The 60,685-nt window shown below is 49.7% G+C and overlaps 1 protein-coding gene, 2 non-coding genes and 1 pseudogene across 4 annotated transcripts; 3 read left to right on the top strand and 1 right to left on the bottom strand.

The window, feature by feature from the left end:
- Nucleotides 1-998: 998 nt before the first annotated feature.
- EMILIN2 (elastin microfibril interfacer 2) lies at nt 999-57,081 on the bottom strand. Of its 2 annotated transcripts, XM_065932516.1 has the most exons (8): nt 56,712-57,080; nt 56,051-56,173; nt 29,736-29,911; nt 19,449-21,362; nt 4,455-4,832; nt 3,186-3,218; nt 2,810-2,938; nt 1,000-2,020 (listed from the first exon to the last, which is right to left on the bottom strand). In XM_065932516.1, the coding sequence occupies exons 1-8, from the start codon at nt 56,843-56,845 to the stop codon at nt 1,683-1,685; spliced, it is 3,225 nt and encodes a 1,074-aa protein (XP_065788588.1). In that variant the 5' UTR covers nt 56,846-57,080; the 3' UTR covers nt 1,000-1,682. The 2 variants fall into 2 exon arrangements, with proteins under 2 accessions (XP_065788589.1, XP_065788588.1); XM_065932517.1 differs by lacking the exon at nt 3,186-3,218 and having other exon boundaries at nt 999-2,020; nt 2,810-2,956; nt 4,440-4,832; nt 56,712-57,081.
- On the top strand, nt 12,192-12,264 carry TRNAE-CUC (transfer RNA glutamic acid (anticodon CUC)). Its single transcript has one exon. It is a non-coding gene; the product is annotated as a tRNA-Glu (tRNA).
- On the top strand, nt 25,693-25,795 carry LOC136168040 (U6 spliceosomal RNA). The gene has a single exon (XR_010663204.1). It is a non-coding gene; the product is annotated as a U6 spliceosomal RNA (small nuclear RNA).
- LOC136167648 (ubiquitin-ribosomal protein eL40 fusion protein-like) lies at nt 27,421-27,805 on the top strand (annotated as a pseudogene).
- Nucleotides 57,082-60,685: the final 3,604 nt, after the last annotated feature.

Raw genomic sequence — 60,685 nt, 5'->3', positions numbered from 1 at the left:
AGGAGGACACCACACTCACCACTCTAGAACCATCCGTGGAGCAAGGCAGGTCAGTCTCCGCCTTCCATCTGGTTCCCAATGAGCGTTTGTCCTGCTTGGCCCTGGGTAAGGCCTGTGAAGGGGGTGTGAGGGGAGAGGGCAGACCCATGTGCCAACTGGGGTTTCCTGAAAACACTCCACAGCCGTGGGGTTTTTCCCATGAGTCATATCTAGGAAGCCACAGCTGCTGACAGCCAGCTCCCAGCTGTAGAAACAGGGTGAGCATGCACCCCACCCCTGAGCCCCGGATGGAGGGTCCTGAACTTTAAAACGTGAAAACAGCAGGCCTTCTGTCCTGGGCCCCTCTGCCCTAGCTGGGAGGAAGGGGTGAGGAGGGAGGCTCCCCCATCTCAAGGGCCCAGTGGCCACCCTGTGATCTCACTTGTGAGCAGTCCTGGAAAGGGCATTTTTATAGCATGAGAGCAACCTGGTGGCTTGATTTAGGCCGGGAGACTTGTTTCTATGGTCACGTCTCTCCCTGGGACCTGCCTCCTGCAGTGGCACTCAGTTGGCCGGCAGGTTTTACCCGCCTGATCAGTGAAAACCATGTGGAGCCAAGGGGGCTGGTGTGGCTGCTGGCAGAGGAGTGGGGGCCCTGGCTCCCTGGGAAGGTTCCTGCCCTTCCCAGACGGCCTCGGTGTGGTCAGCTTCTGGTTCCCTGGGAGCACGAGGTCTCTTAGAGCTGGGCGGCAAGCAGTCACATTAGCTTGGACAGCTGCTGCTTAAGTGTGACATTCAACCTTCCCTGGAAGAGCCCCCCGCTTTCCGCCGTGGGGGGCTCTGACCTCCAGGCACATCCGGTCTGTCTTTATAAGCCGCCCACAACCCCGTGGTGCACAGCCTGGATGCTGAGGGATGCCGGTTGCACAGTTGAGATCCATGCATTCAAGCTTCCTTCTTACAGCCGTTAAACTCGCCTTACTCCAGTTGTGCTTTTTAGCAGCAACCCTCAATCCACGAGGCACCAGCCTTACACTGGAAGTGTTTTATGCTTTTATTGCCACTCCCTGTCTTTGCACTTGAGTTGTACATGTCATTCAAGGAGCCCCAACAAGCCACACGCCAGTCTCTCCTGCATTATCCTCTCAGCCAGGCAAATGCTGCGTGGGGGCGGGGGTGGGGAGGGGATGGCGCGCCAAGCCTGGGACAGCCCACTGTCCACCCTGGGTCTGTGGTGGCCTGTGCCACTTCAGTGTTTCAACTCTCCTCCCGCCGGCAGGGTAAACAAAGACAGACGGCCGGCGATGGCTCTGCTCCAGTGAAGACAGACGCGGCGGGTACCAGCTTCTGCTGCCTGCCTCCTCTCAGCAGCTCCTCCTCCTCATTGTCCATCAGGAGGATGTGGTCCATCAGGCAGCAGTCGGCGCCTCCGCGGTCAGCACCTAGTAGGCCCAGCCGGAGGCTGGGGGCACGCGGGAGGAGCCGGGGGCAGGCGGGGCGCCTCCGACTCTGGTCCAGCTGTCCAGTCGGAGTGACGGGAGCGGTGGCCACATTCACCCGTGCTTCCCCCCGCCGCCGGCCACCTCCGTCTTGGGGGAGGGGCGGGGTGCCTGCAGAGAGCTTGCCCCGTGCCCCGGCTACACACACACTGAATATATTACAGCTTCCGAGCTCTCTCAGCCCCTTCCCGCTCCCCGGCTGCCTCAGAGGTGGGAAAGAAAAGGGTACAGGAAGACCCCGCTGAAGGTGGAGTACATCTCGTCAAAGTCCGTGTGTGCCAGCCGGCCCCCCGTGACCACGATGTTGACGCCGTCCCCCGCCTTGAGGTGCACGATGAGGTGGAAGGCGCCCGGGCCCCCACAGGTGTGCGGGGCCCCCTGCGGCCGGTGGTACTCCAGGAACTCTCTCCGGTAGCCGGCCGTGTGCAGCTGGGCCACGCTGGCGTTGGCCACCGACAGGACGGCCTCCACGTACGCGTCCCTCTCGGGCGTGAGGGTGGCCGTGATCAGGTAGCGCCCATCGTACGGAGCCGTGAAGACCCCTGCGGGGAGGAAGGGGGACCTGAGTGCGGGGTACCCATCACGGCCTGTGCGCCGAGCGGGCACTCAGCCCGGGTGACGGCAGACAGCTCGCCCCCTCCCCACCAGAGGCAGGCCCACTGCGGGGGGATGAGCTGCGGAGATACGGCTGGAGCCCAGACCCCACGCTGGCGGGAGTGGCCACCTCCGAGGGCTCTGGGGAGGGGCCCGAGTCTTCGACCTGCCCTGAGACGGCCAGGTCACTGAGCTCTTAATCGTACCCGAGGGCCTCAGGGACAGACCAGGCCCTGCGCTCTGGGCACACGGCCTGCGTCCCTGCTCAGCGTCACCGGAACCCATTTACTATGACCCACGGCCCAGACTCTGGTTCTGGGCGTCTGGGCCAGGGGGAGCAAGGGTGCCCAGAAAGCTGGCCATGAGCACACAGCAAAGCAGCTCTGATGCTAGAACCCGGGGCGTGGGAGGCAGCTCCCACCCCTGCCAAGAACCACTGCTTCCCCCCAGGGGCCGCACAGAGCCCCGGTTACCTCACGCGTGTGACCTGTGACCGCCCCGTCCGCTGGTGCCCGTGGGCGGGAGGATAGCGGGGACCAAGGGGCCCTGTCTCTCCTCTCGCAGGTGAGACACCCACAGCCCCGGGGGCAGCAGCCCCGGCTCAAGGCTGGCCTCCCATTTGGGGGCTGGGGCTCATGTATCCCGTCCCGGCAGGGTAAGCGGGTTCTGGCTCAGAAAGGGGCAGCGGGAGGGCCTTCTTCTCCACCTCCGGAGCAGCTGAGCGCGGGCAGACTCACCGGTGCTGGGGTCGTACACGTCCCCATCGTTCACCAGCACCTTGTTGAACAGGACCACGCCGGCGTCGCTGGGGAAGGGCTTCCGGGTGAGCCCCGCGGAGAAGGACACGAGAGACGGCGCCGGAGCCCCTGGGGGGACAGGGTGCGCTCTCGTCAGGCCCAGCCCAGGCCTGTGTGCAGTCCCAAGGGGCGGCCTCGGCCTCTCACTTCCCCTCAGGGTGGACACACCTGGGGCCCAACCTCGTCCTCGGAGGAGCAGGCGGCTGTGGGAGGGCCTGGGGCGCTGTGTGTCAGGTGGGGGCTTGGCGCGTGCATGATGTCTGGGGGTGGGGCGCCCAGGCCTCCCCTCCCACCCCTGCTGTCCTGGCTGACGTACCTGGGGAGGCTGCAGGCGGTGACTTGGGGTACCCTGAAAAACAGACGCTCTGTCAGAACCCTTACAGCCCCTCATTTCTGAGCCCCTCCTTTGCCCCTTGTTCCTCACACACAGTAGGAGGATGGACAGAGGTGCAAAGGAGCACATCACCTGACAGAATATAAGCACCCATGATACGTGCAACTAACAGAAGGGACGCTGTCATCCTGGAGAAGGCAGCACCCTGCCTAAGAGCCAGGGGCGGCTAAGAGGAACCGCCCTGACTGCCCCACATGGCAGCCGCATTGCTTCCTGCAGGGGGGCACTTCTAGCTATTGATGGGTGTAACTCTGAGGGTGGTACTATCCGCTGACAGCTGATGTGACTTCCCTCACCCAACACCACGGGTTTACACGTCACAGCTCACAGCCTGTTTCCTCATGTGTCAGAATGTCAGCCATGGTGCTGGTCAAGGAGCTGCGTGTCTAGCACCTACTTCAGGACAGAAACACAGTGAGTGTCCCCTGACCTCTCCTCTTCCTCTAACCTCCACCTCCGTCCTCCTCCAGCATCCAACCTCCTCCAAAATCCAAACTCCTCTAGTCTCCTCCAGCCTCTTCCAACCTCCATTTTCCAACCTCAGCCATCCTCCAATTTCCTCCCTTGTCCAGCCTCCTTCATCCTTCTCCAAAATTCAACCTCCAGCCTCCAAACTCCAGCCTCCAATGTCTTTCAACTTCCTTCATCCTCGTCCAACTTCCTCCAACAACTTCCAAATTCCTCCTCCTCCACCCTCCTTCCTCCATCCTTCCCCAGTCTCTCCCATCCTCCAACGTCCTCCAGCCTCCTCCAACTTCCTCCATCTAACCTTCTCCAGCTTCATCCTCCCAACCCTCCTGCAACCATCTCCAGCATCCAACTTCTATTCTCCAACCTCTCACCATCCTCCAGTCTCCTGCATCCTCCTCCCTCTTCCAACTTCTGCCATCCTCCAGCCTCCAACAACACATCTAATGTTGGAGCCAGACCTTCCACCCTACCCACTTAGTGGTGTGCTCTCTTTTCTGCTGCCCAGGCTCCTGGGACATGTTTGGTTTGCCGAGTCCACTTCCTGCTGCGAGGATCAGCGAGCTGCCTGGATGGCACAAGTCATATAGCCCCGGGTGCAATTCTAAGTGTGATGTTCTGTGCCCAGGGCACTGCAGCAGCTTTGGACAGCTCAGTTCTGGACGCTGGACCCATGACCCACAGAGCCCCACAGCAGCCTCCCAGCACCTGGGGTGCTCTTACCTGGAGCTCCTGCGTAGCCCTCGGCGCTGGGGATTGGCCGCTGCCCAGTCTGGCCATCCACGCCCCGGGGCAGGCCCCGCCCCGACACCCGCATCCTGCCTGGGGGGCCGGCCTCTCCAGTCTCCATGATGACCCCTGTGGAGCCAGGCAAGAAGGGCAGCCCTGTCCAGCCAGGCCGAAGGGGTGGGGGGCGTCTCTTGGGCAGGATGGGCTTCTGTCCTGGGTCCCTTGGAGGCACAGGAGTGCTGGGTGGCGGCAGTGGGGTCAGCACTGGAGTGGACAGCTCTGTGGGGGCCTCTGCCGGGCTCGAGGGCTTTCCTGCCTCCTCCTGGGCCTTCCCCCGGGGTAGAGGCTGAGGCGTTTCTGAGGGCTCCTCCGCTGAGCATTGGGGAAAGTAGAAAGAGATACAGAGTTAAAAACCACAGACTTGACTGCTCAACCACAGGCCCCTCTGTGAGACCCCGTGGGCATGGCTTCCTGGAAGGCGTGTGCTTGGGGGTCCCTGGGCCAGGTCCACTGGTAAACATGAGAGCAGCCACCACAGCGTGGGGACCCCTTGCCCCAGAGAGGAGTGTCTTCAGCCTCTCTCTCTACATGATTGTTGCTCTCCCCAAAATAACATGGCCCTTGGTTCCAGCAGCAAAAACCTCATAATGACCCTGCAACTGTACCTGCCTGCCACCACCAGCCCCATGAGTCGAGGGGCCTGCTTCTGTGGACCTCACATGACCCAGAGTGTCAGAGAGTGCGAGCTGCCTCTGCAGCAGGCACAGGGGTCACCACAGCCTTAAGATCACCAGCTGGAGTACTTCCACTGCAGGAGCCTCCTGTTCACACTCCCTGCCCTCTCGGACAGTGCTGAGACACAGCCTGGAAACTGCCATTTCCTACTCTGAATACATTCCTGGAACTGCTCTTCCAGGAAGCCCTTCCTGCAGGCCTGCAAGACATATAAGAATAACCAGGATTGGCCTCGATACCTTCCTCAACAGCCAACCCCCACCCACCTCCTCCCCCTCCATCTGTAGGGTGCCTGCCATGGCCCAGGTTCCAAAGCTCCAAAGTTATGATCAAGTAAAATCAGTAACTGCATTGTACCCCCACCCCCACCCCAGTCTGGTTCTGTTTTTAAACTCACAAAGGTGATGGTGGCAGATGGAACACATGTCCCTCTACCCTCAGAGCTGGGTTGCTAGCCCACCTCCAGCCCCAAGGGAGGCTTTTCCTCAAGCAGCCTTTACATGAGAGGATGAAGCCCTCCAGAAAATGAGCTGAATGAACTGATCATCACTTTCTCAAGTGCCCCCAAGATGGTACAGAGCTAATACCACTCTAGATGCATTGAAGATAAGTTAATTCACACCATAATTCTCAAACTGTGGCATGAAGGATTTCAGACATGGAGACACCACTAGCCACAGTGAAGGACAGGATGAGAAGGAAATAACCATCCAATAAAAAGGAACTCTGAAAAAACAGATAATACAAGAAAATAAACATGTAGTTAAGACATACTCTTTACTGGCAAGGATGCCCACCCTCGAGCTTCTTCTGTCCGAAATAAACTGCTTCTTTGCATGCTCTCCCACATGTACTATGTTTCTTATAAACTCTGCCTACTCTACAAAATAGGCAAATAAACTCAGAGAGACAGAAGGCACTGCATCCAAAGTACAAGAATAGATTGGTATTTAAGAGGCCTAACCAAAGAATAAGAATGTCCTTACTGATTAGAAATATGCTTGCCAAAAAGAAAATTCAAAGAGTTGGTAGACAAAATCGAGGAGATCTTTTAGAAGGTAGACCAGGTAGATAAAATAATGGATAATAGGAGAGAAACTGTAGCAAAGTTAGATTCTTTCCAACTCAGAACTTTCTTGAAAAAAATAGAAAAACTGGGGCATAGAGAGGTGCTAAGGAGAGAATCAAATACACAATTCACCAGAATTGTAAAGGATCCCAGCTGGGTTACTGAATGAAAGACGCCAACCAAGGCATATTCAGAACACTGAGGATAGAGAGAAGATCCTACAGACTTGGGGGAGAGAAGTGACTTCAAACCAGAAGGACATCATTAGACTCCTTGAGAGTACAGAAAGCAAAAGAACACCACCTTCAAATGTTAAAGGAATATCGTTAATCTTGAGTTCTATACTCAGCTAAAACATCTGCCAGTTGTGAAACTAGATAGAATAAACCTGTTTTCAGCCATGAAATTTAAAGACCAGCAAAACTCTCAAGCACCCTTTCTTAAAAAGCTATTGGAAAATGTACTCCACTGAAAGTAAACCATTAAAAAAAAAAAGTGGAGTAAAGAAAAGGGTGTAAGACAGGAGAGAAGTTCAAGAAACTTCTAGGATGGTAGTGAAAGAAGTTTCAGATGGAAAGCCTTAGAGCTTTCTCAAGTCTAGAGAGGAAGCAGTCCAGGCTGTGTGGGGAAGAGAGAACTCCCAGAGGGAGGTCATTAGATTAAAAAATGGAAGGGAATAAATGTATACTTACATTGATTCACATTGTTGTACAACAGAAACCAACAACATTGTAAAGCAATTATTCTCCAATTTGAAATTTTTAAAAAAATCTGCATAATTTGCCAAAAAAATTTAAAAATGAAACCAACAAATGATGATACTTTGTATGGTGTTGAGAGAGTTTCAGTGAGTGAGAATCCCAAGACAGATACATAAAATCTAGTGAATAACACTCCCACTAACTCAGAGGAAAGCAACACAATCCTATTTGGCTATTATTGAGCTGTTTAGCTAATAGTATCAATACTGGCTTGATTTCTGTGGTATAACTACTGGGAGCTGGGAGGAGGGGGAGACGAGAGAGCCTTATAGGTTAATTCTGCAGCTGATAAATAATGTCAAATACTGTATATAATATTCATATAGAGATATCTAAAGCTAATAAGTTGATTTAGAAATATGGAAGTGAACTTCGGGGGAGAAAACAGCTCAAGGAGTTGCACATGGCCACTTCTGGGATGAGAATGGTAACAGGGAGAAGGGGCAGGGGAGGTGGTTTCCATTGTAAATTTCTCAGAAATGTTTTATTTTTCTAAAACATAGAAGACACCAAGGGCCCATCTCGTCTGCTTTCCCTCCAGTCCAAGCATGCTCAGGTCCCTCCTTGTCCATCTCTCCTCCTCCTAACGCTGTTCCTCGGCTCACAAGTTGGCCTCCCTCCCCAGCGCAGGCTCCCACCTGAACCCCAGGCCCACCTCCCTTCTCTGCTGGAGAAGCTCCTCCAACATCACTCCTCTCCTCTGCATCTATTTCCTTCCGCCCCACTGGCTCCTTCCCTTCAGCCCAAGTTTGTGCATCTCCACCCATAATTGAAACACAAAACTGTCCCAGTCCTATAACCCTCAAAGAATTACAGTTCACAAAGCATCTAAAAAATAGCCAAGTACGAGCCCCTCGCACCTTTTTTGGTACCTATGCCCCCACAAACCCTTCAAATCATCCCTCTTTCTCTGAAGCACCATCTGTCTCCCCGTCACTTTGTCTAGATGCTCGAGTCTTATTTCACTCTGCCCTCTTTTTCACACGCACCCTGATCTGGGCTAAGTCCAGCCTCTTCTCGTTTTGAATCATCCTTTGGGTCCTTCCTCCCCACCTTTCTCAGAGCCGAGTCCGTCCTAGTCATCTTCCCTGCTCAGGAACCTCCAGCTGTCCTCCACTGCTCGTAAAATCCAGTCGAATCTCCTCTGACAGCCGTGTCCGCACCACCTGCTCCATCGTCTCCTGCTGCCTTCAGTCCAGCCCCTGGGGCTGGGCTCTTCGGGAACCCTGGACGACACACGCCCCTCCCCACAGTCCCGCTCCTCCTTGTGAAGCCCAGCAGCGCCTAACAATCCTGCCTCCCAATCACATAGCTCTGAGGGCCTGTCTGGTTTTTACACCTCTCCTCACTTGCTGGACGATGAACACTTGCTGCTGCTGCTAAGTCGCTTCAGTCATGTCCGACTCTGTGTGACCCCATAGACAGCAGCCCACCAGGCTCCTCCGTCCCTGGGATTCTCCGGGCAAGAACACTGGAGTGGGTTGCCATTTCCTTCTCCAATGCATGAAAGTGAAAAGTGAAAGTGAAGTCGCTCAGTCATGTCTGACTCCTGGCGACCCCATGGACTGCAGCCTCCCAGGCTCCTCCATCCATGGGATCCTCCAGGCAAGAGTACTGGAGTGGGGTGCCCTTGCCTTCTCCTGATGAACACTTGAGGACACGTTTTAATGACGTTTTGTCACCAGGGACTGGCATGTGACATTGAGACGTCTTGAGTATTTGGTGAAGGAAGAAAGCCTGGTACCCTGGGCCGCACCCTCACTCCCGCCAGCCAGTAGAGGAGGGGCCCAAACTTTGCCAATGATAATCGTCTTTCTAGGGTCTGTAAGGGCAATGCCAGTACCTAGAATCAGTGATAGTTCTCCCTCTTAGAGTCACCACTCCCTCAACACCCAGGCTTGTGATAGCAAGTGGAAGGCAGAGGGGAAAGAATGAACAAATAAACCACTTGGGCCAAATATCCTGCACTGATCACCATGGGGAGTCTGTCCAGGACTCTGCAGAACAGGCGGCTCTGACACCCCTCACATCACAGCAGAGACGGCACGAGAGAGCAGCCCTGGATCCTGACTGCTCCCCAACCTTGGCCCCCAGCACATCACGTAGTGTCTCTAATGCACACATTTATTACACGCTTGAAACAAACTGGACAGCATCTTGCTCTGTCTGGGAAGATAACTCTGGCAGCCAGTGTCTTTTCGAGCTGCACATATGTTTCTAATCCAGTGACCATTTGAAAAGTTGAGTTCATAAGAACCAAGTGGGGCTGCCCGTGTTCCACGTGAGGCATGGTGATGCTTTTCTTCCACAGCCTGCCTCCAGGTCTCTGTCCCGACGCCCCCGCAATGGCCTCGTGTAGCTGTCCACAGGCCGGGCCACAGCCTCCCCAAGGATGGAGCCTGCGGCAGTAGGAAAGGCCGCTCCCACTCCGCTGGAGTTCTTACTAAAAGCCACTGTCACCTTTGCTAAGATGAAGACCTGCCTGAGGAAACTAACAGTAACCCCACGAAGTCGTGTCACAGTGCAGAGCTGCGGGGATGTCAGAGTCTGTGTTGGCGACGTGGCTGAGTCATCAACCCACTCGGGCTAAACCCTCAAAGTCTCCTGACAAGCAGGCAGAGTTTGGCTGATCAGATGAAGTGATGGGTGCGGGGCCACATCCCTGACAGTGACAAGTTACTGTGCAAACGTCCAGGCCAATTCACTAGAAGCCCAGCGCGGGGAGGGGGTGGGAAGCTGCCTGGCATTGCGAGGGTTATGTCTGCTGACCAAATGCAACTACAGGTCGGGGTGGTGGGACTGTTTCAAAGGTGGCAATCAAGACTTCTGACTTTATATCTTCTTTTTTTTTGGTTGCATGTCTTGCAGGATGTTAAATTCCCCGACAAAGGATTGAACCTGGACCCTTGGCAGTGAAAGCATGGGATTCTAACCACAGGATTGCCAGGGAATTCCCAGGACTTCTGGCTTTAAAAGAAACCCACCCACATTCTGACATACAGCAGGCTAAGTGGAAGGATGGTCACACTGCTTGGCAAAGCTCTGTGCCTGGGAAGGGCCCACGCCACCCTGACGAGAAATGCCAGGCTCAGTGCTGAGGGAGCAGGTCCCTGCGCTGACCAGGCCAGGGGCACGAGGCGGGGGCTTCGAGGAGACACTCGCTGGTCTCCCTGCTGGAAGGTCAAGGGTGGAGAGGATGGGAAGGCATGTGAAAGAGCCTCAGGGCTGGGGAGAGGATGCACAGAAACCCCCCCGCAGCTCCCTTGACAGCAGGGCGGGGGAGACCACGGGTTCGCAGGAACTGTCCTACTCTGAGCAAACAGCAGTGGAAATGCTGCTTTGCGCTTTGGCTGGAACGAAGAGAGAAAACACGCAAGCTGGTCCCGGGGGCGCTGTGTGATTCCATCACAGCAGTGATGGATAAAGAAGATGCGGTAAATATATATATACAATGAAATATTACTCAGCCGTTAAAAAGAAATAAATATGGGACTTCTCTGGTAGTCCAGTGGCTAAGACTCCACACTCCCAATGCATGGGGCCTGGGTTTGATCCCTGGTCAGGGATCCAAATCCCACATGCCTCTACTAGCACCCAGGACAGCCAAATAAATAAAATTTTAGAAAAAGAATGAAGCAAAAAAAAAAAAAAAAGAATGAAGCAAAGCATTTGCAGCAACACGGATGGATCTAGAGACCATGACCTAGACTGTGACCTATCTAGGGCCCGTACTGACCGTCCCTCCAGAGCACGGAGCCGCGCCAAGAAAGGAGTCCCGCCCAGTGTGACCACGCAGAGGCCCCTGGAATCAGCCTCCACAGGACAAACAGGCTGGCGTTTCTGAAAGGCGCGACCTGGAGATCACTGCCACAGACACAGCTCCAGCCTCGCGTGTTTACATCGAACAGAGGTCACCCGTTATCAGTGACCCCAGAGAGGCCAACCCGACCTGAGAAGTCACCGGGGATTTCTTCTTTGATAGAAATTCACAAGCTGATTCGAAGCCATACATGGACACGCAGAAGGTCTACCTGACTTTAAGACTCGCTGTAAAGCCGCCGCGGTCAGGACGTGAGGCGGCACAGACACGTGGGCAGAGCCCGTCCGCGGACACGCAGGGCCCCACGGAGCTGGCGCGGGCGCTGCGGCTCCGCACACAGGGCTTCCCCTCCCTTCTCACCCCTCACCCCTGCTTCTCCGCTGCTCTCTGGCCCAGCTGCCTCTGAGGGGGGTCTGCCTTCCGCTTCCAGGACAGGAGCTGGGGGGTTCTTTGTTTTAATTACAAATTTAATTACAAATTCCTGGAACTGACCTCACCCCTGCTGAGCAGGAGTCTCCCGAGGGAGCCCAGAGTCCTTATTTCTGTCAAGCTCGCAGGGGACTCTGCGCGCAGCTGTGGGAGAGCCCGGTGCTAGGGACACAGCAGGTCCAGAGTCAAGGTTCAGACAGAGAAAAGCAGCCGCGGCTTTCACCAACCCAAGAGCTTTACAGAAACCAGATGCTCACAGGGCAGAGGGCAGGTATTGTCCAGAGGCAGCGTGGTCCGAGTCTGTGCGGTTTATGTAGCCTTTATGTGTTTATGAAACTTGGACTGAATCCATCACACTATCTGGGACCTACGCTGGCCTCCAACTCAGCCAGTTTCAAGTTGAAGGCCAAAACTGTCATAACACTGGCATGAGGCCACTCTTCCCCCCGCCAGGCTTTATGATTAAGTACTTATTTGAAAAAAACTGTGTTTTTTTCATTCTTGCAGCACCGCTTAGGCTAAGCAACTGGATAAAGATGGGGTTCTTAAATCTGTAGCACCCCCAAATGAAATGTTATTCATATCATTCAAAACTAAAAATAGAACTACCATATGATCCAGGATAGGGACTCAACGAACATGAATTTGAACAAACTCCAGGGGATAATGGAGGACAGAGGAGCCTGGTGGGCAGAGAGAACATGACTGAACAACAAAAACATGATCCAGCAATCCCACTCCTGGGAATGTATTTGAAAAAAACCATACATGCACCCCCTGTTCCCTGCAACAATATTTACACGAGCCAAGACATGGAAGCCACCTGAATGCCCGTGGATAGAAGAATGGATAAAGAAGATGTGGTTCATACATACAATGAAATATTACTCAGCCATTAAAAAGAAAGAAATGGGACTTCCCTGGTGGTCCAGTGGCTAAGACTCCACACTCTCAATGCATGGGGCCCAGGTTCGATCCCTGGTCAGGGAACTAGATCCCACATGCCTCAACTAACACCCAAGGCAGTCGAATAAATAAAAATAAATTTTAGAAAAAGAATGAAGTAATGCCATTTGCAGCAATATGGATGGATCTAGAGACTATGATACTAAATGAAGTAAGCCAAACAGAGACAAATAGCATATGACATCACTTATATGTGGAACCCAACTTTTAAAAAAAATGAAACAACTGAACTTACAAAACAGAATCAGACTTACAGATATTGAAAACAAATTTATGGTGACTCAAGGGGAAACACAGGGGTGAGGGGTAAATCAGGACTTGGGATGAACACACACACTCTACTATATAAGACAGATAGCCTACAGGACCTCCTGTATGGCCCAGGGAACTCTACAATATTCCGGGATAACCTATATGAGAAAAGAATCTGAAACAGAATGAGTACATGTGGGTGTATAACTGACTCACTTCGCTGTACCCGGAAACTAGCACAACATTGTAAATCAACCATATGTCAATAAAATTAAAAAAAAAAATTTTTTTAAGTACTTACAAGAAATTGCCTGAAGACATCTGCAGAAGAAAGGGGTGGCAGATTGGAAAGAGGAAGCAGCGGGCTGCTGTCACTGGGGTGTGTGGAAACAGTCCTGCGTGTCTGGCAGGAAGGCCCTTCTTGGAACCGTGATGCAGGGGAAGAGGGCTTCCCTGACACAGAGACTGTCCCTCGGCCTGCCTCAGCTCTGTGGGAGCCCCAGGCTTCTCAACACCAGGAACTCGCCTACTATCCCAAGTGAAAGGGGAACAGCAGAACTGCTGGAGTCTGCCCAGGGCTCAGTATCTGATCAGATGGGCGATGGGGAAGCCCGTGGGCTCAGAGGTGGCCCTGGGCCCCAGCACGAAGCAGATTCTGCCTTTGAGCCACGCTGGGGACCAGGGCCTGGAGCTGCCCCTACCCAGTAACTACCGTAGAGCAGAGAGTGGGCAACTGCGGGCAAGATGCAGCTAAAGGAACTCGACAGGGAGCTGGGGGTGGGGCGGGGGGGAATGGGAACAGGACCAGACCTCTGAGGCCACATCCACAGAAGAATAGAGGATTCCCCATCCCCTTGTCGTTCAGAACCTGATTTATCTAACCATGAATCCTAAATGTTGGGCTTCCCTGGAGGTAAACAATCCACCTGCCAAGCAGGAGACTTGGGTTTGATCCCTGGCTCAGGAATATCCCCTGGAGAAGATAATGGCAACCCATTCCAGTATTCTTGCCTGGAGAATTCCATGGACAGAAGAGCCTGGCGGGCTTCAGTTCATGAGGTCACAAAGAGTCGGACACAACTGAGCGACTAAACAAGAACAACAAGAACCTAAATGGTACGGAGGGGAGATTTCTCGGCTTTTTACACTTTACACTTCAGTCCCAGTTTAGACAAGAAAACAAGAAAAAGAAAGAAAGAACAAAACCCTCTGGATCCCTAGAACATTCAGCAGAACACCTGCGGTTCTCATCCCACGTCTGCAGTGTGGGCGAGCCCACCTTCACTGCTCTGAGGCTGCAGGTCTGGGGACCTGTAGGAAGAGGAGAGGATTTCAGCCAGAAGCTGAAGGGACGTCCAGCAGAGGGAACAGAGGGTCACAGTCATGCTGACGCTGAGGGATGACCAAGGGCCAGTTACTGTTTAATACACTACTGGGACTTCTCTATTGTTCAGTGGTTAAGACTCCCTGCTTCCATTGCAGGAGGCACAGGTTTGATTCCTGGTCAGGGAACAAAGATCCTGCATGCCACACAAAACAGCCAAAAAATAGGGGAAAAAAAATACTTCTTAGGAACAGGGGGGCTTCCCAGGCGGCACTAGTGGTAAATATGCATGCCCATGCAGGAGATGTGAGTTTGATCCCTGGAGGAGGGCATGGCAACCCACTCCACTATCCTTGCCTGGAGAATCCTAAGGATAGGGGAGCCTGGTGGGCTACAGTCCATGGGACTGCAAAGAGTCGGACAGGACTGAAATGATTTACATGCACAGGAACAATACTTATCATGCTAACTTCTTGAAGTATCACTATTACCATGATTCTCTCCAGTTAACAGCTATAGAAAGTGAGGCATTAAGTAGATAAATAATTTGCCCAAAGTCACAAAGAATGTGTAGATTAGCTGGGATTACAAGCTTGGGAAATAATAATCACTTCCTGGCTCAAAAATCTCCAAGAGTTTCTCATGATATTTGAAATTTAAATCTGTTATCTCAGCCTACAAAATCCCACCTGATCTGACCCCTACCCCCTGACCTCACTGCCTATGACCTTCCCCCTTGCTCATGGACTTGCTCAAACTGACGTCTTGAGTTCTCAAGCAGGACAAAGACATCCCTGCCTCGGGACTTTGCACATGCTATTCCCTCCGCCGGGAACAGATCTCCACAAGGCTCATTCCCTCATCTCATTCATGTCTCTGCTCAAACGTCATCTCCACTAGGCAACCTTCCCTGACTTCTCATCTAAAACACCAAGTCCCCTGTCCTCTGTCACCCCTTCTGCTTATCTTTCCCTACACATTGATCGCCTGCTGAAATCAGACCTTTATTTGCTGGGCTGTGCATTCCCTGACTCCCCCTTGCCCAGATCCTGCAAGGGCTAAAACTCCAGTGCGAGGACATGACTCAGTATTTGTTGAATGAATCACTGTATGAATGAAGGGGGGTGGGGTGCACGGGGCCCAGGAAAGGGGCATGACACCCACGTCACAGAGTGGACAATGAGACAGTCATGAAAATACAGCAGTCCTAAGGACTTCCCTGGTAGTCTAGTGGTTGACTCTGCACTTCCATTGCAGGGGACATGGGTTCAGTTCTTGGTTGAGGAGCTAAGATCCCCATAAGCTGCAAGATGCAGCCAAAAAAGTACACTAGTTCTTTACCTTTTAGAAGTTAGGCACCTCTCCAAGTCCTGGATGAAAGGCAGGGACCCTTTGTCCAAAAAAGTAACCAAACATTTCTACATAATCTTGAGTGTCTCTTTTAAGAGCCAGGAAAGAACGTCTGCACTGATGTGAGGAATACAAAGATACAGAGAAACCAGGATTGATTTCAGCATGGCCTGAGGCCCCTTCGGGTTCCCCCTCCACACTCCCCACCCGCTGCCAGCTGGGTAGTTCAGCTCCCTCTGGGTACTTCCAAAGAAGAGAACAGGCTCCGTGCACAGGGCAGCAGACGAGGTAGAACCAGCAGAGTCTGGGTCCCTGACCCAGCAATCTGGCCTCTGGTGACCATGTCTTGCATCCTCAGCTTTGCACCTTGGCTTGCAGTGGGAACAATGATGACGATGACCCTCCCAACACACAAGCTGCGTCACCTCTCAGCCTGACTTGTTTTGAACCATGAGATGTGGCAGAAAGGACTCGGTGCGGGCCTCACCTGGAAGGGGCTCCTGCTTTTGCCATGTGGTGTGACTCCCCGAGACTGCCACGCTGTGAGGAGGCTCACGTCTGCCACGTGAAGAGAGAGGATGGCTATCGGAAGAACATGTGGCCGGTCTTCCTGCAGCTTCCAGACCAGCCCACCCCACCCCACCGGTCCCCTGAGTCAAGCGGCTGTCAAGCTTGAGCTTGAGCGGATGTCAAGTGGAGCAGAAGAGCTGCCAAGTCAGTTCCTGCCCCGCAGAGCAACGGGAAGTGATGAAGCCCTGTTGTTTAAACTGCCAAGGTCTGGGGTCGGCTGTCACGCAGCAGCAAACAGCAGGTCCATTCCGCCCTCAGTAGGTACGCCCTCCCCTCCTGCTTCTCTGAAGCCTTCCAGTAGGCATGTACAGATGTGCGAGCTGGAGCATGAGGAAGGCTGAGCACCCAAGAGCTAATGGCTTTCCAACTGTGGTAGAGGAGAAGACTCTCACGAGTCCCTTGGACTGCAAGGAGATCAAACCAGTCCATCCTAAAGGAGATCAACTCTAAATGTTCATTGGGAAGATGATCCTGAAGCTCTAATACTTTGGCCACCTGATGTGAAGAGCTGACTCATTGGAAAAGACCCTGATGCTGGGAAAGATTGAGGGCAGGAGGAGAAGGGGGCGACAGAGAATGAGATAGTTGGATGGCGTCATCAACTCAACGCACAGGAGTTTGAGCAAACTCTGGGAGATGGTGAAGGACAGGGAAGCCTGGCGTGCCGCAGTCCATGAGGTCGCATAGAGTCAGACACAACTGAGGGACTGAACAACCCCCCACCCTTCGGCATAAGCTCCAGTATCGCCCCCCTTTCAGAAGTCTCTCTTATCACTGCATCTCACCCTTCACCCCGACAGACTCTGAACTCGCAACCTACTCAGCCGTGATGATGAGAAGGCCTCATCAACTCAGAGAAGCCCTCCCTGACTTCCACGGTGGCCGTGACCATCTCTGCCTGTTACCCCTCAGACCATCACTGTCCCATACACTGTCATCCCGGTGCTCCACACACATAAGCTCGTTGCTCCCACACAAGATGGGCTCAGTAAAAGCCAGTGAACTCAAAGGATGAGCCCTGACACACCATCTCATTCATCCTCTCTGCAGACCTGTGTGCGTCACTCCCCCAACCTCAAACCTGTGCCTGCAAGTGCCTGGAAGGTCAGGGTCGTGCTCCTCGCTGCCTCATCCCTCACGGGGCCCTGCACACAGTGGTGTTTAGTCACTAAGTCCTGTCCGACTCTCTATGACCCCAGGGACTGCGGCACGCCAGGCTCCCCTGTCCTTCACTATCTCCTGGAGTTTGCTCAAACTCATGTCCACTGAGTCACTGCTGCACACAGTAAGTGCTCAATAAATGTGCTGCTGACTCTTTGTTGGGCGCTGTGACCTGAGCTCTAGACTCACCCAGTGACCCGACACTCCGGTTCTCCCGGACCTGGATGCGCTCCAAGAACGGACAGCTCTGCCTGTTCATCGGCGGCTCTCCTCAATCAGTGGAGTTCCCGAAAGTCCATGCATCCTACACTCACAATGACGGATTCGTTCCAAAAGGAGCATCTTGTGGACGCCGCCTTCTCTTTACAGGCATTCACCCCTCACCCCTCTTCCCACAGGCAAGCGTGAAGGAGTTAACACCACTTCCCACGCTGCCCGAGAGCCGCAAATCAACTGGAACTATCTGGTTCGATCTGTTGTTACAAAGCACAGTCCAGACAGAACTGTCACCAGGAGGGACAATCATCCTATGAACACACACAGGGTCCCCTGACCTTTCCCCAGCATTCCAGAGATCCGGGAGCTGTGTGGGCCTGGGGGCAGGGGATGGGGGTTATAAATAGCGGGACTGGCCTGGGTAATTCCTTATCTACAAACTCCTTATCTCTGGGAAGGTTCAAAGCGTGTCCCACTGACCACTTCAGACCTTTCCGCCTCCCTGGGATCAGGCCCTGGCTCCCCTCTCCTCGGGCTGTAAGTCTCAGCGGGGTTGTTGTTGCTGTCATGCCGTTGCTGAGCTGTGTCCGGCTCTTTGCAGGCCCATGGGCTGCAGCCCATCAGGCTCTTCTGTCCTCCACTATCTCCTGGAGTTTGCTCACATTCATGTCCATTGAGGCAGTGATGCCGTCCAACTACCTCATCCTCTGCTGCCCCCTTTTCCTTTTGCCTTCCATCTTTCCCAGCATCAGAGCCTTTTCCAATAGGCTCACATCAGGCGAGGAACTGGCATCAACACATGAGGGCCTTTGTCACCTGGAGCTGAGCAAGGTGAAAAGGCAACATAGGCCAGCAAGAAGACGGGAAAGAAAACAGGGAGGGGACTGGTCAGGAGGTGGAGTCCTTCCGGGCACATGGCTGGCCCTCCCCAAGTCCTCGTGGACCCATAAGTCTGCCTTCACCTCTGGGAGACACAGAGGAGATGTGGGCTGGCCTGGAGGATGGCACCCAGGGTCCCCACCCCGCCTCCAATGCGTCTCCGCTATGTGACTTTAGAACACCTCCCTGCGGGGAGCAGCCCGTGCGCCAGACTACTAAGCCTGTGCTCTGGAGCCTGGGAGCCGCAACAGGAAAAGCCACTGCAGTGAGAAAGCCCGCAAACTGCAACTAGAAAGTAGCCCCCGCTGTCTCCAACTAGAGAAAGTCTGCCCGGCAATGAGGACCGAACACAGCTGAAAATAAATAAAATTTAAACAAGAACGAAAACTGCTTAGCATTGAGGTTGCCGAATCCAGGTACCAGGGAGGCTCTGACCTTCAGGGATGAAATGCTAAGCCCCCAGGTAACAAAGAATTTAACTTGAATATGTCACTCAGTGCTATTAAGGGACCATTCATTCATTCAGTCCATTCATTCATTCAACAAACATTTGTTGAGAATGAAATGTATAGCGGTAAAGAATCTGCCTGCAATGCAGGAGCCACAGATTTGATCCCTGGGGTCAGGAAAAGGAGACAACAACCCACTCCAGTATTCTTGCCTGCAGAATCCCATGGACGGAGAAGCCTGGCCCGCTACAGTCATGGGGTCACAAAGAGGCAGACATGACTGGAGGGATTAGCACGGATGCGCATACCTAGTGTGTAGCATGCATCGCCCTGAGCCCTGCCAGTCAGCATCCTTGTTCTGGGCGCTCTGGGGCTTTGAACAGTTACTGCCCCTAAAGTACTCTGTCCACGGTCCTCTCTCTGTCTTTGGAAAGGAACACAATGCATTCTACTTGCCATCATCAAGGACCCAGGTTTTAGGGAACAGAGATTGCCCAAAGATGATAATGATGAAGATTATGACACCAGCAAACAAAAAAAGTGATGTTTTCAGAGAGGTGAAGAGGTTTGCACACAGGAAACTTCCTGAGTAGAAGACAGGACAACATACCCGTTGCCCCAAGCTGTTAGGCCACAAATCTGACCCCAAATCTAAGCTCCCCAACATGATAGTATAGATTAGCCTTCTGCCACCCACCTGAGGGGAAGGACCAGTTTTCCTTCTGTATTTTCAACCTGTTGTGGGCTGATAATTTACAAAACGCACAAATCGTGTGCTTGAATGCTACAGTGATGTCAAGTTATTCTAAAAGTTTCTAAACACTTGCTCTCACTGTTGGTCTTTGTCTCATTGCTACTCAGCACCAAGCGATTCACGCACTTTCCCCCACCCCATCTACGAAGCACCCTTTGGGCTAGCAGTGAAGTGGCTGATGTCACAAGCCATCCAAAATCTAGCAGAACACACGTTACAAATACTCAAAATGGGAAGGCAGAGGTGCACTTACTTGCCGACGGCTGAAACCGGATCAGATCTTGCAGGTCAGTAGAAATCTGGAAGACGTGGCTGTAGAACTGCTGGACGGAATTCTTCAGGCCGGAGATCTCTCTGGAGTGTGTCCGGAGCGTCCCGTTCATCTGCCGGACGCAGCTCCAGAGGCTGTTCACGTGCTTGTTGAGCCCTTCCTTGATCTTCTGAAGGCTTCCAGAGATGGAGTCCAGCTTGCTACAGGTCTTTTCCACGTGAGACACCCTGTCCTCCACCACGGAGACCTCCCTCTGGACCCCGTGCGTCTTCTCCTTACAAGTGTCCAGCTCGCTGAGGACGAGGTCCTGCAGTTGCTGCCACCTGCCCTCCAGCTGCTGGCAGCAATGTACTGGGGGGGCCTGGGGAGATGGCAGGGGTGCCTCCGTCCTCCCCAGCTCACCCCCCTTGGACCATCCACCCCCTGCAGCCTTTTTCCCTCCTCTACCACCACTCAGCTCATTCTGTAGATGTCTCAAGTGGGCATCTGTGTGGTTGAGCCTAGAATAAAGAAAACTGACGTCCTGCTGAAGTCGCTGGATGCTGCGTTGCGTGTCCTGAAACTTCCCCTGCATTGTGTCGTTTAGAGATCTCAAAAGGTTCACTGTCTTGCCCCCGTTTTGCAAAGTGTCTTCCATCCCGCGAGGCTCTCCTCGGAGGTTCTGCAGGCACATGTCCTCCACCACCCGCACTTGGTCCTTCAGGCGCTTTAACTCCATCATGACCTGCGGGTGCCCAGCCCCCGACACAGTGGGCAGGGCTGCCACTGGGGGAGCAGGTTCCATCTCAGAGCCGTTCACCATCTCCAGGAGGGCGCTCCCCAGCCGCTCCTCCAGGGACTGTATTTTCTGATCAAGCAGCTGCCTCAGGCCATCCACCTCCCCATTAATGGTGCCCCGGAGGGTTTCTTCAATGTAAAAGCAGTGCTCCTCTGCGTTCCTCTCCGTCACGTTGATCCTTGCATCCAGTTCATGCCATCTGGCATCGAAGTCCACGTCCAGCTCTGGAACCTCGAGGCGGTCAAACTCATTGTCCAGTCGTGCGTTCAGTATTCTTGTTGCTTCAGCAACTCTTTCGATTTTCTGGTCTAACATCTTGATCTGTGGCCCCAAGTCATCAGGCTTGGTACCATCACAGCAATTTGCACCGGCTGGAGGGTCTTGGACCCGGGCTTGAAGGTCACTGATTTCTTTTCTCAGCTTGGCCTCCTTCTCTGCTATCAGCTCAATCACTCCCAGGTAGCTGCTCCCATAGTCATCACAGTTCTGCTGGAAACCGATCAACTTGTACTCGCACAAGTTCTTCAGATCAGCCAGCTTCCGGTCCATCCCTTCCATGAGCTCCTCCCTCAGGGCATCGATCTTACTGTCCACGTAGGCTTGGAAGAGCTCGCTGGTCGTCATGGTGACCGTTGGGCCCTGGGCGGCCTCCTGGAGCTGTCTGAGCTGCCCTTCGTAGCCCTTCACTTTCCCGTCCAGCTCCTCCAGCTTGTCACTCTTGGTCTTCAGGGCATCCTTGACTTCAGCCAGTTCAGACTTGATGTCCTTCATTCCTGACTCCTTATTGTTGAGGACACCGGGGGGCTGAGCCGTTTCCGGTTCTCCACCCACGGCGCTGTTCGGCGTTGGCCGGGGGTGCAGGTTACTGAGCCATGAGGCCAGCATCTTGCTGGCATCATCCTGGACGGCGTGTTTGAGGTTTTCGCTCACTCCAGCAACGGAAGACTGAAGGTCCAGAACTGTCCTGGTGAGCCGGAGAACCTTCTCCTCCAGCACCTGAATTTTCTTTTCCTGCAGTTCCTGGGGCCCCTGTTTTGGATCTTTTGTCTGACTTGGGTCTGCTGCAGGAGTGGGTGACAAAGTCTTCTTAGGCTCTGAGACTCGGCTTGGTTCATTGTCTGTTACAAGAAAAAAAGAGTTGGACACGACTTAACATTTCCTGTTTAGGAAAACATACCCGGTTTCTGCAAAGATAACTGACAGAGTACTCCTGGGATACACTCAAACCTCCCCCTATGACTCCCCTCTCACCACACACAGGCAATTACTCTGCTGGAGTGGAAAAGATGATGGGCGTTAATTCAAACAGACCTCCAGGGGATTCTGGCTCTGCTGTCTGTAGTCCGCCCTCGAGCAAGTTAATCCACTTCTGTGAACTATAATCCCCTCATCTATGACTATCTTCCCTCCTTGGGTTGTTAAGAGAATATTCACATGACAGATATACAATGGTCTCTTTCACCCTGAAGGGAAATATTCTTTACTTATATTATCATCAGAACATATCATTCCCACATTCGTAACTGCAGTCACACCCCGACAGCTGACTGCACTCTGTAACCACAAGAAGCCACTTGGGATCCACCCATTAGTTGTTGGGTGGTATGATACCATGGCTTCCCCGGTGGCTCAGCAGTAAAGAATCTGCCTACGATGCAGGAGCCACAGGAGATGCAGGTTCAATTCCTGGATCAGGAAGATCCCCTGGAGAAGGGAATGGCAACCCATTCCAGTATTCTTGCCTGGAGAATCCCACAGACGGAGGAGCCTAGTGGGCTACAGTCCATGGGGTCCCAAAGAGCCGGGCACAGCTGAAGCAACTTAGCACACAGGCACACGATACCATAAGAGCAGCAAGTTATCCTCCAAGCAACTCCTAAATATTCTCTTTCTTTTATTAGCATTCCTGCGCTAAGAGTCTCACAGACATTGTTTAGCACCATCATGCAGTTGGAGAAACTAAAAGCAAAAGAGAGATAAAACAGAGTCTATTGGCGTCTCCCAACAACAGAGTCATGTGGCCCTATGTAGTGAGGTTCACTAAGTCAAAAGAATACATTGAAATCTTTTTTTACCCATGTCCCACTCAGCTTTGAGATCTCAGATCCAAGACCAAAGATTGAACCTGGGCCTCCAAAGTGAAAGTGCCTAACCACTGGACCACCAGGGAAGTCCCCGAACATTGAATTTTTGATAATTCTACTTTGAGAAATATACCCCACAAGGAAAGAGCCCAAAAGAAAAATCATAAAATAATTGTGATGAGTCATAAAAAGAAAATAAACATGATATATAGAGAGATAAACAAAAAAAAGTCATCAAAATCTGAGACACATGATGTCACAGAACACAAGGAACACTAGAAAGAGGTTAAAGGACTTCCCTAGTGGTCTAATGATTAGGACTCTCTGCTTCCACTGCTGCAGGTCCAGGTTTGATCCCTGGCTTCCCTGGTAGCTCAGACGGTAAAGAATCCTCCTGCAATGCAGGAGATCCACGTTCAGTCCCTGGGTTGGGAAGATCCCCTGGAGAAGGGAATGGCAACTCACTCCAGTATTCTTGCCTGGAGAATCCCCATGGACAGAGGAACCTGGCAGGCTACAGTCCATAGGGTCATAAAGAGTTGGACACAACTGAGCGACTAATACACTGGGAACTAAGATCTCACAAGTCGTGTGGCACAGCCAAAAAATAAAATGCAAAAATTAATATAAAAAAGAAAAGATTTAAGAATTAACATCAACAAGTCTGCAGACAATATTGAGACCTAGCAAGTAAAGTGGAAAAAGTCACACACAACACAGATTATGACATAAAATGCACTAATGTCCACTGACAAACAGTGGAAGTAACTTTAGAATGTGGTAGATATTTGAGCTTAATGGTCATTGTTTTTTCCTCCTGTAACTTTTGCAGATGATCATAACAACAGTTATTATTCATTAAAAGCAACTTAGTGGTAAAACCAAGACTTGAGTTTAAATGCTCCAACTCCCAAGCAGAAAACTAGAAAGAACACCTTGTTTTCCATACTGAAAAAATTCTCTCAGGACACTAGACATAAAAGTCAGCAAGTCACGTACAAATGAAATGCTGTTCTGAGCAAAGGAAATTTTTTTTAAAGGGCAGGAGAAGGGGGGAGGATCAGAATGTAAGCAGATGTTTTTCCTTCATATACTACTGGTGACTAAAAAAACTGCTACAAATTTTTGGAAGAATAACTTGGAGAATGTATCAAAATACTCAGAGTCCTTTGGACTCTGCAATTACACTTCTAGAAATTTATTCTAGTAAATAGTAAGGATTAATCCAAAAATTTAACAGAAAAAGTACTTATTCAAATACTATCTATATAATAATGAAAAACTGAAAACAGCCTAAGGGACCAACAGTACAAGGTTGTATCCAAACAATCACACTCTATGCAGCCAAGAAATGATACTATGGAATATCTAATGACATGGATTTTTTTCATCAATTAAAAATTAAAATCAGTTAAAAATGTAAAAATAAGTGCCCAAAACAATGTGTTCATTATAATGATGGTGGATTGAGGATAAGTACTTCCTTTCATCCTGAAATCCCATTAATGGCAAAAACAACAAAAACAAAACAAAGAAACCCCAACCAAGTCACACATAAAAACTGGGAATCAAAATGGTTTTCACAGTGCATTGGAAACTAGAAGGAAAAGAATTTTTTAATTGAAGCATAATTGATTTACAATGTTGTGTTAGTTTCAGGTATTCTCTTCTTTAATTGCTCAGACCTGTCCAACTCTCTTGCAACCACATAGACTGTAGCCCGCCAGGCTCCTTTGTCCACGGGATTCTCCAGGCAAGAATACTGGAGTGGGTTGCCATTTCCTCCTCCAGGAGATTTTCCTGACCCAGGGATTGAACTCTCATCTCGTGCATTGGCAGGTGGATTCTTTACCACTGAGTCACCTGGGAAGCCCGGTTTTGGGTATACAGAAGTGATTCAGATAAATAAATATATATATAATCTCTCTATATATAGATAAATAGATAATATATATTAATAAATATATTAAAAATATATATAATCTTATATATATATTCTTTTGTCCCATATATATTCTTTTTTCCCATATAGATCATTTACAAGATATTAAGCATTACAAGTATTGAGTTCCATGTGCTATACAGTCAGTCCTTGTTTCTCTATTTCACATACAGCAGTGTGTATCTGCCAATCCCAAATCCCTAACTTATCCCTCCTCCCAGCTTCCCACTTTGGTAACCATAAATTTGTTTTCTATATCTGTAAGTCTGTTCCTGTTTTGCAAATAAGCTCATTTGTGTCATTTTTTAAAAATTCCACATAAAGTGATATTACATGAAATTTGTCTTTCTCTGATTTACTTCACTTAGCACGATAATCTCTAGGTCCATCCAGATTGCTACAAGTGGCCTCAGTTCATTCTTTCTATGGCTGAGTAATATTTCATTGTCTATATGTACCATGTCTTCTTTATCATTCATCTGTCTATGGACATTTACGTTGCTTCCAGGTCTTGGCTATTGTAAATAGTTAAGCAATGAACATCAGGGCGCATGTATCTCTTTGAATTATGATTTTCTCTGGATATATGCCCAGGAGTGGGATCGCTGGATCATGCAGTAACTCTTTTTAGTTTTTCAAGGAGCCCCCGTACTGTTCTCCATAGCGGCTGTACTAATGTACATTCCAACCAACAGTGTATGAGGATTCCTTTTTGAAACTAGAAGAAAATTGAGCAATGCTTTTAAAATTCTAAAGGAAAATTATTTCCAACCTAGACTTCTGAAGCTGGAGTAAATATACTTTTAGACTATCATGTCAAAAAGTTTACCTCCCACACAATCTTCTCATAAAACTACTGAATGATGTGCTTTACCAAAACAAGGGAATAATATAAGAAAGAGCAAGCAGGGGAGGGGCGGGGGGAGAGGAAGCAGGGAATGGACAGAAGTCAGTGACGATCACAGCCGGGCAGTGGGGAACAAGGACAAGCAGCTGACCACTCCAGGTGGGGCAGGGGAGGAAGCTCTAGGAGAGACTTCAAGAAGATGAAACTGATGTACCTGAACATACTGAGCGGACATGTAGACAACAGCAGAGAGTTTGGGTTGAAACGGGGATTAAAAATACAGAAAACCAAGCAAAGAAAAATAAAACTATTAACACTAGAGAAATCAAAAAACTGTGTAGAAAAGGTAACATATTCATAGCACCACACTACAGGGCTCAGCTGTAAACACTATGTAACTACTACAATGGAACCAATAAATACTGAACAGATGAAAATACCGTATAACTGAATGGAAAGGATGGGGGTGTGGAAGCCTCATGTTAGATGAAAGGGACTTAATTCCTCACCTTCCATAATAAGAAGTAAAGGATGTGGAGGTAAATTCCAAAAGACCATCTAAAGAGTTTAAAGAAATGCTCACATCAGCAGCACATATACTGAAATGGGGAGGATACAGAGAAGATTAGCATGGTCCCTGCACAAGGATGGCACGTATGTGAAGCATTCCATGTTTTTAAGCAACCTAAGTGGTGGTACTAGTGGGTAAAGAACCCGCTTGACGATGCAGGAGACTTAAGAGACACAAGTTTGATCCCTGGATCGGGAGGATCCCCTGGAGGAGGGCATGGCAATCCACTCCAGTATTCTCGCCTGGAGAATCCCATGAACAGGGGAGCTAGGTGGGCTACAGTCCATGGGGTGGCAAAGAGTCACAGGACTGAGCAACTTAGCGCACACACACACACGTCCATCAACAGATAAATGGATAAAGAAGATGTGGTGTATACACACATACAATGGAATATTGCTCAGCTATAATAATGCCTTTTGCAACAATATAGACAGATATGGAGGGTACCATGCTTACAGAAATAAAAATCAGACTAGAGAAAGACAAATACCCTACATTATCAGTTATGTGTGGAAGCTAAAAAATAAATGGATGTATATACAAAAACAAGAACAAACTCACAGATAACAGAGAACAAACTGTTGGTTACCAGTGGGGAGAGGGAAAAGGGGAGGGACAAGACTGGGGCAGGAGATTAAGAGATACACACTACTATGTATAAAATAAATAAGCCACAAGGACATACTATACAGCACAGGGAAATACAGTCTTTATTTGCAATAACTTTAAATGAAATATAATCCATGAAAATACCGAGTCACTTTGTTGCACACCTATAATTAATATTGTAAATCAACTATACTTCAATTTAAAAAAAAATTGTAAGAGTTTAAAGCAATTACTCCTGAGAAGAAGGGAAACTAGGGGAGAAAGGGAATTACCGCTTTCCCTAATAGTCCTTATATTATAAAGCTATTCAACTCATTAAACTATATGTATGCTTAAACTTTTACAAGATAAAAGCTAAAACTAAACAAAACAGAAATAAACTGTCTACTATGGTCCAACAAGCCGTCTCGGAGTCCCCATCAGAGCACCGATTGTGCTTTGTTGTAATTCCTTTTCTAGTGTCTGCCTCGACTTTTTCTCCAAAACACCTCGGTATAGAGACTGCAGATCTAGAAGCTCAATAAATATTTGTGGGATGAATGAATTTTTCTTTAACAAAAATATATATGCAGATACAGAAAAGAGTGCTGTGTTTTACAGTAAAATGTTAACAGTATTTCTCATTTGGTGGTAAGATTAGGTGTACTTCCTCCGCCCCCCCCTTCTTGGCCTGGCTCTGCAACATGCAGGATCTTAGTTCCCCAACCAGGGATGGAACCCAGGCACCCTGCTACGGGAACACGAAGTCTTAACCACTGGACCACTGGGGAAGTCCAAGATGATGTATACTTAAATATTTTTCCTATATGTTTCAAGTGAAAGTAAGTCGCTCAGTCATGTCCGACCCTTTGCAACCCCATGGACTATACAGTCCATGAAATCCTCCAGGCCAGAATACTGGAGTGGGTAGCCTTTCCCTTCTCCAGGGGATCTTCCCAACCCAGAGAATGAACCCAGGTCTCCCACATTGCAGGCAGATTCTTTACCCGCTGAGCCACAAGGGAAGCCCCATATGTTACAAACATTCTTTAACTGCTATGCACTACTTTTGTAATAAAAAAGTTATTTTTAAAATAACAGATCTGTTTTTCAGGTCAATGGTGGCAGCCTTGCAGCAGAGGCAGAGATGCAGATCTTTGTGAAGACCCTGAAGGGCAAGACCTTCACCCCTGAGGTCAAGCCCAGTGACACCACTGAGAATGTCAAAGTCAAAATCCAAGATCAGGAAGGCATCCCGCCTGACCAGCAACATCTAGTTTTTGTCAGCAAACAGCCGGAGGATGGGCTGTGCTCTGTCAGACTACAAAATCCAGAAAGAGTTCACCCTGCCTTTGGTGCTTCGTCTGTGAAGCAGCATCCTTGAGCCTTCCCTCTGCCAGCTCGCTCAGAAATACAACTGAGACAAGATATCGGCTGCATTACGATCACCTATAGCCCCAGAGGTCAACTGCTGCAAGAAGCGTGGCCACACCAACAACCTGCGCCCCAGGAAGAATGTCAAATAAGGCTGCTCTGCCGGCTTCTCTGCCCTCGGGGCAGCCTCCTGCCTGTGGCCTCAGTAAAGTTTCCCTTTTGTTGACTGAAGCAATAAAAAATAATAATAATAATAAATAAAATCTGTTTTATAGAGAATATTGAGAAACACCACTCGTTTCAAAACTGAAAACACCTCATCAGAAAATATAATCATTTAAGAATGACAAACATCTAACTCATAAGAAAATCAATGGCAACCCACTCCAGTACTCTTGCCTGGAAAACCCCATGGATGGAGGAGCCTGGTAGGCTGCAGTCCATGGGGTCGCTAAGAGTCGGACATGACTGAGCGACTTTAGTTTCACTTTTCACTTTCATGCATTGGAGAAGGAAACGGCAACCCACTCCAGTGTTCTTGCCTGGAGAACCCCAGGGACATGGGAGCCTGGTGGGCTGCCGTCTATGGGGTCACACAGAGTTGGACATGACTGAAGTGACTTAGCAGCAGCAGCAGCATAAGAAAATCTAAGTTTTCTCACTGAACTTTAAAAAAGAAGAAAGATAAAGTGATGTAGAATAAAATGTCAAAATATTTTTGTCCATAAAAGTCAGCCTCCTGGGGACTTCCCTCGTGGGCCACTGGTTAAGACCCCACACTTCCAATGAAGGGAGCAAGAGTTCGATCCCTGGTTGGGGAACTAAAATCCTACAAGCTGCACCGCGTGGCCAAAAAATTTTTTAAAGTCAGTCTCTTAAGTGTTAGTTGCTCAGTCATGTCTGATTCTTTGCAAACCCATGCACTGTAGCCTGCCAGGCTCCTCTGTCCATGGGATTCTCCAGGCAAGAATACTCGAATGGGTTGCCATTCCCTTCTCCAAGGGATATTCCCAACCCAGGGGTCGAACTGCTCCTGCACTGCCAGCAGATTTTTTACCATCTGTTAATGTTATACTTAAAAGCCAAGGTGGAAAAAAATACAATAAAATAAGATAAAAAATAAATACAAAAAAAAAGCCAAGCTGGGACTTCCCTGGTGATCCAGTGGCTAAGCTTCTGTGCTTCCAACTCAAGGGGCCCAGGTTCAATCCCCAGTTAGGGAAATATTAAAAGGTTCCACATCTTCCAATTAAGACCCAGCATGGCCCCATAAGTAAATAAGAAATGAATATTAAAAAAAAAAAAAAGGTGAAAATTATCATTGATTTCTATTCATTGAGTTTGTGCTACCTCACTTAAAAAAAAAATCAGAAGCAAATTAAGAACAACCTCACTGGAACCTTCTAACTCTGGGTTTAGCGTTTCAAATATGCTCACTGCGCTTGGTTGCTTCAGTTGTGTCTGATTCTTGCAACCCCATGGACTGGAGCCCACGAGGCTCTTCTGTCCATGGGATTCTCCAGGCAAGAATACCGTGGTGGGTTGCCATGCCCTCCTCCAGGGGATCTTCCCGACCCAGGAACTAAACTTGTGTTTCCTGTGTCTCCTGCACTGCGGGCAGATTCTTTTACTGCTGAATATCTCACCCCAAACAGAATGAGAATGATTCTATTTCCCTATTTCAAAAAAAAAAAACAAAAACAATTTTAGGGTCTTCAAATTCAGGTTTAAGGAAGTTTGCACATGAAAACGAAAGTAAAAACAAGCCAGGCGTCCTTACATCATTACATGAGAATCTCTTCTGTCTCTGCCTCAGGCCACACAAGGCTGAAAACCAGCCTCATCTCCTCTAAGGTCTTGGTTTTCACAACCAGCTGGCCCTAACAAAGCAATTTATTTTTTAAAAGTTTGTCTTTTAAAATCGCTACTGTTTCCGCACATCAATATGAGTGCCACATGCCTCCTGCAGGCATAGGGGTGTGTTCCTGGAAGCTCTGGGAAAGCCCCGCATGTAACTCACGAAGCCTGGAGTTGGAAGGAGCGGCGATGAGCAGGGCTGAGCACAGGAGGGCAGTGAGTTACCTGTGGGTTTCTTCAAGCTGTTGCGGGGCCGAGCGGGCGTGGGGCGGGGCATCCTCCCAGGGTCTCTGGGACCTTCTTGACAGTTTCCCCCCCTGAAGCCAGGGCAGCACCTCCATTCCAACTGCGTCACCGTCTTGTACCTGGTGACATACCTGGGTCTGACATTCACGCGATACCTGCCAAAGAGCAAGGTGGCATCTCTCGTTACTGGCTGCTGCAGCAGACACCCCGGCCCTCCTGGCTGCACCCAAGTGAATAGGCCCCAGGTCACTGCTATCTGCAGGCTGACCCGGAGGGGTCACTGGTCTCCTCCAGTCCAGCCTTGCCCCCCACCGCTTTCCTCCATCTCTTGGATCCACCTGCCCCCAGCTCCCCTCCCTTGAAAGGCTGGAGAAACAGACAACTCAGAAAACCTTGGCCCATGACTCTCATTGAGAGTACAGAGAGCGTTAGTTGCTCAGTTGGGTCTCTTTGCGGCCCTATGGACTGTAGCCCCCAGGCTCCTCTGTCCATGGGATCCTCCAGCAAGAACACTGGAATGGGTTACCATGCCCTTCTCCAGGAGATCTTCCTGACCCTGGGATCGAACTGGAGTCTCCTGCATTGCAGGCAGATTCCTTACCATCTGAGACACCAGGGAAGAAGGTGTGACTCACTGGATGTGGACATTTTTCAAAAACTGGGCTTTCACTTCACTGAAGAACTTCTATTTGACAATTTGCTGCCTGGTGGAGATTCTCCCAGGCCAAGTCAGGCTCATTTGGTTCGTGTTTTACACAAACATGCCTGGCATCCTCGCCTCCCACCCCCCGTGTATTTATCTCGGCACCTTCTTTCCTGACACCTGGCAAAGGGAGCGGTGAGCCTCTGCAGGCCCACTTCATGCTATTTGTGTTGAGATCTTGGTGGCTCAGATGTTGAAGAATCCACCTGCAATGCAGGAGACCCAGGTTCAATCCCTGGGTAGGGAACATCCTCTGGAGGAGGAAGTGGCAACCCACTCCAGTATTCTTGCCTGGAGAATCCCCAGGACAGAGGAGCCTGGCGGGCTACAGTTCATGGGGTTGCAAAGAGTCGGACACGACCGGGCGACTAACACTAACTAATGCACACTTGGGCATCACAGAGACCCTGGAAACAAGCTGGAAGGTCCGTCAGACCCAGGGCTGGACCTCATCCCAGGGCAGAGAACTGATCCAGGACCCCTGGGCGCCCAGGGGGGCCAAGCCGGAGTTCACCCCCAGGGACCCTGCTCACAGCACAGAGGCGAGCGGCTCCTCGCCCACCTCGGCTTCTCCTGCCGACAGCAACCCCAGCTTTCTTGATCCTCGGTCAGCTGCTCTTCATGTCTAACCCCAGCACTAGCAGCCAGCTCCCTTTTCGGGTCTACAGGCACCCTTGAGCCGGCCAAAGGACTCCACCTCCGGCCCTGGCCTCGGGCAGGTGGAGTTCAAAGTCACATTCCTGAGAGAATCACACGTGGCTGAACGTCACGGACTTCCGGCACCCCGGCTGAGGGGCCCGGGCATGACATGGAGAACCACACGAGCCAGGCAGTCCCCCAGGCCGGACGGGCAAGGCGACCCTGCGGAGTTCTCGGGGCCGGCGACGGCGCTGCCGGGCGGGAGGGACCCCGCGCCTGGCCGACCGCCTCACCTGGTCTTGAGGGCACAGTTCTCAGCCTTGGCCGCGTGTCACACTCACCAGGGATCTGTGACAGACCGCCCGTGTCTGGGCCCGGCCTCAGCGGCTCTGCTATGACTGGACCCTGATGCAGCCTGGGTGTGTGGATTTTGAGATGCTTGGGTGGCAACCTTTTCGGGAAAAATTGATGGACATCCCAATAAGTAAGACAGAAAAGAAGGGTTGCTCAAGCGGTTAGGGGGAAAGGGTGGAAAAGCAGAGGCAAAAGCCCCCTCCTAGGCCCTTAATTCTCATTCCTCCCACATCCCCCATCGAGGTCCCACTGGAGACATCATCCCCAGCTCACAGATGGAAAAACAGAGGCTCAAAGAGGTTAAGTGACTCCTCCCAATGGTCAGGAAGGGCCAGAATGCATGCATGCTCAGTCACTTCAGTCGTGTCCAACTCTTTTGTGACCTCATGGACTGTAGCCCACCAGGCTCCTCTGTCCACAGGACTCTCCAGGCAAGAATATTGGAATGGGTTGCCATTCCCTTCTCCAGGAGATCTTCCCAACCCAGGGATCAAACCCGGGCCTCCTGCATTACATGTGGATTCTTTACCGTCTAAGTCACTAGGGAAGCCCCAGGAAGGGCCAGGACTGACTTTAAACCCATGTTCTCCCCTGCACCCACTGTGGCCCTCCCAGCATATGGAAGCCATGGGCCTCCCTGGCAACTGCCCTAAATTCAAAGCCACCCCGCCCACTTGAAGATGTTCCAGAGGCCCCACAAGCTGGGTGAGAAGACAGCCTGAGCATCTAATTCGGTCCAGGTACACTCCTGCCCTCTCCCCCCGCCCGGCACCCCACCTACCCAAAGCATCTTCTCTGTGGCCCCAGAAACTACAGGAAAAGAAAGAAAAATCCTATTTCATTGTTTTGCTCAAGCACAGCCTAATGCTGGAAAAATGTGTGATCTCAGGAAAACCTGGTTCCTCTGAGCATTTAGGATTGAATGTGAAAATGGGTTTGCTCCGGGGTTTTGTTCGTGTGCCAGGCGATGACAGCCCACAGTAAGCCCTCTGACCACAGCTGAGCCAGGAGGAGAGGCTCTGAGGCTGGTGGACGAGGGACAACCCCTACCCCACCCCATCCAACCTGAGCCGGGGGCCTTAGCCCCTCACATCCCAAGAGAGTGCTTGGTTCTCCAACATACTTCATTCTTCTCCCTGAAGGGAGTGATGATTTTGGAGCCAGCTTCTAAGTTAGGAAAGTTCCCTGGAGTGAGCGCCGCCTTCTCCACCCTCCCCACTCCCATTGCTATAGGGTTTCTGGTTTCAATGGACTTCAGATTGGCCGCGTCTCCCACCAAGTTTCCAGCCCCAGAGACAGCTGGAAGCCATCAGGGGCCACCTCCACTGTGGGAAAGCTCACGGCCACGTCCCTGCACAGGACGATACAATGCCGAGGCATCTGCGGGTCCCCAGGCCTCTGCTGGGGGGAGGGGGTGTGATAGGGGAGGTAGGGATGTTTGGTCCCACAGCATTTCTAGGGTATCTCCAAAAAATGGGGTTGCCACTTCCCCAAGGGCAGCCAGGGGGCTCCCCAGAGGGTGGGGAGGCCCCAAGTAGGACCCCCAGGCCTGCTCTGCGTCACCCTGGCTTCGCGGAACAGTATCCCCTACAGGGAGCTTTTAATAAAATATTTTATTACTTATTTATTTGTGGCTGTTCTGGGTCTTTGTTGCCGCACACAGGCTTTCTCGAGTTGCAGTGAGTGGGGCGGGGGTGGGGCGCCACTCTCTAGTTGTGGTGCACGGGCTCATCTAGCCTGCAGCAAGTAGGATCTTCCTGGACCAGGGATCGAACCTGTGTCCTCTACATTAGCAGACAGATTCTTATCCACTGTACCAGGGAATTCCCCAGGGAACTTTTTAAATATGCCCAGGCCTTTATCCTCAAAATTCTGATTTCATTGGTCTGGAGCAAGGGGTCCCCAGGCATGTGTGCCTTGCAAAAACTCCCCACATAATGGCTAAGCACAGCCAGAATTGAGAAGCACCCCAGACTCTGGCAGGGAGTGAATGGAGCCCCTGGCCTGGTGCTAGTTTGATGCTCCATAGACATTCACTGCATCAGCGAGCTGCACCCAGCTGGGGCGGCCGAGGATGGCCTGCAGCCAAAGGGACAGAGTCATGGCAGGTGGGGCTGGAGCCTTGGCCCCCATCCCAGCCCCGGGTCAGGACTGGAACAGCATTCTGTGCCCTGGGGATCTCTGACCAGCTGCCTCAGGCCCCCCTGGGGGCAGGGTCGGGGGCAGGGAGGCAATGAGCTGCCCCACAGCCCCACCTAACTCCCCTCCTCTCCTCTGAAGTCCTTTTGGGTTTTTTTTTGCAGGGGAGGGTGAGACAAAAGTTCACCATTTTTACAAGTTCCCCTGGGTCAAGGCACCAGATGAGCCCAGGAGATGCTAACAAGAAGGCAGGTGGGAGAAAAGGACTAGAAAAGTTGACTCAGAACTCAGGGACCATGGGGCTGGAAATATGCCTGTTAACACACAAGGGGACAAAGTGACTGTGCCTCCGTGTGATGTCACCCCCGTGAAGATGCCTTCCTAGCAGGAGGAGAGACCTTCCCTCACCTGCTTCCAATTACACTTGAATTTGCTCGTCCAGAATTCATCCTTCTCCCACAGCCCAAAGCCCCAAGAAGGCAAGAACGCCTGGCTCTGTTCCCCACAGTGTCCCTGTTCTTCACACTGTCCTACTGTGCTGAATAATTAACTTATTAATTGCTAATCAATAACTGATTGATCAAACAATTAATTAATGATACTATGCCCACCTTTGACCAGGTTTGGGAGAGTCCAATGTCCATACAGAAAAACCCAGAGTGGACTTCTCTGGTGGCGCAGTGGATAAGAATCACCTGCCAATGCAGGGGACACAGGTTCGATCCCTGGTCGGGGAAGATCCCACATGACACAGAGCAGCTACGCCTGTGCACCACAACTACTGAAACCCCTGTGCCCGAGAGCCTTTGATCCAGAACGAGAGAAGCCACTGCAATGAGAAACCCATCTGCCGCAACTAGAGAGTGGCCCCCTGCTCACTGCAACTCAAGAAAAGCCTTTGCAGCACTGAAGACCCAGCACAGCCAAAAATAAATAAAAATTCAGAAAACAAAAATTAAAGCCCCAGAGTGATCGATCCCCAGGTCCCACCCAGAAGAACTGGCTTCCTGAGTCCTGCTGTGGTTTAGTCTCCAAGTCAAGTCTGACTCTTTGCGACCCCATGGACTATAGCCCACCAGGCTTCTCTGTCCATGAGATTCTCCAGGCAAGAATACTGGAGTGGGTTGCCATGCCCTCCTCCAGGGGATCTTCCTGACCCAGGGATCAGACCTGCATCTCCTGCACTGGCAGGCGGACGCTTTACTGCCGAGGCACCAGGGAAGCCCCCTGGAGTCCTACCAGAGCCCAGTCAAGCCCCAGGGCCCACAGTCATGGGAACAGGACAAGACTCAACACCAGAAGGTGAGCGAGCACTGTGCTTTCCAAGAAGACAGCTGTTATCTGGGGCAGCTGTTTAAATATAAACTGATTAAAATTAAATTAAACCGAACATCTAGTTGCTCAGTCACACTATCCACATTTCACATGCTTTGCAGCCACAGGGTTAGATAAACAACGTTAACGTCTCCATCACCACAGAAAGTTCTGTAGAACAGGGCTGGCCAAGACAGTCACAAGATTGTCAAGGGAATAGCAACAGGCCCATGTCTATCTGTTCATCTGATTTCTCCTCCCGTGTCTCCAGCAGCAAGCGGAACACGTGTTCTTGAAATAACCGCCCGTCACTGGCAGAGGACCCGTCACACAGCGGCCACGCACAGTACGGGTCCTTTTCCTGCATCCCGAGTTTACCTGTGTTTTACTTTACATTCCACACAAACTGAAAGCCCGGCAGGTCCTGGGGGACACTCACTTGACTGGGATTTCTCCCAAGAACAGACTTTCTAGTAAATTCCTCTCCATCCTCCAGACACTGGCTGGCCCCAAAGAACCTAGAGCCAGCTCTTGTTGCTTCATTCCACATGCGTGGTTCCACACAGGATCATTCAGAATGGGACAGATGATGCAGAAGAGGTGCTTCCTCCCCCGAGTAGGGAGCACCCAGGTCCGGGGAAATCACCTCCTCCCCCGGAGCGGGAGACACGAGTTCAATTCCTGGGTCAGGAATATCCCCTGGAGAAGGAAATGGCAACCCACTCCAGTACTCTTGCCTGGACAATCCCATAGACAGAGAAGCCTGGCAGGTCACAGTCCATGGGGTTGCAAAGAGTCGGACACGACTGACCGACTAACACTCTCACTTTCTTTCACTTTCCAGGGACAAGGAAAGTCCACACATGTAAACTCGAGAAGTCATCTCCCAGTTTCGAATGTGCACCCAGGGCCGACTTGGGTGTCTGACGCTCAGCTACTGCTCCAGGTTTTCCATAGAGCAGTTCAGGCCGGCCACAGCAATTCCGTTTGTTTGTTTGTTTTAAAACTGTGGTTAAAATACACATTACCCACAGTTCACTGTCTTGGCCATTTTTAACAGCACAGTTCAGTGGCACAAGTACATTCACAGCGTTGTACAAACATCACCACCACCACCACCACCATCTACAGAACATTTTTATCATCCTAAACGGAAACTCTATGCCCATATTAAACACTAACTCCCAGCGCCCACCTCCCAGCCCCTGGCAACCACTCTTCTCGTCTCTCTAAATCGGACTGCTCTCGGTCCATCATATAAGTAGAATCACATAGCATTTGTCCTTCTGTAACTGGCTTTGTGTTACTTACATAATGTCCTTGTAGGAGAGGAAAAAACTTTTCTTCCACCCTCTTATGGGGCTTCCCTGGTGGTTCAGATGGTAAAGAATCTGCCTGCAATGCTGGAGATGAAGGTTCAATCCATGGATCAGTAAGATCCCCTGGAGAAGGGAATGGCAACCCACTCCAGTATTCTTGCCTGGAGAATCCCATGGACAGAGGAGCCTGGTGGGCTATAGTCCATGGGGTCGCAAAGAGTCAGATATGACTGAGGGACTAACACTTTCTACCCTCTTATATTTGTTCCTGGGGCCTGTGAATCAAACTGACAAAAGGCAGATTAACAGGAGAAAAAGACATACAAATTTTATTGATGTTAATATTTTTATGTGCCCAGGAGGCCTCATGGGAAAGAAGTGAAAACTCAAAGTAGCAGTTAGAGCCTTAAGTACCACTTTAACAAAAGGTGATCAATTGTGGAGAAGGCACCAGACAGAGAAAAGAGAGTTCGGGCTTCTAGGAGCAGTAAATCCTGGGGATATGGGTGGGAACAGAACAGGTGATAAGGGCTATCTCAGTGAGGTGTGTTTAGGCAGACTCCTGTCGGTGCTGTTCTCCGTCTCTGCTGATAAGGTTCCCTCCTCTCCTCCCAGTACAGGTGACGCTTTGGGGCATCAGTGGGGATTTCAGAAAGGTCTTGTCTGGGGCTTCCCTGGTGGTCCAGTGGTTGGGAGTCCACCTGCCAATGCAGGGACATGGGTTCAATCCCTGGTCCGGGAGGCTCCCACATGTTGCAAGGCAACTAGGCTCGTGGCCACAGCTACTGAACCCGACCATCCTACAGCCTGTGCTCCACAACAAGAGAAGCCACCACATTGAGAAGCCCACTCACCGCAACTACAGAGAAGCCCCCACACGACACAACTAGGGAATGTCTGCATGTAGCAACGAAGACCCAGCGCAGCATAAAGAAATTTTTTTTTTTAAAGAAAGGTCTTATCTCTGTGGTTTCTCAACCGCCTTCAGCTCAGAATAATCAGTATGCCGAAGTGGTAGGTTTTGAGGTGGTCTGTCCTGATCCCCTTCACCTGAGGCTCATCCATGTTGTGGCATGGGTCACAACTTCCTTTTTACAGAGTAATTCACTTTTACAAAGTTGGGCCCCAGTTTTCCAATTGAGCAATGGCCAAGACAGTGAACTGATGTTCTAGGGCCCGCCTGTGACAAACGGATTTTTTCTCTTTTTTTGGTTTTCTGTCCTACCAATCAGTGAATAATTAAGTGAGCCTTTTATTGAAGTAGCAGTTTGCCAAAAGTAAATACTATGGAGGCTGTAGAGTTTGAAGCTGGAAGGGATTTCAGAACTATGTGAAGGAAAAGGGGTTCTGCACAAGCAGAAGAAGTACTTCCCGTCCAAGTCCACTGTGTCCACGGATGATCCAAAAGTTGGCCATTTGAAACTGTGTGCATGGACAAGATGGGCTAAGGAAGTGACTCTGATCCCCACGTCCCATCTAATGCGGACTGTCCACACTGGGAAAAGCACCCCCCGCCCCGCCACACGACAGTGAGTGAAGGAACCAGAGAGCCTTCCTCCAGGTTAAAGCACATCACCCACAGATCAGGATTCACACACACACACTACTCTATCTAGAGTAGATAACTAATAAGGACCTACGGCAAAGCACAGCATTCTACTCAACACTCTGCAATGGTCTATATGGGAAAAGAATCTAAAAAAGAGTGGATACGTGTACATGTATAACTGATTCACTTTGCTTTATAGCAGAAACGAAACCAACACTGTAAATCAACTATACTCCAATACAAATTTTTGTCACAATTCTCATCTTTTTCTGCTATATGACACATTTCTAGTTAGATCCCTCTGTGGAGAAATTAGTAACATGAAAGTAAAGAAATGCTGAATATTTTACTTGACTCCTTAGGTAGATCCATCTAAGTTTTAAAAGTCAAAAGGCTTGGGCAAATATATTTCTGAAATACAAAATGTACCTAATGGATCTCGAAGTCAGATTGATGAGCCCTGATTAAAACTGGATTATAGGGCTTCCCTAGTGATCTAGTGGTTACGAGTTCACCTCCCAATGCAGAGGACATGGGTTCGATCCCTGGTCTGGGAAGATTCTACATATTTCAGAGCAACTAAGCCCATGTGTCACAACTACTGAGTCGTTGCGCTTACAGCCCACGCTCCACAACAAGAGAAGCCACTGCAATAAGAAGTCCAAGCAACACAACTCAAGACTAGCCTCTGCTATCTGCAACCAGAGAAAGCCCATGTACAGCAATGAACACCCAGCACAGCCACCAAAAAAAAAATAATAGAATAAATAATAAATCAAATTACAATATAGCTTTATACATTTCTTAAATCGCAGCTCTTAGACCAAAGCAATGTGTTGAAAATGAAAGTGTATATATAGGAGATTGTCTCTTTCCTAAGATAAAGGAGATACCTGCTGTTGTTCAGTTGCTCAGTTGCCTCTGACTCTTTGCAACCCCATGGACTGCAGCACTCCAGGCTTCCCCGTCCTTCACCATCTCCCAGAGTTTGCTCAAACTCATGTCCATTGAGTCAGTGATTCCACCCAACCATCTCATCCTCTGTCATCCCCTTCTTCTCTTGCCTTCAATCTTTCCCAGCATCAGGGTCTTAACTAATGAATTGGCTCTATGCATCAGGTGGCCAAAGTACTGGAGCTTCAGATTCAGTATCAGTCCTTCCAATGAATATGCAGGACTGATTTCCTTTAGGATGGACTGGTTGGATCTCCTTGCAGTCCCAGGGACACTCAAGAGTCCTCTCTAACACCACAGTTCAAAAGCATCAATTCTTCAGTGCTCAGCCTTCTTTATGGTCCAACTCTCATATCCTACTGGAAAAACCATAGCTTTGACTATATGAACCTTTGTCAGCAAAATAATGTCTCTGCTTTTTAATATGCTGTCTAGGTTTGTCATAGCTTTTCTTCCAAAGAGCAAACGCTTTTTAATTTCTATTAATCACTGCAGTCACCATCTGCAGTGATTTTGGAGCCCGAGAAAATAAAGTCTGTCACTGTTTCCATTGTTTCCCCATCTGTTTGCCATGAAGTGATGGGACTGGATGCCATGATCTTCGTTTTTTGAATGCTGAGTTGGCCAGCTTTTTCATTCTCCTCTTTCACCTTCATCAAGAGGCTCTTTAGTTCTTCTTTGCTTTCTGCCATAAGAGTGGTGTCATCTGCATGTGTTAAGTGGCTTCAGTTGTGTCTGACTCTTTGTGACCCCATGGACTGTAGCCTGCCAAGCTCCTCTGTCCATGGGATTCTCCAGGCTCTTGGAGCGGGTTGTCACTCCCTTCTCCAGCGGATCTTCCCGACCCAGGGATCGGACCCAGGTCTCCTCCATCTCCTGCATTAGCAGGTGGGTTCTTTACCACTAGTGCCACCCAGGAAGCCCATCATCTGCATATCTGAGATTACTGATATTGATATTTGCTGGAGAAACCACAATTGTAAGCTGTTTCTTTTCCTGTTTCCTCTTGAAGTAATTTCCTTGGGTACTTAGGATGGCAAGTTAGATTTCAAACCCTAAAATCCTCTTTATTTTATGCTCTGATCATACAGGAAATAAGTAAAAGCTTTCCACAACTGATCGCCCTTTTTAACCCTGAGGACAGAAGACGTTCCTAAGACAAAGTCGACTGGAGCGATGTCCCGTGGCTCAGCCACCAGGCTGTCCCAGCTCAGCTGCAATCGACAGTGAAGCGTCACTTTCAGATTTCCTATAAGAGCGGGGGTGCTTTCTCTCAGAGCAGACTCTCACTGCTAAAGATGACATCATCTCCAAGTGCAGGGCGCGCCCAGCAGCATGAAATACAGCTTATACGTGTGTTCCAAGGAGTCCACATTCTTAGCTTTAACTTCTTCACTTGGGGAAATACACGACGGAACACAAGTCCACAGTTGGGTAGCGGCCAGCAAGTGTGGGGGGCCCCCAAGACCCAAGTGCAGCCCCAGCTTTCTGGAGGCTGAATAATCCAACATTAATGAAGGCCCACAATACCCTAAAGAAATTCTTTGGGGAGGGGCCAAGGCTGCAGCAGGCTGCTGTTCCCACTACAGCCTGTATGATTCCACTTCTCAAAGCCATATCCCATCCCCTGATTCCTGGAGTCAGGACCAGAGAGCAGCAGCCTCCACCCCATCCCTCCCCATGCGCACAGCCCCAGGTTCCCACGGTGTGGACACAAGAACAGCTGCAGCCTCAGCCTTTGGCGTGATGCTGGGCCCAAGGGTGATTTTCTGTGGTTCAGAAATCCAGATCTTTTGTCTCAGAGCCGCTGAACAACTCTTTTGATTATTTCCTCTTTTTTTTAAAGAGGAAGCATGATTTCCTCAAATTCTCCTGCAGAAGTCACAATAATTTCGAAAGCTTTTCTTCCATGTCCTTTGTCTTGTTTGGCAATCTCCCTCCCTCAGCTCTGGTCACTCTGCTTTCTCTTCTCTCTCGGCTTCCATGTCTGCCACCGCCCTTCACCTTGCAGCTGCCCATGAGGTATCCTCGGTCCATTCAGTCATCTGGCTCAATCAACCATGGATTGAAAGTATTCATGGAAGGGCTTCCCTGGTGGCTCAGTGGTAAAGAATCTGCCTGCTAAGGCAGGAGGCAGGGATTCCATCCCTGATCTGGGATGATCCCGCACGCCTTGGAGCAACAACTACAGAGCCTGTGCTCTAGAACCTGGGAGCTGAAACTGCTGAGTCCACGTGCTGCAGCTACTGAAGCCCGAATGCCCTAGAGCCTGTGCTCCACAACGAGAGAAGCCACCGCCATGAGAAGCCCATGCACCACAACTGGAGAGTAGCCCCGCTCACCGCAACTACAGAAAAGCCTGAACAGCAACAAAGACCCAGCGCAGCCAAAAATAAATAAGAATTTTTTAAGAAAGAAAGTATTCGTGGAAAAGAAAATTCCAGAAAGTTTCAAAAAAGCAAAACGAGTTTGTCATGCACCCAGCTACTGTAAGGACTTACATAGCATTTACGCTGTATTATGAGTTATCCAGACACAATTTAAAGTATACAGGAGGATGTGCATAGGTTCTAGGCAAATATTACACCATTTTACATAAAGGACTTGAGCATCTGTGGATTTTAGAATTGTGGGATGTCCCAGAACAAATCCCCTGTGGAGCCCAAAGGACCACTGTATTGCTTTTCCATTCAAAAGGGGAACTGGCTACAATACCCCATCTGTAGTCCATGTTGGGTCTTTGGATGAAGACCATGGATGGTGGCAAGCTCTTAAAGATGCCTCACCCGGAACTTGGTGGAAGTCACTTAGAAGCTCAGAAAATCCTAAGTCAGTAGGAGTTTCTCTGCAGATATAAAAACATTTTCTTTCTTTGGGCCAATTCATTTTCAGTTTAAAAAAATAATCTGGGAATTGAAAACAGGATCGCTTGTGTTTCTTTTCTAATTTATGACCACACTGTGGGGGAGAAGGACCAAATGTTACAACCTAGTTTCATATTTCTCACATCGTCCTAGGCAAGGCCAGTGCTATTTTATGATTTTCAAATCCACATTTAAGACAACGAGGTTGAGACATTCACAGGCGACTGCCCTCTGTTTAGAAGGAGAACTCTGCTTTGGAAGATGGTGCCACAACCAGCCCGCCTCCAGTCTGAAGGTGTAGATAAGTAGAGGGCCAGGGGTGAGCTAAGAAGGATTCTGCTTATTTGCTTTTAAATAGAAAGGGGTGATGGAGGCCATGGAGGAGAAAAAAGTGAGGAGGAACTTTACTCCAAGGAGACTTAGAGTGGCCAGTGGATTTTTAAGGTTGGAAACACCTGCCATGTCCGTCAAGCTGTTTGTGTTTCTATAGTCTTCACTGAATCTGCGTGCTCACGCTGGCTTGCAGAACTTGAGTTTTTCTTAAGAAATTTTAAAAAAATTAATTTATTTTTGGCTGCACTGGGTCTTAGTTACTTTGCAGGGGCTTTCTCTAGTTGCGGTGAGCAGGGGCTTCTCACTGCAGTGACTTCCCTTGTTGAGGAGCACAGGCTCAGCAGTTCTGGCGCACGGGCTTGGTGGCTCTGCAGCACGTGGGATCTTCCCGGACCAGGGATTGAACCCATCTCTTCTGTGTTGGCAGGCGGATTCTTATTCACTGCACCACCAGAGAAGTCCTTTCTTAAGGAATTTGAGAGTGTGATGTTTTTCTGAGAAAACCACCCCAGAACCCAAGTATGCAGGGGCTGTAGGATGATAGGGTGTAACAACCTAGAGAAATGCTTCGGGGCATCACGGTTCTTGTAAATTGAGGGGGGTGGGAGACAAATATACAGACTCTCAGGTGGTGGAGAGGGGCTGCAGCTTGCTGTCCATCGCTTTAAAATCATTTAAGAAAAATAACATAGATTGCATTATTTTGTTTTGTCTAAATAAAACAACTAAGATCTATGGTTTGAGTAGTAATTCTCATCCTCATGATAAGTCAGGCACTAGGCTGGCCCACCACCCAAGACGTCACTGCAATTTTTATGGCTAATAAAATACATCAGCGCGCTATTTTCAAGGAATTTCTGTCACAAAAATAAACTTTAAAATAATTCCCTATATTTTCAGTATTTAACTTTCTCAAAACACACTCTTATCTCTGATTACTGTACCCTCCTAATTACACCAAAGCATTCCTTAGAGCTGTGTTCATGAACCCTGGGCCAACCCGGCGGCTCAGTGATGAAGAGCCCGCCTGCAATGCAGGACACGCAGGTTTGATTCCTAAGTCAGGAAGATCCCCTGGAGAAGGGAATACCAACCCACTCCAGGATTCTTGCCTGGAGAATTCCAAGGACAGAGGAGCCTGGCGGGCTTCAGTCCATGAGAGTAAGACACGATTGAGTGACTCAACAACAACCGGAAGCCTCCCCAAATCAGAACTCCATCATACTTCACACAGAGAGGCAACGTAGACTTACACCTTGGTAAAAAGCTTTTAAAGCTCATGCTGAGATGACCAGCTCAGGAATCTAAATGACATCACACATTGTTCCTTTGGTTGATTTAACAGGAATCTATCCTATCACAACCCTTCGTTTTAGCTGCAAGCCACTGCATTTTCACTCATCTGTAACAATCATTTCACAGTCTGTGCATGCCACGATTTCCATTTTAAAAACACAAGCCATGGCCAGTTGTTTAAACTTATAGTCTCCGTGCCTGAAACATGAAAACCAAACTCAGCACATACGAGTCTTCACAATGGGAGGGAAAACAAGCTAAAAACTTTCTCTCCCCAAGAATGAAGCCTAATGCAAACCATGGGCTTTGGAGGACCGTAATGTGTCAGTGCAGGTTTATCAACTGTAAGAAACGCTCTGCTCTGGTGGGAAAGATGATAATGGCGGAAGCTGGGTATATGTGGGCGGCAGGGGAACACGAGAAATCTCCTTACTGTCCCCTCAGTTTTGCTGTAAACCTTAAACTGCTCCAAAAATATACAGTCTTAATAAAAGAAATAAATAAACACACATGCTTTCTCTTTCATCCATTCATTCAGTAAACATCCTCTGGGTGCCCACCAGGACCACACGATGGCTTTCCCTGAGTATCTACCATGGAACAATCATACGTACCAGGAGCCTACAGACGTCCATGACCCAGAGCAACAGGCACTGTTCTAGGGCATCTCAGCAGAGACCAGTCATATCAGACAAGATATATACAATTATTTTATTGTATTCACCATAAGGTAAAAATTTGTAGTAAGACTAACCCTCTGGGCTGCTTCTATAATAATAGACCCAACTGCCCACATGAAAGATTAGACTTGATTCCTGATCAAAGGTGATGAATAACGAGGTACTGATCCTTCTGTGAATAACGGCAATTCTGCCACAACCTCTAAAAGACAGTGCATAAAAACAAAAACTTCACCTTCTCTTACAAGATCAAAGCTATGGTTTTTCCAGTAGTCATATACAGATGTGAGAGTTGGACCATAAAGGCGGCTGAGTGCTGAAGAATTGACGCTTTTGAACTGTGGTGTTGGAGAAGACTCTTGAGAGTCCCTTGAACTCCAAGGAGAGCTAACCAGTCAATCCTAAAGGACATCAACCCTGAATATTCATTGGAAGGACTGATACTGAAGCTCCAATACTTTGGCCACCTCATGCGAAGAGCCAACTCACTGGAAAAGACCCCGATGCTGGTGAAGATTGAAGGCAAAAGAAGGGGGCGACAGAGGATGAGATGGTTGGATGGCATCATTGACCCAATGTACACGAGTTTGAGCAAACTCTGGAAGACAGTGAAGGAAAGGGAAGACTGATGTGCTGTAGTCCATAGGGTTGTGAAGAGCTGGACAAAACTGAGCGACTGAACAACACAAGTTATGGTCCTTTGTTGTTATTAAATTAATTCATTTTTAATTGGATGATAGTTGGTTTACAATACTGTGTTGGTTTCTGCCAAATATCAACATGAATCAGTCTAGGTATATGTATGTCTCCTCCCTCTTGAAACTCCCTCCCACTCCACCCCACCCCTCTATGTAAAATTAGATAGCCAATGGAAATTCGCTGTATCACGCAGGGAGCTCAAATTCGGTACTGTCTCTGGTACTGTCCTTTTTATCCCCACCATCGACAACGGACTAACATGCTCAGAGACAGCTCTTCATCCCAAAGCACAGAGAAGAGGCCTCCTGGCCATTCCGTCTCGGTCACTGCTCATCCCTCCACAGCCAGACCCACTTCTCCCACCACACCTGCTTCAGCTCCACCAGGGAACCCGGCCAGGCTCCCAACAGAGCCCCTCCCGCCCATCCTCTCGCTTCTCCAACCCATTCTGCACAAATTGCCAGATTAGCATTTGGAAGCTCTGCTGGTGTCCTTGACCTAAAATTCTCCATGGCGCCCCTTTGCCTAAATGATAGAGCCCACACTCTCAACCCCGGGTGACAGCTTGAACTCTGTCACCCCAAAAATATGTCAGAGTTCAAATCCCAGGACCTTGGAATGTGACTTTATTTGGAGGTGGTGGGCTTCCCTAGTGGTGCTAGTGATAAAGAACCCTCCTGCCCATGCAGGAAACCATAATAGATGCAGGTTCAATCCCTGGGTCAAGAAGATCCCCTAGAAGAGGGCATGGCAACCCACTCCAGCATTCTTGGCTGGAGAACCCCACGGACAGAAGAGCCTGGCGGGCTATAGTCCACAGGGCTGCAAAGAGCTGGACACGACTGAAGCCACTTACTATGCATTCAGGGGCTTTACAGAGGTGAGCAAGTTAACATGAGGGCGTCAGGGTGGGGGGCCCTAATCCAGGATGACTGATGTCCTCATACACAGGGCGCATCGGGACAGACACTCAGGGATTCCATGACCATCTACACACCAAGGGGACAGGCCCGGAACAGACCTGCCCCGCCCACGGCTCACTCCTCCCTTCTGTCCTCCTCTCGGGCCCCGCTACCGTCCTCCCTGGGCTGCGCTGGTGTCCTCTGACGTCTGCATCTATTTTTCAGCTCGAACCTTCCTTCAAAGCCCCGTGAGAACGTCACCACCTGCAAACAAGCTCGCGGATTCCTCCCGGCTGGAAACAATTTCCTCCGCCGCTGAACATCCTCCGCAGTTTGTGCCTCTCTTATTGCAGGCCTCATACCTATCTTTTGCTTCTGTTTATATCTCACTTCACCTACTGGCCGTGAACGTCTGGAGAGCTAGAGAGAAGTCAGGTTCCTTGCTGTATCCCCAATGGGGCCTAGACCTGGGCCAAATGGAGACCAGGCACAAAAATATTTTTTTAATGAAACCAAGGAACTAAGAGTCTTCAAATAATACGTCTACTTAACCCTACCGAGCTTCGTGCCAATTCAAAATGGTGTATGCTAATTAGGCAGCCTCAATCCAACTTTCCCCAGGGCGAAATGTGCCGTATGTTTCTCTACTCCATTATGGTTTCATCCAGTGTTCTACATCTGTTATGTATTTACCGTCTCAACTGGTCTTCGGAAAAATCAGAGTTGTAACCTTACTATCAGCATAAATGAGTTTCCACACTGTATTTTACCATGAGTTCTCAGCTTCAAAACAACCAGACACAAACGGTGGTGGACACATGCAAAGGAATACTACTCGACAGTAAAAAGTAATCAACCAGTGATCCAGAGCACAACACGGATGTGCCTTAAAATAACCAAGCTGAATGAAAAAACCTTATGTATGAGCACAGATCATATGAGTAGTGACATAAATATCTAGAGAATACAAACCCATCAGCAGTTGCCTGGGGAGGAAGTGTGTGTTGGGGGGAGAAACTGGAGGGAAGGATTACAAGGGGTGTGAGGTCACTCTTGGGGGTGATGGAGGCGTTCAACATCCTGATTGTGATATTGGTTTCACAGGTACATATACATGTTAAATCATACAACTTTAAATACGTACAGTTTATATAAATTACACCTCAGTATAGCTGTTTGTGTGCTTTGCATATAGCATACATATATTATATACATATATTTTATATACTATATACACTTTATATATATTTATGCACTTGAGTATTTTAAAATCTCATCAGCAAATAAGAAATTTGCTTGAAAGCAAATTGCCAGTCTTGACTATCCAATTACAAATCTCAGTTAGGAAAAAGCCAAAATCAGCATTATTAAGTCTTTTTCAGAGTTTCAAAATGAGGATTTAACTAGTTTTGTTGTTTTTAATGTATCAGATTACTTTACAAACACACAACCAATTGCTTTATTTCTCCTGGGAACTCAGCCCTAATATCTATTTCTGTACTTTTGAAAGCTGTTGTTGTTCAGTTGCTAAGTCATGTCTGACTCTTCGCGAACCCATGGACTGCAGCACGCCAGGCTCCTCTGTCCTCTACCATCTCCCAGAGTTTGCTCAGATTCATGTCCATTGAGTTAATGATGCTATCTAACCATCTCATTCTCTGCCGCCCCCTTCTCCTTTAGCCCTCAATCTTTCCCAGCATCAGAGTCTTTTCCAGTGAGTCAACTCTTTGCATCAGGTGGCATGGACCAATGATTAGGGAAAACAGTCAAAACAGAATTTTCTTTTTTATCTTCAAATTGCCATTTTGTGTAAAATAACACAAAATGTCAAAGACATAAATGAGCGTTTAAAAATACGACAAAGAGTGACTCCTCGTTGGGACTGTTCTTTCCCAGTGTGGACTCTGCCAAGGAGGCCTCCGCGGGCACCTTGCAATTTTATTCTGGACATGAGCCGTGAATGGTGTTTCTGCCTTCCCTCCCTCCTGCTCTGCCAGTGAGCAAGGAATCTGCGTTTCATCTCACTAGTTGTTTTTTTGCCATGATGCAACCGAACGACTCCCAGATACCTTGAGAGTGGCCAGAAGATGATGCAATGTGTGGGGATGAGAACGGGCACATGGTTTATCATGATGGGGCCAGGCCCTGACCCTGGGCTGTGGTCCTGGAACGCTGCTGCTCCAGCAGATAACAGCTGGGGCATCTCCAGGGTGGGCCACCTGGTGTATACGTCAGGCATGAGCACCATCAGGACAGCGGCTTCTGGAATGTTCAACGCATCCAGAGGGGCTTGTGATGCCTCCCTCCCTGCCCGGGGCCCTCATTCCCCCCAACCACCCCCACCCTCGCTTGTCAGAGCTCTTAGGGCTGAAACTGCCTAGAGCCAGGGAACCACTTTACTGGTGAAAAGATCCCTCGCAAAGGGCTGGATTGTGCAACCAGCCCCCACCCTGAGTTCTGTTGCAATCTCCACCACAGCTTTTGGGCTCCACTTTCAAGATACACGGAAAAGTTTCAGTTAGCAGAAAACAAGTGGCATTTTCACCACCACGGTTTAGGGAGAAAAAAATCTAGGCCCTTATATGATGATCCTTTAACAGCATCTGTGCTGCGCAGACGCAGGCAAGCAGCTGGAAGCAGGAGGGAATTCTCTAGCACCTCATAATGAGCTGCGAGCAAATCTCGGCAAAAATAACCTAATGAGGCCCACACAGACAATCACAAAAGTGGGAGAAGATGGGAGAAGTCAGGGAAAAGTTGAGACGTCTCACAGCCAATTCCCTTTCATCAAAATTATCAGCTTGAGAAGACTTCATCTAAATACGCATCTCAAATTTCTTTTAACTAAATGCTCAGGAAAACGTACTACCCTGAAAGGCTGATGCTGCAAAGAATAATTTTTAGGCGTATTCCATAATCTTCTAATATTTTTTTAGGTGGGGGTAAAAAAAAGAAAAGAGCAGCTGGATCTTGACACACCCATAGAAGTCTGCTTCTCCAGCATTTTCAAACCAGGAATTTGGTTAGTTGGAAAACTCCCTACTTTTTTTCAGCACCCATCACCACTTTAAAACAGGAAGGAAGGAAGAAAACTTGTTGGTGAGCTTCGTTTTAATAATTTCATTAGTTTTCCTCCCATGTGAATTGCCATCATATTGAAAATCACTCTGTTCCTCTCCAGATCCTCCCAGGAAAATCATTTATCAGGCAAAGTCACGCTTGTGTCATTTTATCAAGTGGGTCATTGTTAAGTCCAGAAAACTGCTTCATCAAGCGCGGAAGCAGTTAATTCTGGGCAGTGAAACAGTCCTGTAGCCAACAATAAATCAGAACATTTGGGTGACAGTCTGAAAGTCATCTGAACACTGGCAGTCTGTCAGTTTTTGGTTTTAGAAAACAGTATGTAAAACAGCAGCTCACTGTCATGCACGGTACCTGCCTCATTATTCACTCAGTAAACACGAGTAACATCTTAATATTCCCAACATGAAGAAGAGGATTTTTTTTTCTTAGAGCAGAGCATTAAAACAGCGTGTTCTTGGCTGGATGAAACACGACTGGAGCTCAGTGAAGGCAACCTGGAACACTCAGCTGCCTCCTCTCTGTGACCCGCCGCAGGCATCCAAACACCTGCAGAGGTAGGAACCAACATCCACAGCAACTGGAGCACTTATTGATTTTTATTTTTTCAAACTTTTGGCCACGCCACGTGGGATCTTAGTTCTCTGACCAGGGATCAAACTCGTACCCCCTACAGTGGAAGCTCAGAGTCCTAAGCCCTGGACCCCCAGGGAAGCCCCAAAGCACTTATTTTAAATTGACTGTAATCTCTCCTGTGCTTTTTCCCAAAAAAACTCCATGACTGCTCTGCTTCCAAAGCAACCTCTGGGTTTAACTTCATGTTTACAAATTGATTGAAATGATTTTATTTTCTTAATTGTCATCTTAGGCCACTGCATGTCTTTATTTCATTCTTTAGCACCCCCAGCCTTTCTCTAACTTGTCAGAGAAGTCAGAGCCTTTAAAGAGGAGACCACCTGAGAGGTGACAGACAGCTCCAAACGGGGAGAACAAGCTGTGTCTATTAGACATTGCTGGTGACTGTACCTCACAGCTGTCACTAACCCCGTGGTGCTGAGGAAAGCGCATCTCAGAGAGGTTGAGTGACTAGCCTGAAGTCACACAGCTCCGTAGTGGCAGAGCAGAGGCCAGAGGTTGCATCTTCCATCTCCTCTTCCAGAAGCACTGGCCACACCCAGCCAGCCTCGAGGGATTACGTGAGGGGCCCGCTGACCTGTCCCCACCCCACCCTGCCACGTCTCCCCTTTTCTGGCCTCATCAGAATTCTAATTCATTGACCAAGTATTGGTGGAATCACAGATCCATGGAGGAAGACTAGTTAACGGGAATTAAATGAGGCTTCACAAAAAGCCAACTGTTTTCCTTAAAGCCACAACCTCTGTGTGTATTCTATTCATTTTTCTCCAAGATAAGAAAGGTGGAAAGTGTAGCCCGTAAGTACAAAATTCTTCTTCCAAGACCCCAGTCTCTTCCCTGCTTAATCTGCTGGCTGACCTCGTGATGAGAATAAAATAAAATGACGAACGTGAAAATGTTTTTGGAACACCAAACGGCTCTACAAACATAACATCGTATCTACCGGGAACAAAGGAAAAGAGCGAGGCCGCTTGTAAGGAAGGTCTGAGGCTCGTGGGGAAGCCCCAGAGGCTGGTGAGGATGGGGCCCGGAAGAGGGGGATGCAGCAGGGGCCAGGCACAGCTCTGGGTACCTCTGCGCAGGTGCTCCTGGGGCTGGACTTGGGTCCCTCGTGATAACAAGGTCCCTCCTCGTACCAAGGAGGAGGGCTCGTCACAGCCGATGGACCTCAAGACGTTGGTTAAAAAACTGAATGAAGGACTTCCCAGGTGGTCCAGGGGATTCTTATCCTGCCTTGCAATGCAGTGGATATGGGTTCGATCCCTGGCCCAGTGTCCCACATGCCGAGGGGCAACTAAGCCCATGCGCCACAGCCACCGAGCCAAAGCTCTAGGGTCTCTGCTCCGCAAAAAGAGAAGCCACCGCAATGGAAAGCTCTCGCACTGCAACTAGAGAAAGGCCACATGCAGCAACAAAGACCCAGCACAGCCAAAAATCAGGAAATCTTGCGGGGGGGGGGAAACCCAGAAAGAAGAAACATTCCCCCAGAGCTGTCTACACAAAAGGCACAGTTTGAATTGAAAGCAATTCTGTTTCTGGAGATGTGAAAAACGTAGAAGTGGCTCTACAAGTCTCATTTTTTTCCCCCCAACTCTCAAGGGCTTTTTTTTTTTTTTTTTTCTCAAGCTGTTCCTGGCTGAAACTGCTCCCTAATAGAAAACTTTCCTTCCAAATGAATGATCATCTGCTCCCCCTAGAATCTAAGGATTAGAGGAGTTCTGGAAACTCAGCACTAACACTCACACCTGGGGGAAATTCAAAAATTCTGCATCTGTGTTATCACAGCAGCGCAGGCTCCTAGAGTGGGCCCCTGTCCCAGCCGCCGAGTTTTTTGGGTTTTTTTTTAAAGAGCTAATAGGAAAAATTTCACCAAAATTCTACACACCCAAGGAGAGGGTAGGGGATGGGCTGGGTGGATGCTGACAAACCCCAGTCAGTTTTGCAGTGTCAGATGGCAGTGAATAGAGGGGAATAACCCTGCCTTACGTTTGGGGTCCTCCCTGTCCTCACCAGCGAGGCAGCTGCTCTGCACATGGGACACCCCCAAACGCCTCAAATACTAACAGCACTCAGCTGAGCCCAGCTGAGTGGGAGGTGATGGAACTCTCTAGAATCACTGCCATGAGGCATGAATGATGCATGAAAGGAACAATGCCCAGTCCAGCCAGGAGAAGAAAGACAGTGCTGTTTTCCACCAGCGGTGCACACAGCATGGCCAACCCGCGTCGGGCGGGTGGTGGGCTCTGCGAGAGCTCAGACCCTCACTATCCCCTCCCATCACACTGGGGCTGCCAGGGTCATCGCATCACACATGGAGGCACACTCACGCACGCATACCACACACACTCTTGGGCGCTCATCACTGAGTGTGGGTTTAGACAGCAAGCGGGTGTGTGGGTGTGGGGTGGGAAGAGCCTAAGACTTAGAAATAACAGAGCTGGACTTGTTCCCAGGCGCCACTACTTCCTGACTCCATGCCCTCCTGTGAAAGGGGGATAACGCCCAGGGACTGCAGTACAGACGGAAGATAATGAACATAAAAGGATTCATCCTCTTACAAGAATGTGCTCCAAGAAGAGCGTCTCGTGAAATCAGTCCTGGACACTGTACCAAGCCTGCCAAGACCGTCAACCTGCCTGGTCCCCACCCTACAGAAAGAATTCCAAGTCTCCCACATTCCTGTCTCCCAAAACAAGTCTCTCAAACTGGTCCAGGACCAGACAGATGCTCTTCATGTGGAGATGTCCTGCAGAGACCCCAGACTCAGGTGCGGATCTGCTGGGACCATCCTAAGTGCGGGTGTGTGTATGCATGTGCCAACAGTGACCATCTACCAAACAGGCTGAACTGCTAAAGGCTTTTACAGTGAATCAGAAAACTCTGCAATACCATGAAATTTTAGAAGATTTATGCCTTTCTTAACATGAACGTGTAAAGTTGAACAATGATCTCAGAGCAGGAAATGGTCCTTAGACCCATCTTCAGAATTCAGAATAAATGATCAATCGCTACCGCCCAGCTTTTATGCTGCTTTAGAGTCCACAGTAGCTGCCCTTCCCTCCTCACCGGATAATCAGCACCAGATAACTTCTCTTTTCTCCTCCCCGGGTCAGATCAGCCACCCTCAGGAATTAGCTAAAGGAAGGCAGCAGTGTCTGTGGACGCGGTCCTGTGCCTTGGAGACCCGGACCCCTCCTCACAGAGTGCAGCAGAGACAGACCCACAGAGAGAGCCCTGATTTCAAATTCCTAGTGACACAGACGTATTCATAGCAATTAACCATTCTCCGTACACAAGAATGGCATCACCACTTCACAAGTATTGGGACATGAGCTTCGAATGGTTTTTCTGGAAGCACACTTTTGACTCTATCCCCAGTGACAAGTCTCAGGGTGGTGGCTGAGCCCAGGGGGACTGGGGTGGTTTTCCAGAAGTCTCAAGCTCCACCAGTCTGGCCTCCCTAATAGCATCTTTTCAACCACCAGCCTAACAAACCAAACAAAGGAAGCAAACTGGCCAGTGTTTTCATAAAATAAGAGCCAAACTGCACAGCATGGTACACAGCGTGAAAAATGATGTAGTCCACTAAATCCTTGCAAATGATGCCCAGGAAAGAGAGTGAAGCACACAGGCGTAAGCACACAGGCGTGAACACACAGGCACATGCTCGTATGCGGACCAACAATGCTCACTCACTTTTATGTGGGAATTGCCTTCCAAGAAAGAAGGTGGAAATCTTCTCAGTAGTTGAGTACTCTACAAGTACTAAAGTGGTTTTTGTTTGTTTGGGTTTTTTTTTTTTTTTTTTTTGCTTTTGTTTAGTCAGTAAGCCGAGTCTGACTCTTTTGCGACACCATAGACTACAGTCCACCAGGTTCCTCTGTCCATGGAATTTTCCAGGCAAGAATACTGGAGTGGGTTGCCATTTCCTTCTCCAGGGCATCTTCCCAGTCCAGGGATCGAACCCACATCTCCTGCACTGGTAGGCAGGTTCTTAACCAATGAGCCACCAGGGAAGCCACTGAAGACTCTCTCTCATGTTCCAGGGACAGAGGCCTGTCCACAAAGGCCAGGTCTCCTGGCAGCGCTGCCACTACCCTGTCATATGGCCACAGGAAAGTCAGGGACTTCTTGCCTCAAGTCTTCACCAATAAAAATGGGGACAACAGTATTCATTTTGAAGGACTGAAGCAAGCATTAAACTAATGTATGGACTAAACAACCCTGACACAGCGTTCTCTACAGCGTCAGGAAAGCACTTACTCAAGACACCCATGTATCATACAAAAACCCTCTCTACTTCCAGTTTCACATGAACGATACCCAAATTCACAATCTGGAATCAAAGCCTCTCTGTACATGCAAACAGAACATCGGCTAAACCTCCTGGAAGCCCACCTGTGCCAAGTCCCCAGCGCCCGTGGCATCTGAGCGTCCAGCTCAGAAGTCCTCCTATTGCAGGAGTTACTTCCCCATTGAACCCTGTCTCCCTCTGACTTCCCTCAGTCTCAGCGCAAATTCAGTCTCTCCCTTCGGCTTTTTCACTTCTGTCCTAAAACCTGCTGAGTCTTCCAAGTAGCTCTTCATCTGCTTCAAAGTTTGAAAGCGTTCAGTTGCTCAGTCATATCTGACTCTGCGAGGACTACATGGACTGTAGCCCACCAGGCTCCTCTGTCCATGGGGATTCTCCAGGAAAGAACACTGGAGGGTGGGGAGCCATGCCCTCCTCCAGGGGACCTTCCCAACCCAGGGATTGAACCCTGGTATCCCGCGTTGCAAGCGGATTCTTCACTGTCTGAGCCACCAGGCCTCACCTGCTTAACTACTAGCAATTCCCTTTTCCCATGAAAACCCTTGAAACACATGAGACTCTTGGGTAAAGGGTTTTCTTCAGGACCACGCCCTGCATCTCACACAAGTTACAAGGCCTACCCCCCTCCCTGCCCTCGAACTGTCTCCTGCATTAGCAGAAGGCCTATCCCCCCTCCCCCTGCTGCCCCAGAGCCCTGGCCTTTCTGGACCCCTCCACCTCCTGGGCTTCTCCTCTCCAGCTCTCTGAGATGCCACTTCCTCCGCCAAGGTCTTGGCTTTGCTCTCTCTCCTCCTCCCTCCATTCCCTCCGCCACCTCTAACAGCTCAGTTCTGCTCCGACTCTTGTTAAGTCCGCACAGCTCCTACCTGCTCTTCCCACGATGCTCGACAGTCACCAGTGGCTAAACCGCGCTCCTCACTCAAGCCTGTCGCCAGCCTCCAGGCCCACCTGTCCCATGCCACCCAGAAAGCCCCCTCTCCATAACTCCAGGCTGAGTTTCCCAAGAACCTTCACTTCCACGGGTCTCAGGTCCTAAGGATCAAATCATGAAGAACTGACAACACCTGTGAATTGTGGGCAGCATCTCGGGCTCCTGGGCTCATCAGAAACACCTGCGAAATGCCGTGCTCCACGCCCCGTGCAACCAGAGACACAGGCGTCAGAAGAACACTGTGCCCTCTGACGGGCTACCCAACTGAGTGTGACAGCCAGCAATTCAGTGTCAAACCGATGCTCTGCGTACAGCAGTGGGGAGTCTTAAGTTTTTTTGTTTTGGTGGTGGGAGGGTGGTTTTTTGGCTTTTAATAGGACTTATGCCTTCCCTGGTTTGATCCCTGGGTGGGTAAGATCCCCTGGAGGAGGGCATGATGATACACTCCAGCATTCTTGCCTGGAGAATCCCATGGACAGAGAAGTCTGGCGGGCTATAGTCCATGGGGTTGCACAGAGTCGGATAGGACTCAAGCGACCTAGCACACACGCATCCCTTCCTTGATTCAGTCCTCACCATACCCCGCCTGTGATGATCCCACTTATAGCCTGAAGCTCACCCCCCACTGCCTTCTGGAATAAGGTTTCCTGCAGCACAAGTTCCAGTCTGTCCCTTCGCTATGCCAGAGACAGACCCGCCTACTGGCTACTCTTTGCTGTAAAGACAACTGTGGTCTAAGACAAACAACTTATTCTTAGGGGAAAACAATTAATTTCAACCATCCCATGTGTCGGCTACAGCCATTTATTCACATCAGCTCCCCCTCTGATATCTGACTTAACAGAAAAACACAAAGACTCTCCAGATGACAACTGAATGGGGGTGATGTATGTTACAAAATCTGTACTTTGCTGCTTCGCTTCCTCCTTGTTGTTTTTTTTTTTTTCCGATACAGTGAAATCTTTATGAGCAAAAAGATTAATCCTTTTCCTCCTCTTTAAGGACCATTCTCTCCTGACAACCACTTAGCTGAATCCCCCAAATCTAACTTGAAAAAACAACAACCGCACACTTTCAAGCGGGTTGTTTCTGGGGACTTTTGGTTTAGAGATCCACAACACCTGGAAGAGGTCAGTTTTATGGGGACATTTGGACAAAACGCCTGATTTAGAACACTGGATAGAACAAACCTCTCAGCTAACCCTACACATAAGAGTTCTTAGCAGTATACATTTTGGAATCTTCTCCGTGCCCCAGAACACACAATATGGATCTAATTAGGTCCAGCTGCCTTATGTTAGTAATAAAATTGAAAGAAAAAGAGAGGGAGAGAGAATGGGGGTGGGGGGCTTTGTTCGTCCCCTCCTCTGCCCGGCGATCGACCGCAAGGCAGGCGCGTCCCGGACGCTCACTCCAGACCCGAATACCCCGGAGAGCCTAGTACCCCGCTCAGCGCTCAGACTTTTCAGCGGCTGACTTTTCATCCGCTGGGAGAGATTTTCTGAGCCGCTGGAGCCCAGAGACCCGACCCACCCCTGCCCCCACCTCGGCCCGGCGCGCCCCGCCCGCCCCTCGGCTCCACGACTTACGCGAGCGCAGACGGACAGGGCTTCTGGTTCCAGCCACAGTTGTACTGAGCTTGGATAAAAGTCTCGCTTCCCTCGAGCACCGAGCAGCTGACGTTCTTGTTCACGATGTAGGCGCACCAGTTCCTGGGGTGAAGGAGATTAGGGAAGAGGGCGCGGCGTAAACCCGGAGAACAATGAGGCGGGGGAGAGAGGGAACGAGCCTTCAGGGCGACCGATCGAGCGAGGGTAGGGGAGTCGTGGTCCCCACGGAGGCGGGAGGCTAACCAGCCGACATGTGGACGGTGCGCGGGTGCACCTTTGGAGAGCAGGCACCTTAATCCGACAAAAGACGGACAGAAGGGCCCCCCTGCCCACGTCCCAGGGGCCCCAGTCATTCCCGGGGAGTTTCCTGATAGCCCTGCCCTGCGGGGCTCTCCCTGCGCCCCACGGTTCGGAACGCAGCACCGCTGGGGGCGCGGGCGAGGTCGCCCGGGACGCCCCGCTCCGGCCGAGAAGCGCGCTCCACCACGGAGGAGGCGCCGCCCCGGCAGCCAGAGGGGGACCCCGGCTGCGGCTCCTCGCCTCTGCCGGGCAGAGTGGGGTCCTGCGGAGGGCGGGAAGGGGTGGGTGGGAGCCCACGGCTCCCGGCCGTCCTGGGGACGAGCAGAGGCCGCGCACTTACTTGTTCCTGGCGCTGGGCCGCGCGGGGTGCCCGGGCTGCGGACTGGCGTGGCACAGCCCCGCGCCGCCTAGGGCCAGCAGTGCCAGCGCCCAGCGCCAGGGCGCGTGGGGCCGGGGCCGTGTCGGCGGCCACATTCTGCGCGCGGCGGGCGCGCTCCGCCGGCGGGATCTGGAGCGCGGGTCGGACTAGAGCCGGGAGGCTGCGGGAGGCCGGGGCGCGGCCGGAGAAGGCAGGAGGCTCGGGCGCTGCGCGGCGCCCTTACCCGCGCTGCGCGGCCGCCCCCTCCGGCTTCTCGCTCCCACTTCTCCTTTCCACTTCGTGCGCCCGCGCTTCTCCTCGGTCCCTCAATGACGCACAGGTTCCCCCGGGTGCCGCCCTTTTTATTTCACTTCCCTCCCCGGAACGTGACTCTCCCTCCGCCGCATCTGTCTCCCGTCCTCTTGCTTCTCGGCAGGGGGTTTGGGGTGAAAGGGCTATAGGCTTTGGGAGAAGGGTCTCTGTTACAGAATTTCCAATTACTCATTCCTTTGGTCTCTTCCCAGAAGCCGGGCGACTCCGCCTCCCACCTTCCAGCGGGCGCGCCCGGCCCCTCGGGAAGGGCCGCCGTCGGCGAGTCCGGCGGGGCTCACGTCGTGCCCGGGGCCGGCTTCCCAGGGCTAACGAGGGACATCTTTATCAGTCCTTCGCTCGATTTGACTCGGGTTTCCTCCTCTGGCAAGACGCGGCCATTCCTCCGCACTTGAACTTCGGCGACTTTAGGAGGAATGAACACGGGTCCTCTTTTTCTTACGCATCCATTAAACAGTTTCCAAGTCAACATGCCAGGCAGCGGGGGATGAGGAAAGACAGCTCCACCACTTCCGAGCAGCTTCTTGAAGCACAGTATCAGACTCTAATACACTCCACTAATTTCCAAAAGGTAGTCCCACAGCCTCTGCTTCTGAGGTCCCATTCTGAACTGTTAAAAATTATTATTAAAGACATTTACTCCACAATAATCACCTTTTCTTCAAAACAGTTCAGACACTGCTAGACATTTGTCTTTCACGTGCTTGCATATTTTATGCCTTTTTTTTTTTTTTGCAATTTCCTGTTTTTTTCAAAATAAAAGATTATATAATGAACATTTCCATAGGTCTTAAATATTTCTTTAAATATACAATTTAGTCACTGTATAATATTCCATTTTATTTCTATTTTTGAGTTACACCAATCTCTACCAGGGCTTCCCAGGTGACTCGGTTGGTAAACAATCCTCCTGCAATGCAGGAGAGTCAGGCAGACCCCGCTTTGATCCCCGGGTCAGGAAGGTCTCCTGGAGGAGGGCATGGCAATCCACTCCAGTATTCTTGCCTGGAGAATCTCAAGGACAGAGGAGCCTTGCAGGCTACAGTCCACAGCGTCAAAAAAGAGTTGGACACGACTGAGTAACTGAGCATGCACGCTTGCACGGTATCTCTACAAATTTCTTTTGGGAGGAAGCAACTTCGCAGAAGAATTGGCCATGAATTGTGATGGGAATCATAAAACTTTGTTCCTTACGGTAACTAAGTGAAGCCAGTGGGCCCATTTTATTTCTGATATGCTTTGATGGTGTTATTGGGCCTTTTGATTTGCAAATAGGAGAAAGAAAACTCCCTAAGTAGAAACTTCTCAAGAGCCAAGAAGAAAAATATACCGTGTAAGGACATAGTCTGTCCATGAACTCTGTAAATGGGAGATCTTGCAAATAATGAACCGCTATCATCCAAGGCTTCAAAAGAGCCACCCTGAGGGGAAAATAACAGAAAGGGATGAAAAGCTGCCTTGCGTAACTCAATCTCTAATTTCTGTGGGGTTCTCTCTTTCCCGTCCTCACACCGTTTTTGTCCATAAAGTGTCACAGGGACGAAGCACCACACAAAAATAAAAGAGAGGGACAGAAGAGGGGGAAAATGGAGGAAACACACCATTTGTGTATATCTACATCTGACAGCTATCAAACCACAACTTCTCTTCAATACCCGTAATTCTTAAGCTTGGCAATGAGTCAGACTGATCATCGCATCCAACTGTTTCATTGAATCAAAGTTATGCCAGGAAGCTGTCTTCTAGTACAAAAGTCGGAGGACCAACTTCTCATTGAGGTGACTACTACACTATATTTAATCAGTTATAAATGGCACTTATCGGTAAATAAATGTAATCTGAGCATCTGTTACACTGCAAGGCCCCATGCAAAAGTAATGAGGAGTCACAGGTAAGCCCAGATAGATGTGGGCTCTGTGTTAGCAGAACGTCCAGCCCTTCCTGTGCAATGAAAGATGTGATGTTTCTGATATGCATCAGATAAGGGAGCCAGTATGTGTCCCACATGTCTTCCTAGACACATCCCTATAGGCATCCAGTGTGGGGCTGCTCTGGGAAGAAGGAAGGCTTGAGGCCAAGATCCCAAAAGATCCTTTTCTCTTTCTTGTCTCCAGTCAGAGGAAGGGACCCTTCAGACTCAGGAAAGAGAGAGAGCCTTCCAGAAGAAGCAAGGCAGAGGAGGCTTCCTGGGGATAGAGAGCTTACGCACCTCAAGAAACAGTCTTGGGACTTCCCTGCTGGTCCAGTGGTTAAGAATGTGCCTTGCAATGCAGGGGACACCGGTTTGACCCCTGGTCAGGGAACTAAGATCCCACGTGGTGAGGAGCAACCAAGCCAGTGCACCGTAACTAGAGAGTATATGTCCACAAAGAAATATCCCACACGATGCATTTAGTTGGTGCTGCCACTAAGACCCGATGAAGCCAAATAAATAAGTATTTTTTTAAAAGAATAGAAAACAGTCTAGGGGCTTTCCCTGTGGTCCAGTGGCTAAGACTCCACACTCCCAAGGGGGCCCAGGTTTGATCTCTGGTCAGGGAACTAGATCCAGCATGATGTAACTAAGAGCTCACATGCAACATAGATTGAAGATCCCCTGTGCCTCAACTAAGACCCCGCACAGAGAAAGAGAGAGAGAAAAGAAAGAAAGGGTCTAAGTGGGCAGATCACTTGGTCCCAGCCATGAGCAGTAAAGTGGACATGATTAGCAGAATGCTGCAAGTGTGAATTCTTTCTAAGCCGCCAACTTCCTCAAATAAGCACTGGAAAACTGTCAGTTTCCTATCACAAGCTGAAGTCATTTCTTCTGCTTTTAAAACAAAAGTGCCCCATAGTGATTTATATTCTTGATTGCATCAGCGACTTACTGAACCGAACTTGGGTCTGCTCGCCCAACGAGCAGCAAAGCCAATCTACTGATACTGGGTTGTGGCGAAGAAGTGTTAGTTGTTCAGTCATATCCGACTCTTTTGCAACCCCATGGACTGTAGCCCAACAGGCTCCTCTGTCCATGGAATTCTCCAGGCAAGAGAACTGGAATGGGTTGCCATTTCCTTTCTCCAGGGGATCTTTCCAACCCAGGGATCAAACCTGGGTCTCCTGCATTGCTGGCAGATTCTTTACCATCTGAACCATAAAAGTATACTGCATTTAGTGCAGAGTCGAGCAATGAGAACAGGCAGCTCATGCTTAAAAGACCTGAACTCCCCTTTGGCTCTCAGGCAAGGGTTTTAAAAGCAACGTTTGGGATGAGAGTTATAGGATGTGTGCTCAGTTCGCGGACTTTCTTCTAGTTGGTTGGTGATGACGTAACAGGGTGATGCATCAGGAATGTCAATCTTCTGGTTCCAACCAGAGGGGGGTCTACGTGCTTATGGTCAGCATCCTCCGCCTGGGTGTGTATATGGGGGTCTTAGTTTCTACAGAACAACTCAAAGACACCTTGTGTACATCCCTTGAGGAGGAACTTCAGACTCAGTGTTATCACTCAACCATTGTCTAAGCTATCATTACTTTTCTCGCTTGGTGGCTTTGCCTTTGTTTCTGCATTCCCTCACTCATCTAATTAGTAACTGCTCAAGTCTGCTCTTGGAACTCAGGCAAGGCCTTTTTCTGCCTTTTTCTAT

The sequence above is a fragment of the Muntiacus reevesi genome, chromosome 4 (assembly GCF_963930625.1).
Source record: "Muntiacus reevesi chromosome 4, mMunRee1.1, whole genome shotgun sequence".
Classification (NCBI taxonomy): domain Eukaryota; kingdom Metazoa; phylum Chordata; class Mammalia; order Artiodactyla; family Cervidae; genus Muntiacus; species Muntiacus reevesi.
Note: the sequence above shows the minus strand (reverse complement) of the source record. Positions and strands in the feature narration are given on the sequence as shown.

Excerpts from the sequence above, each read along its gene's own strand:
- EMILIN2 (XM_065932517.1), bottom strand. The coding sequence starts at position 56,845 with ATGTGGCCGCCGACACGGCCCCGGCCCCACGCGCCCTGGCGCTGGGCG. Across the intron at positions 56,174-56,711 it reads CGGCCCAGCGCCAGGAACAA|GAACTGGTGCGCCTACATCG; the intron begins GTAAGTGCGCGG and ends CCTTCACCCCAG. Across the intron at positions 2,021-2,809 it reads CGTGTACGACCCCAGCACCG|GGGTCTTCACGGCTCCGTAC; the intron begins GTGAGTCTGCCC and ends TCCTCCCCGCAG.